Source organism: Hyperoodon ampullatus (genome assembly GCF_949752795.1).
Source record: "Hyperoodon ampullatus genome assembly, chromosome: 10".
Classification (NCBI taxonomy): Eukaryota; Metazoa; Chordata; class Mammalia; order Artiodactyla; family Ziphiidae; genus Hyperoodon; species Hyperoodon ampullatus.
Window position 1 is genome coordinate 78,819,089 of NC_136923.1, and position 72,089 is coordinate 78,891,177.

A 72,089-nucleotide genomic window follows, 5' to 3' on the forward strand; every position below is an offset into this window, starting at 1 on the left:
CATGAACACCAACCAGCCAGGATGGATGTTGGCCAGGGTGCCATATTCTTAATGCCCTACATGCTTCTGGTAAGGGTGTGCGTGGAGAGAGCCACATCCCACGGTTCGTGTAGACCCCTTGGAGGATAGTAACGAGCTGGTCACAAGAGTCCTTGGCCTCCATTTCACTAGACACTTTGTTCCTGGTGACCCTTAATTTCTCCTATTCAGATCAAGGGCTTATCATGATCTGGCTCTCACATCCTTAATAACCATGTAGATCAACACACTGTCAAAACCTAGGTTCCAGGGCTTCCCTGGTGGCCCAGTGGTTGAGAGTCCGCCTGCCGATGCAGGGGACACGGGTTCATGCCCCGGTCCAGGAGGATCCCACATGCCGCGGAGCGGCTGGGCCCGTGAGCCATGGCTGCTGAGCCTGCGCTCCGCAACAGGAGAGGCCGCAACAGTGAGAGGCCCGCGTACCAAAAAAAAAAAAAAAAAACCCAGGTTCCATCCAAAATTTCGCCTAAAACACAGTTATTTAGCCCTAACTTTTCTACATCTTTCTAGGCTTTGTTTGTTTGTTTTTTTCTTAAATCTGTACCACTAGGGAACTTTGAATGAATTTCCTCTATGCAGATTCATACGAAAATGATGCAATTAGAAACAGGGAGAGGTGCTGGAAAGAGGCAGGGAGCTCAGAAGGTACACAAAAATTTTCTTTACGCTAATGTAAAGTGGAGTTAAACATTTTCCCTACCCTCAGTATTCTTTAAAAAACTAAGCTGACCTGGCCTTACAAAGGAACTTCTAGTCTTGAGCTGTTGGGATGTGCTCAGTTGAATAAAGTCTCAAATAATCATTTATTTTTGCCACTTTAAAATTTTTCTGAGATTATTCCATTCAATGGAACTCTCATAAGAGAGGTAGAAAGCAGAAATTATTAAAAGTACAAAAAACAAGCAAAACGTATTCACTGGCATTGTCTGTTGGGGGAGGTCATCAAGAGGACATGACCACCAGCTGACCCAAGAGCTGAACCCAGGCAATCAGAGGTGCCTCACTCCCTTCCCTTTCCTTGAATGTACGTCCCACCCACCTTTCCCACAGCCAGAGACATTTCAAGGACAATTCTTGAGAGAGCACTGTTTTGTTGAGACCATCTGGACTGAAATGTGACTGAACCCAGTCAAGGCCTCTACATAAACTTTTAAGATTCTGATGGATGGGTGTGGAGATCTACTCACCTTACACTCATCCAAGACAAGCCTCAGGTGTAAGCTCCCTTCCTATTAAAACTGCCTTCTACCAATCTGGAGTGATCTACCTATTTCCTCGTTCTCTCTTTGCCCTCCGCGTATGGAGGCCAATTTCAGATTTCACCCACCGAGCTCCCAAGGTTGCAAACCAACACTGTCTGACCTTCAAGTAAATAGAACAAGTTCAGATTTGTGGTCATGTGAACTCGGCCATGCACAGGGCCTTTCAAAAAATATTTCAGGGACCAGTCCTCCAAGAGTCATTTAGTATCTCATGCAACAGTGATAGCTTATTGCATATAAAGGTGAGAATTGTTGCTGCGATGTGTACAGTTGATGGAGAATAATAGCAGCCTTCTCAGCAGCTAATAAAAGGCCATCTGGAGGCACCCTTCAACACTGATGTTACATTTCATTTTTTTAATGCACTAGAGATTGCATGGAAAATTAAGTTTTGTGAAAGCCAGCAAAGTGGCATGCTGTTGCCTTTCCTTAGGACTTTGTCACTTGTATTCATAATATTGTTTCTAAGCTGACAAGGTGACGCAAATCAAATCCATTTTTAGAACTTACTTTGGCTTTGCTGTTGTAGATTTCTATATATCACAAATCCACACCTTGGAAACAGACTAAATAAATAACATAGCCTGTGTACTAGGGTCCTCTGATATCTTTAGTAGTCAAAGTAAAGTAGAAAATCTGATTTTTTTTCCCTTCCTGTCTTAACTGAGTGAAAAATTGTGTCATTGTGTTCTTGGATAACCCACACATTTTTCTCTCTCCCTGAGGGAAGTAAAACTAACATTCTTCAGTGTTTACTCTGTCTGAGACATATATTCATATGCAAAACATTCAAGGAGGGTGACAGAAAACTGAGGCCCAGCAGGACAAGCAGATGAAGTTGCCCACAATCCAACATCTGGAAAAAGGCTGAACTAGAACTTGGGTCAATCTAATGCCCAAGTCCATGCTCTTTCCACAACTGGACATGATTCACAGAGGCTGAGCTGATGCACAACCAAAAAAACCTAGAGAGGAGATATAGATATGTATATGCAATGGAATATTACTCAGCCATAAAAAGGAATGAAATAATGCCATCTGCAGCAACATGGATGAACCTAGAGATTATCATACTAAGTGAAGTAAGTCAGACAAATATCTAATGATATCACTTATATGTGGAATCTAAAAAAAATCATACAAATGAACTTATTTACAAAACAGAAATAGACTCAAAGACATAGAAAACAAACTTATGGTTACCAAAGGGGATGGGGGGGGTGGATAAATTAGGAGTTTGGGATTAACATACCACAGTACTACATATCGATATAAAGCAAATAAACAACAAGGACCTACTATATAACAGATATTCAGTATCTTGTAATAACCTATAATAGAAAAAATCTGAAAAAGAATATATATATATATGCTGTACACGAGCTGTACACAACATTGTACACTGTATATCAACTATACTTCAAAATAAATAAATTAATAAAACACATGCCTAGAGAAGCCACTTGATCAACAGAATGAAAACAAGAAAAAGGAAATGTATTTTCATATTGCAATCAGAATCTTAGAACTAGAGGCCCTCAGACAGTGATCTCAACACACTGGCACCGCTCCCTCCCCAGCCCTAGTCCCCGGGGTGGGGTTGAGGGTTTCCTTCCCAGGCTCTGCTAGAGTCCCCTGACTGCATCTGAGACAGGAAGACAAGAGGACAGCCATTTTGGAAACGGACCAGGGAACGCCTTGAGCAAAACAGGCCTTGCAAGCTAAAGAACAAAGGCCCTGGAGGCCTGAGTCCCAGAAGGGAGAAAAAAACAGGCTTAAAAGATTAACTTCATCTCTGTTACACTGACGAGTATACCTAGCTACCATAAAACAAAAAGCTCAACTATACATTTGCACCTTATCCGTTCCTGTGCTTTCTTGCAGAAAATTCCCCTGCATTTCTTTCCTCTCAGAGAAGCACTCCCCATTCCTGACAGCCACCCTGGAGCCCCCTACTGCTGATCAAAGAAGTTATCAGTGATTATGAGACGAACCTTACCTTTTGTTATAAAAGCAACTTGCCCCAGGGAGCTGGACCTTTCCCCCACCCCCACCCCCTGCTTTCTCCGTTGTGCACATTCTATCTCTTCTAATAAAAAGCTTTGCTTGTCTAAGAGTCTTGAGGAAGCGATATTCATTTCTACGGTATTGCTGTCCAAGAATCTAGAAAGGGCCATGCACCAGCACATCAAGGGATGCTCCAGGTTAGAGGGAAAGGCTAAAGGGATTCGCTACCAGATCCCCGGCGCCCGGCCAGGCTGGGGAGGGGTCTCCTGGGGGCGCACTGACGAGGGGGACGGTCACTGGGCAGGAGTACGTGTCCAGGGGGAGCGCCGAGGGTTCCAAAAGGTAGCAGGAGAAGAGGGGAGGCCTCGCGGGGGGAAACTTGAAGAAACAGGGCCTCGGAGCCAAAAGGGTGGAAGGCGCGGGGATGGAGGGTGCTTTGGAGCTACTGGCCTGGACCGAAACGCGGCTCACTCACCTCAGTCGGTCTTCTGAGCTGCGAGGACCCCGGAGAGGGCGCTAGGCAAGCGGGTCCGACCTTTCTTAGGCCGCCCGGGCCGCAGGTGGAGTTCCCAGAAGCCCCGGAACGCCTCAGCAACGTTGGGTCTGTTTCCGCCTGGAGGGCGTGGCACATCTATTCTCGCGTTTTTTCCGGGACCGATTGGTGAGCCCTACTGCGTGCCCTGCGCCCTCCTCGGGGCCCAGCGGGAACCGAGACAGCCCCGACCTACCCTCCCAGGGCACACAGGCCAAGGGGACTCAGATTCTCGTCTCTTACTACTTTCCGTTTCCCCGGGACCCTGGAAAGGCTGCGGGCATACCCAAGCTGCCCAATAAATGTGTATTGAATTAAAAAAAAAAAATCTTAGAAATAGAAAGCATTATACCCATCAATACCCACAATAGTTTGCTTCCACATCACCCGCATATCTTCAGTACCAGTAAGTGGACCCTCAGCAAAAATATGAAGTAAAAAATGTTTTCCTGTGCATGCATACGCACACACATGCATGCATGCACACAAATACACACATACATACCAGTTAAAAATACTCAAATTGGTCTTCCCTGGTGGCGCAGTGGTTGAGAGTCCACTTGCCAATGCAGGGGACACGGGTTCGCGCCCTGGTCTGGGAAAATCCCACATGCCGCGGAGCGGCTGGGCTCGTGAGCCATGGCCGCTGAGCCTGCGCATCCGGAGCCTGTGCTCCGCAACGGGAGAGGCCACAACAGTGAGAGACCCGCGTACCGCAAAAAAAAAATAAATAAATAAATAAAAAACTCAAATTATTTAATGAAAATAGTTTGACAGAGGAAATATGTCTGTATAGAAGAGGTGTACGTGCAGCATTCTCTAGCATACATACTATTTTCTTTCCATCCTTGGTTTTCTATGGAGCGCATAGTTCTTGTTGACATTCTCTTTACGAAAGTGTCCTATGAGACAAATGTTGGGCTCTCTTGGTTCTTGAACCAAATTTGGCCTCAGCAAACCCATGTTTTCATTGGGAATGGTGGGATAGTAGGGTGGATGAGAGCATAAGTCGTACACAAATAATTTAAATAACAAACAACCAGGGCTTTCCTGGTGGTGCAGTGGTTGATAGTCCGCCTGCCGATGCAGGGGACACGGGTTCGTGCCCCGGTCTGGGAAGATCCCACATGCCGCGGAGCGGCTGGGCTTGTGAGCCATGGCCGCTGAGCCTGAGCGTCAGAGCCTGTGCTCCGCAACGGGAGGGGCCACAACAGTGAGAGGCCCGCGTACCGCAAAAAACAAAAAACAAAAAACAAAAAAACTTCGTTGCCAATTTCCCATTGTTCAGGAAAACCCATTGCAAGAATGTGCCTCAATTTTCCCTTCTCCTCTCCCCTGCCCCCATTCTATTACTCACACAAATACCCTTTTCATTCTCTTAGCTCCTTTATACTCTCTCCCAGATCAAAATGTATGTGTGTAAAAAGATCTAATATGAATTGTCAACACTTCTCCCAGAGTTAGAGTTTACTCTCAGTCCTAACTAGAATTAAAGATGTGGTCTGCTGTTAAAGGAATTTCCAGCACAACTAAGCATGTGAGAAAGTATATTTGGGGGTGGCATCTTTGAAATCATACTAGTTGATTATTTCTTCTCTTGGTCTACAAATTTATTGTCCAACTGAGCAGTGACTTTGATGAGAGTCAGAAATTTTGTGTTCTCACAGCATCATGTGGAGATTTCCTTCACATCATGTATTCACAATCTTCCTGTGAGTTCATCTCCTGCAAACTGGCTACCATCTCCTTGAGAGGAACCATGTCATACGTATACATTATTTTTATTTCCAAGGGCTAGAAGTGAGGCTAGCATAAAGTGTAATAATTACTATAGAAAACGTTGATTGGTCTTTCACTGTAGGCTGCACAGTTCAAAGTGGGTTCCATGCACTATCTCATTTAATCCTTAAGACAAACATTTGACATGTGCTCTGCCATTATGCCCCCTTCAAGGTGGAAAACAACAACACAAAGTATGCAGGGCTGTGACACTGCAAGACTACAAAGTAAATGGCTCTCCCTGGAGGTGGGCAGCGCACAACCGTGCAGAAATAGCAACAGCCCTCTCAGTCAATGCTTTTAGAATCAAATTTAAATTTTCAATTGAATAGTAGGCTTTTATCAGATATATCTGCAATTCTGAAGAATAATTTTAGAGGTCTTGATGCCTTAAACCAAAGAACATGTTAGAGGTAAAGACAGCCATCTGCCTAGTGTCCTTCACAACTTATTGTCCAGATAACCATTTATTCTGACAGAAAATTGTCACTAACATTGCTCTGATGACCATATGGTCTAACGAGAATGAAAAACTAAAAGAGAGAATAGGACAGATTGTTTGAAGTAAAGATAGTCCAGAAAATCTGAAAATATCATCAGTGTTACTCTACTACAAGTTTTAGGCTATTTTGGTAATAATTTAACATGAAAATGTCTCTTTTCTATAGACATATGTAATGCGTACTGGCCATGTGGAGCTCTGCTAAAACATAATAAAATCTTGTATGTCCTTATTTTCTAAAAGTAATAGCATATTAGGGCTTCCCTGGTGGCGCAGTGGTTAAGAATCCGGCTGCCAATGCAGGGGACACAGGTTTGAGCCCTGGTCCAGGAAGATCCCACATGCTGTGGAGCAACCAAGCCCGTGAGCCACAACCACTGAGCCTGCACTCTAGAGTCCACGAGTCACAACGACTGAAGCCTGCGCGCCTAGAGACCATGCTCCACAACAAGAGAAGCCACCGCAATGAGAAGCCTGCACACCACAACAAAGAGTAGCCCGTTTGCCGAAAATAGAGAAAGCCTGCGTGCGGCAACGAAGACCCAACACAGCCAAAAATAAAAATAAAAAGTTACTTTTTAACAACTGAGAGTCAACCAATAGAAGTACACATTACATGAATTCATGGCATTTATCTGAATTGATATTTTGTCCATGGTCTCAGAATCAAAAGGATATTTGAGTAATCCTGAAAGAAGTTACTAAATTCTGCATTTCTCTTTTTTAAAGGACTTTAACGGAATCTGTATATTGCGTTGTGTATAAATATTCCTAATATCATTCTCTGATCTCATGGTAAATGGAAAGAGAAGGTCAGTATAACAATAAGAGGTTCAAGTGCAGAGGGAGGAAACATGCCATGAAGAATTAGTAACTTAAAATTAGTTAGTGTGGGCTTCCCTGGTGGCGCAGTGGTTGAGAGTCCGCCTGCCGATGCAGGGGACACGGGTTCGTGCCCCGGTCTGGGAAGATCCCACATGCCGCGGAGCGGCTGGGCCCGTGAGCCATGGCCACTGAGCCTGTGCTCCGGAGCCTGTGCTCCGCAAGGGGAGAGGCCACAACAGTGAGAGGCCCGCCTACCGCAAAAAAAAAAAAAAAAAAAAAAAAAAATTAGTTAGTGTGAATTAGGGATGGATTTACTGAATAGAATTCAACAACAATCTCATATCCAAGGTCATATTCTAGCTTCACTGCTAATGAACTGCTCATTTTAGCACAAGTGCAGTACAGTTCATGAACAATTATCAACATTTAGCTTTATCAACCATAGATCACAATCACAAAGGATGACATTAGGTGCATCTAAGTAGATTATTAAAGAAATTTTCTGAGAGTGTTTATAGCACGTATGGGTTGCCAGGATGGGCATCATTTCGAATATTTTCAGGGAAATAGAATAATCCTGAACTTAGGGAGACACCTACAGGTAGAGTAGAAAAATCAAATAAAATAAAAGGAGGATCTGAGAACCAGAAAACAATAATATTGTTTAATCAGGAAAACCAAAATAATTTTCTTTGAAAATAGTTTTGAATGCTGAGAGCATTTTTCATAATGATAAGCACAAATTAGATAAGAATATCTTAGTAGCAAATATATATATATATATTTTTTTTAATTTTATGTCTCAACTTTAAGGTACTTATAAAAAGCAAACTTCGTCAAATGGTCTAAAGCATGGTCCACAATTGTTGGAAATGGGTCAGGATTTATCTATTGGTAGAAATAACATTAGTTGCTATCACCATTACTATTATCATCATCATCATTTTTACTGTCTACCAAATAGCAACAAGTATATTTAGATATTCATCACTTTGGTAAGTTTTTTTTCCTCATTTAAAATAAAAATACTCCTGGTTGGACTTCCCTGCTGGCACAGTGGTTAAGAATCCGCCTGCCAATGCAGGGGACACAGGTTCAAGCCCTGGTCTGGGAAGATCCCACATGCCGCGGAGCAACTAAGCCCGTGTGCCACAGCTACTGAGCCTGCGCTCTAGAGCCCGTGAGCCATAACTACTGAAGCCCACACGCCTAGAGCCTGTGCTCTGCAACAAGAGAAGCCACCGCAATGAGAAGCCCAGACACCGCAACAGAGTAGCCCCTGCTCGCCGCAACAGAGAAATCCTGCGCGCAGCGACAAAGACCCAACGCAGCCAAAAATAATCAAACAAATTAATTAATTTAAAAAAATAAAAATACTCCTGATAGAACAAACATGGTCAATGTCAGCAGACACTTACGCCTTAACGTAAATGATTTTATTAGGTTCTTTTTTAAAGAAAAGAATTTTGAGTAGTATGAAGTGGATAGGAATATACAGATACTAGTGGAGAGTGATGGTGATGAATAGCATAATCTTGTCTGTGAATATAGACCTAGAGCCGTTTAACAGCCCCCCATCCCCACCCCATTAAATGAATCCCCATTCCCTGAAATGGAAATCAGAAGAATTCACCCGGTTTTCTTTTGTTGCTTATCCCTCCTACTTCTATGCAGGTTTTGCTCAGAAAGGCTGCATCTTTGAAGCTCTCCTCCACTGCCTATATTACTATTATAATATTCATATTTATATAACACTTATATTTCCATTAAAGGAAAGGATTTGACATCTTCAGATGCCTAGAGACATCATTCTAGTATACTTCCAAAGCCAGAAAAGCTTCTAAAGCTCTGGTATTGACCAAAAAATCATTAGAAAACAAATCCTGTAATTCTGGCTTTTCCTAATGTTGACTTTATGCCAGTGTATCCAGTCGTGAAATCACTGCACATCAAAAAAGGTCCACAAAAGAACAACTAAAATGGGTGAGAGGAGAGCAGATTCCACACAGCAAATACCTAAGGATCAAGAGCCTTTTTTTTTTTTTTTAAGACAAAAGCCAGATTCTGTCGATTCAATCTTCCTAAAATAAGATCATAGTCTCTCCATCTTTGCCATCTCTGAGGAGCACCTAGCAGATAAGCTGAGATACTTGGAATTTCTGTATTATATTATTGTAACAGTCTCTCAATTCTTATCTCCAGTCTCGACTCCATTAAAAGTCATCTTCCACACAGTTGTTATGCTGAAACAAATCTCATCAGATTATTTCCCTGGTTAAAACCCTTATATGAATCTCTTTCTTTATCTTCAGGATAAAGTCCAAATCCCTGAACTGTACAAGCCTCTGTACAAAATCGGTCAGCGCCTACCTCCCCAGTTTCATGACTTAACATTCATTCTTGTTTAAAAATAACAACTAACAACTATTTATAAAACATGTACCATATGCCAGGGCTGTCCTAAATACTTTTTTGTTGTGGTAAAACATACAAAACATAAAATTTACGTTAACCATTTTAAAGTGTGAAGTTCTGTGGCTTTAAGTACATTTACATTGTTGTGCAACCATCACCACCTGAAACTCTATACCCATTAAATATTAATTCCCTGTCCCCTGTGCTCCCCAGGCCCTGGCAAGCACCACTCTACTTTCTGACCTTTCTAGGTACCTCATGTAAGTGGAATCATTCAATATTTGTCCTTTTGTAACTGGCGTATTTCACTTAGCGTAATGTCTTCAAGATTCATCCATTATTACGTGTGTCAGAATTTCCTTCCTTTTTAGAAATAAGCTGAATAGCGTTCTGTTGTATGTGCATACCACATTTTGTTTATCCATTCATCTGTGTGGACACATGGGTTGCTTCTACCTTTTGGCTATTGTAAATGATGCTGCCATTAACTTAATATACATTAGGTTAATGTACAAATATCTGTGTAACTCCCTGCTTTCAATTCTTGTGCATGTATACCCAGAATTGGAATTGCTGGGCCATATGGTAATTGTTTAAATTTTTTGAGGAATAATATCACCTTCCACAGCAGCTGTATAACTGTACATTCCCATCAGCAATGTCAAAGGACTCTGTGATAGTTAATTTTATATGTTGACTTGACTGGCCCAGATTAAACATTATTTCTAGGTGTGTCTGTGAAGGTGTTTCTGGCTGAGATTAGCATTTGAATCAGTGGACTTGGCAAAGTAGACTGCCCTCCCCAATGTGACTGGGCAACATCCAGTCTGAGGGCCTGGAGGAGGAAGGAAATTGGAGGAAGAAGGAATTCACCACTTTTTTCCATCTCACTAACTGAGCTGGGACATCTCATCTCTTCTCTGGCCCTTGGACTGGGATTTACACCACAGGCTCCCCTGGTTCTCAGGCCTTCAGACTCAGACTGAATCACACCATTGTCTTTTCAGATACAGACACCATAGCCCTTTTACCCTCCCGGTTCACATCATCATTCTGGAGGAAGCCATGGTAACAGCCTGAGCACTTTCATTTTAGGGACTATTCATAAAGATCCACTCTCCTGAGTCTTAAGCCAAGGCTAGCAATACCAGGGTCACGTGTTCACATTCAGGAAGAAAGTAAAGTCAGACCTGAAGGAATATTCTGCCATTACCCCTCCGCCTCCCCATTCCAACTTTGGGTCTGATTTAATACACTTATAGAAGTAATTCTGGTAGAATTTGGCTGAGGACTACAATCACAATACAGTCCCTACATAAACACTCCCATTATTTTTTCCAAGATAGGTATAATTATTTTATATATATGGATTACATCTTCTGGTGTTCAAGTCAATGTAAAACTAAATTAGGGCTTCCCTGGTGGCGCAGTGGTTGAGAGTCCACCTGCCGATGCAGGGGACACGGGTTCATGCCCCGGTCCGGGAAGATCCCACATGCCGCGGAGTGGCTGGGCCTGTGAGCCATGGCCGCTGAGCCTGCGCGTCCGGAGCCTGTGCTCCGCAACGGGAGAGGCCACAACAGTGAGAGGCCCACGTACCACACACACACAAAAAAACTAAATTAAAGAATGGGACTAGTCAGGTTTTTTTTAGGCATTGTTTAATTCTTAAAATAGAAAGTAAATAGGTTTATAAGAAATCTTTCAAATAAACATCACAATTAAAAAAAAACCTTTGTCTAGAGTTTCTGACAAAGTATTGAGCATATGTTATAGAGAGTTTTTAAGGATTTTTTTAAAAATTAAAATTAAAGTGAAACTATACATACACACTTATAGCATAACAACATTCTTATAAGTCAGGTGCTTGAATGTAAAGCTTTCAGGAAAGCACATATTAGGTGTTGAATAATTTGAAGACGTGGCTTCTTTGATCATTAGTGAAAGAATAGTTTAGAAAAGCTAAAACAAAAACAGGATGTTATATAGATTGTTGCTTCTTTTCCAAACACTTCTCAATATCATCAAGCACTTGAACGGCAGCCTTTGGAATTCGAGTCCCAGGACCAAATACATTGGAAACACCAACTTTAAACAGAAATTCATAATCCTGTTGAAAGAATTTAATTAGTAGAACAGACAATATTTCTAATTTCAAGAAAATGAAACAAAAGGACAATGAATGCTGTCCTTTCTTCTTTATCCCCAACGCCCCAACCTTTCTCATCCGGTACACTCTTGGCATCTGGGGCTGAAAAATTCTTCCTTGATTGGGACTGCCACTAGCACCACCGTTAGTACTCCAAGACATTAAAAGAACAAAAGACATCCTGCCCATTTTCCGAACACCCCAGTGTGTTGTTTGTGGTGGGAAGCTGTATGGTCCACCAATTGAGAACTTCTGAGCCCTAAACTGTAATTTTCTCTCACCTAAATTTTTACTACTTGCCATTATTTGTGTTAAATTTAGCAACACATTATAGCTTTAAATTTACAAGGCTATTTATTTCCTCCAAGGTAATTTTGTCTACAGCTAGTGAATGGTGTAGTACTTTGAATTTGGCTTCGTGATGGAATTAGATTTTCTAGAAATGAAAATTAACTCATTTAAAAAAATTCTCTGTTGTTGCTGCTGCTGTTTGTTAGTTTTACACAAAGTTTGAGTGAAAAGATTCCCAGGGCACAAATACTGCTCCAGGCTTTAGATTGTTTTAACATCAGAATATCTGTAGCTGTATCAAGTTTAGGACGTGCTTTAAAGTCCTGATACTCATCCACTAGGGTGATCATATTTCCAGGACATTCTCGTTTGTGCTTATTGTTGCAACAGCTTTATTTTTTTTTCCCATGAGTCTTTTTTTTTTTATTATTGAGGTATAATTGACACATAATATTAGTTTCAGGTATACAACTTAATGATTCAATATGTGTATATACTGCAAGATGATCACCACAGTAGGTCTAGTTAACATCTGTCACCCTAGTTACGCAATTTTTTGTGTGTGCACTTGTGAGTTTAGAACTTTTAAGATGTATACTTAAAACTCTGTAACACACTGAGCTCTTGGTAACTCTCTTAATTACTTAGTACTATGTCCTTAGTCCTTAGTCTCTAAGGTACTACTTACTAACTTACTTACATACTACTGTCTTAGTAACTTTCAAATATGCAGTACGGTACTATTCACTATGGTCACCATGCTGTACGCATATTCCTAGGACTCATGTATTTTATAATTGACAGTTTGTACCTTTTGGCCCCCTTCACCCATTTCACCCGCCCTCTACCACTGCCTCTGGCAAACCACCAACCTGTTCTTCTCCATATAAGTAAGATCATGTGGTATTTGTTGTTTCTCTGTCTGACTTATTTCACTTAGCATAATGCCCTCATGATCCACCCATGTTGTCGTATATGGCAAGATTTCAGTGTTTTTTTTGGCTGAATAATATTCCTGTGTGTGTGTGTGTGTGTGTGTGTGCGCGTGTATCACATTTTCTTTATCCATTCATCCACTGATGGACGCTTAGGTTATTCCCATGTCTTGGTTGTTGTAAATAATGCTGCTATGAACATGGGGGTGCATATATCTTTCAAGTCACTGTTTTTGTTTCCTTCAGATAAATATCCAGTATTGGAATTGCTGGATCATATGTACTTCTATTTTTAACTTTTTGAAAAGTCTCTATATTGTTTTCCATAGTGGCTGCACCAATTTACATTCCTACCAACAGTGCACAAGGGTTCCCTTTTCTACACATCCTTGATGACGCTTGTTATTTCTTATCTTCTTGATGATAGCCATTCTAATAGATATGAGGTGATATCTCATGGTTTTGATTTGCACTTCCTTGATAATTAGTGATGTTGAGCATCTTTTCATGCACCTGTCAACATCTGTCTATTTAGATCCTCTGTCCATTTTTTAATTGGATTATTTTTGCAGCATCCTTTTTCATAAAAGTGGTCACATTGGATGATTAATTACATGGTCATGCTAATTACCCCCCCCAGCTACTTCTTTTCTATCTCTATTATTTCCTTATAATGTTCTTGTAATACCATAATTCATAATGGCACTTAACATGTGTTATGGCTGTAAGCTCCACAATGGCAATGGCTCAATCATTTTGATTAACCGCCATATATTAGTGCTTTCTAATCTAAAAATCTAAGAGACTTTCAGTTGAATAATAGCAACATTTTATATATTTACTGAAAACAAATAATGAGAAAAATGCATGGGTGTTAACTGATATATAATTATATTATAAAGGAGACCCATGTTAACACACAAGTGTGTCATTATAGAATATGATCCTTAGTCTTTAAACTCATGGGGAAAAAAGTATGGCAAACACCTACAGATATTCTAGGTAATTTAAATATCCAGAGACTTATACAAAATATATTTCTTGAAAATGTCAGCTCACTTATATAAGAGGCCTGCATTTCTTCTCAATTCATATTTCAATGCCAGTATTTTGTGCTGCCTAATTATTTTGGTTCTTAAGTTCTAATATCATGCCCAAGAGCTTAGGGATTGTAGACTCTAAAACTGCAGTATAGATAGAAGTGTTCCACAGACAGAAGTAAAGACTAAAAGCCCTTTATATTCCCAAATAGTAAACTATATTTATGAAGATAAGAGCAAATGTGCTAACAAAAGCAGTTTTGTGTTGACTGTACCACATTAAGTATTGTGTTGTTAGAAAGAATAAGTAATACACAGCTTGGTCACCAGCCCCCCATTGTCACCAATCTCACAACCTCATACATATGTGTATTTTCTCATTTCCTAAGTAGTGTATAAATTCGTTATTTTATATTCTGAGTTGTAATGGAGGGAAAACAATTGTAGACATGGGCACAAGGTCACATGTCATTGACAGATTCCTGCTATATTCCTGCTATATTCCTTTATAGTATGTATGAATCAATTACTTAGGAGCAGTTTCATGTAAAGTTCTTGTAACTCAATACTTTTTCCATTCTTAGTAAAAGGAGAAAATTTGATATAATTAAAAATTAAATTGGAAATAGAGCCAATTTATATCTTAACTATTTTAACTTATCAGGAAGGTGTCCCTGCCCCCTTAATAAATTAATTGGCATTATTGTTACCTAGCATCCCTTTCTCCTTTCCTAAGAGGATCTACCTTTTTGTTCAAGAATCCACCTCTGCCCCATTCAGCCAATAATTTTTAGGACAGGCTGACTTCATTTATGCCTGAATTAGGTATTTTTGGCTCTAAGAAAACCATTCCCCAATCAAATTAGCTTCATGAAAAAGGGGCTCTTACAGGACCATGTAATTTATACAGTGCTGAGTGAAGGCAACATTTAGGGATGGGAACAGGCAGGACATGGACAAGGCAGTGACTCAGTGACAACAGAAGTAAGTGTTACCGACTGACTGACTAAAAGGACTGGCTCCACTGCTAGGACAAGGGGTGTTCACCCTATCTCTAGGGAGGGGCTGATATAGTCACTGTGTGTTCACCATTTTTCGCTACTCCAGTTGTGAGATTTTATTACTTTTATCCTGTTCCTTCTCCGTCATTGCTTATTGAAGATAAAGAAGATAGATCTCTACCTAGGTGACTAGTTTGTAGGGAGGCAACTCTCTCATACAAGCATTATATATTATTAAATCAAATTATGCATATTGAATTATAATATAGTCTGAATAGAAAACAACATGGACCACTTTTATAGAATTTACTTAGTAAATGACCTAGGAAATGATCTGGATCTAAATCTGCAACAAATTTTTAGAGAAAGTATATGGAAAATTAAAGAACTATGCATAAGCTACTCAGGTTTCCCATCATGGTACTAGAAAATGTAGGAGATGAACAATACCTGTGGTGGTATCACCCCCCCACACATGACGAGAATATCTGGCCGTCCAAGGGCGTTGAGTTCCTTGATGAGCTCAGGAACTAGGGTCTTATGCCCAGCAGCGAGTGTGCTCACACCCACAGCATGAACATCTGCATCCACAGCCTGCTGGGCCACTTCCCGGGGAGTCTGAACAATTCAAAAGTAAAGAGACAAATCATTATTTATTCCGAAAAGTGTTTCTAAAGTGTTATACTATTTCAATCAACATTCCAAGATTTTCCTAATTAAAAATCTTGAAGTGAATATAACTTCATATTTCATCATCAAATACCAACTCATCCAATTATTATAATAAACACCAGGGCTATGTCTGCTTCTAGCACTACAAACTATCAATTAGATTTAAGTTAGACCAAAATATAGTTCCCCCCAAAATGTTCAAGATAAAGTAGGAATATAGGCAAAATATATATTATCTCTTCATTATAATTTTTAAAAAATACATCTGTTGTCTTCACTATCAACATTTACTGAGAGGCAACATGGGAAAGGATTTATAAAGAAGTAAAAGACTGAATATAAAATGCAACATGAAAAAGTGAGCCTTAGGTTTTAAAATAGAATGGGAAAGAACAAGATGGTGGACTAGGAAGCTCCAGGACCTCATTCTCCCATGGAAACACAGAATTAACAGTAATATATGGAGCAAAATAAGGTGAGAACTATAGAAACTAGTTAAGGGGCTACAGCACCCAGGAAAGTGCATAAACAAGAGAAAGGATGGTGCCAAGGAGGGCATGCCTCTCATTTATTAACTGATTTAACCATTGGGATATAGAATCATAAAGGATGTTTTCAAACATTCGATTATGAATTGAATTACCAAAGATCATATCTGCTCTGTAATGAGTCTGTGACATTGCTTTGATACTGTACACATATATTTAAATCATTTCATATAAAAAGTACCTACAAGTTTCTCATTGTAAATATAATGTAAATTGAGACAACTGGGAAGGATAAGGCCACCTAAGAAACCACTGCACAATTATAAGCACTAAAAATACTATCAAAATCTGTGAATTTTCTGAGTTGGCAAGATTTTAAGGCTCATAATTTTTGTGCAGAATCAAAAGATTCTATACTCAGTAATGGATCCACATTCAAGAAGATCTCTAGGTAAGTCACACAACATATTGGTAAAACCTTGAGTCTGTGAAAAATATTAACACACGAAATTAAAACCTTTAAAAATGTGCATATTCCTGCTATTGATTTCTTAGAGGTAAGACATTTAATTTAAGCATGATTTGTTATTCATATCATCCATGCTACCAAAATTGATTAGATTAAAATTCCATTTACAGACTTCGCTGGTGGCACAGTAGTTAAGAATCTGCCTGCCAATGAAGGGGACACGGGTTCGAGCCCTGGTCCGGGAAGATCTGACATGCCGAGGAACAGCTAAGCCCGTATGCCACAACTACTGAGCTTGCGCTCTACAGCCCAAGATCCACAACTACTGAGCCTGTGTGCCACAACTACTGAAGCCCACGTGCCTAGAGCCCGTGCTCTGCAACAAGAGAAGCCACTGCAGTGAGAAGCTTGTGCACTGCAACGAAGAGTAGCCCCCGCTCGCTGCAACCAGAGAAAGCCTGCGTGCAGCAACAAAGACCCAAAGTAGCCATAAATAAATAAATAAATAAATAAATAAATAAATAAATTTATATTAAAACATTCCATTTAAACAATTCAGTTCCATGCCTTATGTTTATATAAACTGTATTTTAAATGATCAAATGTTGCAATTTTTAAAACATCAAATCTAATTTTAATTAAATCAGTCATCAGAGAACTGCATGATTGTACCTTCAGCCACAGATATGTTTTTTTTTTAATGATGTAAAATTATGGTTAACAAAGTTGGTGGCACTAAAAGACAAATTATATTTTTGCAGATGGTATATAATGGGGAAATGAACTTTTGGTTATTTGAGAAATTCCTTTAGATGCCAATGGCTGACAACAATTTTTTAAAATTCTTTTATTTTATGAAAAATTATTTCCCAAAAGCTAACCACTAAATATTGAAAATGCATTATATTTGATCACTATTTAAAACAAACAAACAAACTAAAGCAAAATGACAGCAAAATGTAAGTAAAAAAGTAGAATGGGAAAGTATTCAACTTAGAGGAAGACTGAAAGCAATCTAAATACAGTGTATACTATTTGTTTAGTCTGAAACATATTTGAGATTCTTAACAAAACCCACCTTAAATGCCTAAGACTCTAAACACATTTACATATTTATCTACCAACACAGTTCAGGACATATCTCCAGAAGTCTGTGCTAACTCTTTACAGTAACAATTTCTTCTAGCCTCTCTAGAGTAATATTTTAAAATCCCAAATGGGAAAACTCTTATGGGAGACTCTATAAAGGCTGGGCCCCTTCAGGAAGATTTACTTCTTTCCTGGTGAAAATGCAATGAATACTCTTTAGTCTTCATTCCAGTTGACCTATCCGCAGTATGTAGCAATAGTACTTGAAATTCCTCCCAACAATTTTCAATACCTGAAAAAGAGGACCAATATCCACATCAAAACCAAGATCAGCAAATCCTGTGGCAATAACTTTTGCTCCTCTGTCATGTCCATCTTGTCCCATTTTTGCCACAAGAAGACGAGGTCTACGACCTTCACATTCCATGAATTTCTGAACCCTAAGGAACATTTTAAAATATAACAGTTATATATTAATTGTCTAAAGGTAAGATATAAGACTCTAATTTATTTGCAGTAAATCTTTCAAGTTTATTTAAAACATGTAATCTGTTTACTCATATTTTGTTAATATCTCCATTTCACGTTAAGAACTCCATTAAAGCCTGAGTATGTTTACCATCTCCCCACTTAGAAAAAAATTTGAAAGATGGCACAGACTGTAAGCCTGTAACACTGAGAGTGAAGCAAGATAAGGAAATAACAACTTTACAACTTAAGACAGTCCCCAGAGTACAATATGCAGAAATAGTTAAATATAAACTAAAAAATGCCTTCAGAAGTATTTGTACATATACGTGACTCACTAGCTGTTTTGAACTGTCCATATCTCACTTACCCTTCACAACTGTGAACTCCCCCAAGGTGACCTCAATGTGGTATCTAAATGTATAATCAAAATACTTGCTTGCTTAAATCAATAAATTTATGCCTCAGATGAAAAAGCATGAAGAAACAAATTTATTTTTGTTAAAAGAAAAAAAAATGTTCCATTTTGATGACTTTCACCTTGGCTGTTTGGATATTTATTTCATATATGAGTAGTGACATAATATTTTTCATGGAAAATTTATTACAGTGGTTGAGAAAACTAATCATCAGGAAGCTACTACTCACACTTCAGAAGCATGATCAATTTATATTAATTCATATTTCCAAATCATGTTTGACAGTTATTTATTGTCAGTCCAGTGATGAGTGATTTTAATTTATGCATAGATGGCAACCAAATATTTACTTTCAAATAGGAAAAGTAAGATTTTATAATTATTTGAGCAATTAAACAATGTAAATAAAACTTAAGAAAATATGAAAATGTACCATCGTAAGGAGATTGAAATCTAAGTACCTGAAGGATATGAAGCAATATCAATGTTAGTTAAACAAACATTTGCCTGAAATGAGAAACTCCTAAAGGGGACTGTGGTGAAAGTTCAAAATATAAAAGCTACAGATTAAGAGGAAAGTGCAAGTCAAATATTTTCCAGTGGAATGTGAAAAAACTAAGCCCACCGTAGATTCATGGGGATGGTGTTAACAGAAAAGATGACAGTCTGGTTTAAGAAATCTCACATATTACCTCTTGATAGCAAATGATATCTCTTTACTTTCTCCAAATTCCTGGCGATAGGCTCCACTCACCATACGATCACTAGCTTTATGCTCACCAAATACCTTTTTCATGGCATCTGTGATTTCTCCAACTGTACATCTAAAATATTAAATGGAAGTTCTGTTAACATCATTATTTGGGATAAAAAATATTTAACTTAACATTCAATATAATTAGACATATTTTCTTACCTAAGTCAAAAATAGGCTGTCAAAAATCTAAATCCGAATGCTTTCTACTGCATTCATGATAAGATCTTTCCTCAGAATACTTATGAAAAAAAATGATTCTGAATGCCTTTACTGAAAAATGACCGAATGACCTAAAAACTACTAATAGACAAGCATCTAAAGGTTACTGAATAATTCACTGCTTAACAATACAAATGGGCAAAGACCAAAATTCCTACTGATATTTTTTGATAAAAAGTAAATCTTTTAGCATATTCCATTTGGTTATTAATTCATTCAACAAGTCTTGAGTGCCTAATATGCGCCAAGCACTGCTAAGTGCTAGAGATACAGTGATAAATAAGACCCCCCCCCAAAAAAAAGTACCCGCTCTTGCAGAATTTCTCATCTAGTCAGGGAATACAGATAATGCACTAACAAACAAATAAATTAATAAGATAATTTCATATGGTAATAAGTACTATAAAGACACTAAAATAGGCAAAATGGAATGAGGTGTTTGGGAAAAATGTTTTAAGGATATTGAAGATATGAAGATACAGCTTCTGAACTAAGACCTAAATGATGAGAAAGAGACACGCAAGGGAACTTAAGAGGGAAAAGTGTTTGAAAAGGAAATGCTAACTGCAGAGGCTCTGATAAGTAGGAAAACATGTTTTATGTTCTAAAAATAGAAAGAAGGACATTGGTACACAGAATAACAAAGGAAGTAGGATAAGACAAGGTCAGAGAGGTAGGCAAGGATCATATCCAGCAGTCTTGCAGGCCATGGTAAGATTAGGTTTTAATTTAAAAGGACTGGGAGACCACTGAAGGATTTTAAGCAGAGAAGTAATCTTATTTCTTTTAAGAAATTAAAACTAAAAAAAAAAAGAAATTAAAACTGAAAAACAAACAAAAAACAACCGATATACTATTCACTCCATCCCTTAAGCACTTGAAACAACTTAAAAGTCCATTATATTAAGCAATAAACAATAAAAGCAAAAATAATTTACTTAGTGACATTATCGTATATTGGGAGAAAAGTTTCTGTGTCACTTGCTTTTCTGCATGTTCTGTAAGGCAAAGCACTGACTGCCTTTATGCTGGACTACCTTTTCAGAGATGTCTACATAGTACACAGCCTTGGAAGACAGAGATACTGTCCAGCTTGGACAAAGGGCAGGTTTGCTTACTGTACAACATAATAATGTCTCCCTATCCTTGAAAGTACATCAAACTTCAACTTGCAAATCAGTGACACAGGTTTATTATAATAGCTTCGAATGTCCTGAGCCACAGGGAAATACATGAATATTAATACACTCCATTCAAAATGTATGAATGTTTTAAATGCACAGATGTTTAAGAAAAACAAGAATTTTGGGGGGGGGGTTTCCAATATTTTCTTTTAGGCTCACATGGTTTATAGAATCAGGCTTTTATTTAAGTACACCCTGAAAAACTAAACTGGTCAACTTTTAGGATTTGGAAATCTCCAAACTTACATATCCTTACCTTGCACGAGCTGCATCTACTGCAAGAGCGAGAATATTCCCATCTCCACTGGCAGCACATGCAGTCAGGGCAGTGAGACACCGCTCAACCAAAGCTTGATCCCTGCTGGATTTGACCTTACAGAAAAGGGTAAGGAAAGGGACCATATATGTGATTAGAGAATAAAACAGAGATCAGATTATACTCTTATTTATATCATATGGAAATTGTTCCATAATCCTAACTTTAAAAACAAAAGAAAAAAATAGAAGAGAATAATATGTATCCTAGCATTGATATTCATTACATTTATTCATTCCCTCAACGTTTAAGGACTTCCTAAAATAATACTAAATTCTGTAAAACACTGATAATTCAGAAACAAGCAGGGCAATAATAAATAATAGTGCTGACCCTCCCAAGTAGTACATGCTACTTAATAGATTATAACTTAGGGAATATTTTAGTTATATTTTAAGTTTCCCTTAGCTAACTAATAGTCTATTAGTAATAATATGTATGTATATTGCTATTCTACTTAAAAATAATCCCGACAGAAAAAGAGAGACAGAGACAATGAGAAATACTGCAAAAGAAAGAGAAAGACAATGAAAAGTGTAGTCAAAAACATTTTCCCTTGGGTCTTAGCTCTATTCTGCTCTGCCAACAACCTGCCTAAACAAATCTTAGCTCTATTCTGCTCTGCCAACAACCTGCCTAAACAAAGTTACCTAAAATGCAATTTTTTACAAGTTTTCACCACCTGTAAAAAAGTCTAAAATATGATACTGCCTAAGATGCCACTAAAATTATATCATATCTATAAGCAGAGGTGGGTTAGAAAGTTTATATTAAAGGCAAGGAGGAACCCAAATCCATTATCATTATTGAATTTCTCACTCTTATCCAAAATAAGGTAGATCATCATTTATGGTAAGTGGATGCCCTCAAGCTGTGCGTTTAAGAGAGTTTAAGTACAAGAGAGGAAAAAAGCAGTTTTCCAAATATAATAAATATTGAGACTTTTGTGACCACTGGAAATATAATGCTACATCCTAAATAGGACCCTTTAAAAAATGACAAAAATGTGGGAGAGGAGTCATTATCTCCTGAATGAGGGTGAAAAAGGAAATAATATTATTAAACATCTGCCATTAACTCTAATAGAAGAAACAAATGGAAGTTGAAAGTTACACATACAGTCTAACTGGACAAAGTCTACTGGATTCTTAAAGAACATCTGAACTGAGGGGAAAAAAAGTCCTATCTTAAACAATCATAGGGAAAGTTAACAGAGAAAACCATTAAGGAATTTTCAACTTTCCTGCCTTAGAAATAGCAGTAATTACTAAAGCCAGAGATTAAGAGACCAAAGTAGCTTCATACAATAGAAATATATAGGTTACAGCAGTAAGAATTAATATGTTTTATCTATTTTAGTATTTTATATACTTTGGTTCATCTCAGTGAGAAACTGGAAATTAAAAGAGTTCTCTAGTTTCAATGTAAATATCTTTCATTCTAAACTGTATCTTACTAAAGCACTATTCAAATATATTTGAATTTTTTTTTAAATTGAAAGCAAATGATTCTTTCATAGTAGTATAAGGAACATGGAAATAAATTACAGTGAGAAGACCTGGGTTCAAATATGGACTCTGAACTTAATTTTGTTTTTAACTTTGAGTGAGCTATATAATCATCTAAGCCTTACTTCAAATGTGTACATTATAGGAGGCATTATTATTATGGTGTGGTTTTTAATAAGAATGTATAAGTTTCACAGAGGCAGATATCATGATTAAAAACATGAGTGTTTGGTATCAACAGACTTAGAGATTTGAGTCTTGGATGCTTAATTATATCCTGGGCAAGTTTCTCCATCTCCCTTATCTTTAGTTTCCTTACCTTTAAAATGTTGGGAAATAATACACACTTCATATGGTGGTTCTAACAATGCAGCAGGACAGCATGAGGGCTTGGACAGTGCCCAGCACACAAAAAATGCTCAAAATATGATAGCTGTTATTACCTTGTTAAGTTTTTCAATCTGCTTGTTACACACTGAAGTATTATCAATTGCCAGAACATCCACAGATTCTTCTTTTTCCAACTGGTACTTATTTACTCCAACAATTACTTCAGAACCTGTTAATCTCCCAGAGGAAAATAATATGTAGATTCTATTCACAAATAACTGTCTAACAGTAATGCTCTGATCACCACATATATTTTCCTTATAAGTTTGATATTTTTAAGTAGTATTCTTACTCTTAATGAAATTTCAGTATAGATCAGTGAATACCAATATGGAATGGGGATAGGAGGGGAAAAGACAGGTATATATCAGAATCTCTGTAAGGGAGGGCTTTGATTATTCACCCAAACTATATGCTTTCCCAGAGTTTCTGATAAACTCTCTTTTAACACTACAAAATTAAAACTGTAGTGGCAGCTACCAACTAAGATTTATAAGGTAGAAGACAAACATGCAATGGCTTTTCTAATATTTTCTTGAATCCTCTTACAGCCAATCGCTTTTAAACAAAAAATACCTTTAAAATCTATAAGTGATAAACCAGAATTACAAATTATATTTCCTTAACACTATAAATATATTTTGCCTCAAACTACCAGATTATTACTCTAGCTAAAGACATCCCGCCAAGAAAAAAGGTATATCCTACCTCAGGATATACCTCTTTTCTTATTTTCTTCATAAAACTTACCATAATCCATAATTATTTTGTCTATTTATTTGTTTACTTGTTCAGTTTCTCCCTCTCTCTTACCAAAATGTAAGCTCTATGGGTGTAGAGACCATGTCTGTCCCATTCACAGTTGTATGCCCAGACATAGCACAGTGTCTCAAATACTAAAGACTAAAAAAGTATTGGCTGATTGAATGAATAAATAAATCAATAGTCCAATGCAGAGCACAATGACCAATAATAATGTCATCTTCAAAATGGTGGAGTTATCTACCCACATATATACACATAATAAATGGGCAAACCTCCACACATACTTTGTACATATGTTTGCTTACGTGCATCCAGGCATGCAAAAATACAAACACAGAGATAGATACATATAGATTCATGAGAAACATTTTATCCAAGTTTCATTTTTCTATAATTTTTGTTTTACTAACTTTATATGTTATCTTCAAACAGAAATTAATATTTCTTTTTTTAATATAATTTATGTCATTTTATTTATTTATTTATTTTTGGTTGTGTTGGGTCTTCGTTTCTGCGTGAGGGCTTTCTCTAGTTGCGGTGAGCGGGGGCCACTCCGCATCGCGGTGCGCGGGCCTCTCACTGCTGTGGCCTCTCCTGCCGTGGAGCACAAGCTCCAGACACGCAGGCTCAGCAGCTGTGGCTCACGGGCCCAGTTGCTCCACGGCATGTGGGATCCTCCCAGACCAGGGCTCGAACCCGCATCCCCTGCACTGGCAGGCAGACTCTCAACCACTGAGCCACCAGGGAAGCCCCAATATTTCTTTTTAAATACTGGATTTCACATATAAACTCTCTACTTTATCTTACCAGAATCTATTCTAGCTTGTCTTCGGGCAGCACATTCTTCGATTCGAAGTTTAGGTATTCCCTCTGCTACAGCTTTGGCCATTCCACCCATCTCTTCAATTTCATTAATGAGCTAACAAGGAAAAACAGATTAATAAAACTACAAGAGAAGATGAAAATATTTTAATAAACAATACATATGTGTTATGTTATATAATTACTAATGTTAATAAAATTATAAGCTATTTTAGTGGTAAATTTAATGTTTCATAAGAAAAGAATTAACAACAGAGCATTAATTAGAAATTCTGCGGAGTTAATAATGCTGTATTATATATTTGAAAGTTGCTAAGAGATAGATCTCAAAAGTTCTCATCACAAGAAAAAATATCTGTAACTGTGTGTAGTAATGGATGTTAACTGAACTTATTCTGATAATCCTTTCACAATATATATGTATATTAAATCCTTACATTGTACATAAACTAATACAATGTTAATATGCCAATTATATCAATAAGAAAAAAGACATTCTGTGCTTAAAATTATTTAAGAAGACAACAGATAAACTAACAAGTATATTTTGGAAAACACAAAAATTTCTCGCTCAAGTCTTAGAAGCCAACTAAAGATAACACTAATGCTGTAATTTTTATTTTTAATTACATAGATAAAGTTTTCATGGTTACATAAATACTCTAAAAAGTATACTTCAAAGTGCCATTTTATTTTTCGATTTGAGCAGCAGAGTAATGATATAACTCTAGCATTATTGACATCAAGAAATACCTAAATCTGGGCTTCCCTGGTGGCGCAGTGGTTAAGAGTCCGCCTGCTGATGCAGGGGACACGGGTTCGTGCCCCCATCAGGGAAGATCCCACATGCCGCGGAGCGGCTGGGCCCATGAGCCATGGCCGCTGGGCCTGCGTGTCTGGAACCTGTGCTCCACAGCGGGAGAGGCCACAGCAGTGAGAGGCCCGCGTATCGAAAAAAAAAAAAAGAAATACCTAAATCTTCAATCACAGCCTCATATATACATGAGACAGTGGAAAATGGATGGTGGAATGGAATATGATTTCGTAGATAGGAGCAAGGTCAAACTGGCTTTCTGCTGATGGATTCAAGAAAGAAGAACCTGTACTGGATTCAACAGAAGCCAAGAATCTTCCAGGAAGCTAAAAAAGAAGGGGACTACTTGAGAATTTGCAACTACCTCTCTCCCATTCTGTCAGGAAAACCAAAATTTACTGAACTAGAGAAGCAATGGACTATGAAACATCAAGTACAGGGAGAGGCAAGGATAAGATGTCTTACTGAAATAAAAACCTACATTCTGAATGATAAGATTGCAAACAAAAAGGCACACAGAGGAAAAAGTGACAATACAGGATATAAAAGAAAACTTCAAAAAATATAATGATCCTCAGAAAAAGAAGAAGAGATTCTGTAATAATGAAACAACTAGTATGAATGCAAGAGGAAAAATTAGAAAACAAAAATGAGCTCTCAGAAATTAAAAATACGATATATAAATTTTAAAGTATTTAAGTAGAAAGATAAAGGTGATGACTCTCCAAAAAACCAGAAAAAAACCTCAAAGATGCATTATAGAACAGATAAAAATGTCAGAAATCATTTAAGGAGGTCCTTACCTGATAACCATAAGTTCTAAAAAGGGAAACCAAAGGAAAATGAGTGGAGGGAAATTATCAAAGAAATAATACACGACAAATTTCCCAGAGCTATGAGAACATGAAAAAGGGGCCAGGTGAAAAATGTCCACCAAAGGGGACAGTGCAGGAAAAAATACACACACCAAGGTACATCAACACAAAAATAAAGAAGAGATCCTGAAACTTTCAGAAAGAAACATCCTGAGTGAGAATAGCATCAGATTTCTGAACAGAAATATTGAAAGCTAGAATAAAAAGTAGGTGAATGCTTACAAATTTGCTTACAGACTCCCAAATGAAAAATTTCAAACACAGACTATCAACTAAATATGAAAGTAGAATAAAGACATTTTCAAACATCCAAAGTTTCAACTAATTCATCTCCCATGCACCATTTTTAGGAAGTTCCCATAAGGTGTGCTTCAAAATAACAAGAGATAATCAACAAAGAGACAGATTCAACATAGCAGAGGTGAAAAGGATTCTGACAATAATGACAAAGGGAAGGTCAAGGACAGCAACGGTCTAGAGAGAAACCAGTCTAAATCAAATGAGAATATAGAGGACTTCAGGAAGGATTTACATTGAGATATAATTATATTGGTAATATGGGACAAAGGAAAGAAGGGACAAGATCCAGCTAAAATACAAAGCTACCATACTAGCAAAGCAGCAGATAAGGTCTAAAATTGATTGAATTAGAACAAACAGTATACACATGTAATTTTAAAACATGGAGATAAAAACAAACAAAAAGATGTAGCTGACTCAAGGAAGCAGGAAAACAAGCAAGTGGAGGAGAAAGGACTGCTTTTTTGTTATAGTCTTTTAACATTAGTTGTCTTTTTAACTCTTTGAAATAAAATACTTTAGTACAAACACAAATGTATTTTTAAATTGTTTCAGTTTTAAATACTATAAAGTCAAATCTAAAATTCCCTTTTCTCTGAAACACTTTATAAATCTTGATATAAATCTATAAATGATTTGATTTATAAATCAAAAATCTATAAATCTTTATAAATCTGTAAATCTTATAAACAAAGTTTCAAAGAGGAGAAATTGACCTTCAAGGCAGCATCATAAACATCATTTGTGAGAGATTCCATCATATATGAACCTCCCCAAGGATCAGCCACTTTAGGAATCCCAGATTCTTCTTGAATAATGATTTGCGTGTTCCTGGCAATTCGAGCACTTTTCACAGTTGGCAAACCCAGGGCTTCATCAAAAGAATTTGTGTGCAAAGACTGAGTCCCTCCAAACACTGCTGCCATTGCTTCTACTGCGGTACGAATGATGTTATTGTAAGGATCCTAAAACATTTAGTAAAAGGCAAAAAACCAAAACAAAACAAGGCAACAATTGATATATATTGCAGCCGTAAAAGATGACAATGATTAAGCAGTGGCGGATGCATACTTTCTTTGCCAAAGTCTGTACTGTCTTTAGAATATCTAATAAATTTAGACAACTTAGTAAACAAACCAGACTTAGGATTAAGAGCTAAAGGATCTAGTCTGTGCTTAGGCACTAAAACATTGCCTCTTATAATCATCTGAAATATGAAGTATTTGTTGTGCTTATTTTTGTATTGCCTAAATAGTCTTCTGTAAGTGCATCATGAATGTATACTTTGTCTACGTAGATTATTAACATACTTCATTTCATAATTCACTATCTCCTAATTATTGTATACCTTGAAGTATCTACCTTAATGAGGTGCACAAAACTGGCAATGATTTATTAATAAATGATTAATAAAACAGATGAACAATGGACTATAAGACAAGAAATATGACTTCTAGTTCATTCTGTTCCTAACTGTGATTTGGGCAAGTCGTTGGACCTTTCTGAACTTCAGCTTCCTTAGCTGTAAAAATGAGGAGGCTAAGTCAAAAACAATTACCAAAGTTCTTTCCAACTCTGAAATCTATATTTCTCCATTTATAAGTACCTGAAATCATATTTAATATGGAGACTACTAGTTTTTATTTGTTTTAAATTTATAAAAGCAATGTAACTTTAAAGTTATAAATTATTTTAATGTATCAAAATAATTTAATATGTAAAGAAAATGCATGTTAAAAAAGATCACCACCACATAATTTTTTAATGAAATGAAATTTAAATAGATTACCCAAGTGATAATAGTTTTTAAATTGTTTGTTTGCATGCATGCTTATTTAAACACAACTATAATAAAAAAATTTGTATGTATAAAATCAAATTTTAATGAGGAAGCTTTGTGTTAAGAATTTTAACCATTAAAATTATTTAAGACAATATTACTTAAATTACAATTTGTACTTCTTCCTCATCATCACATTTTTTTACTTTAAAAAAAGTAAAATACACAGCCCTACATGTAAGCTAAGATTTAAATGATTTTATATTGTTAACCAACAGAGGGGGCCAATTTTATTTATTTATTATAATTTGTGTAAAAACAAATATAAGTATGCATTACGCTTCAGAATAATTATGATTTTCAAATATTAGCAGATAAGTTCTTAAATCTGTTTCTTGACTATGCCAAGCTGCTTAGAAGAAAATATATGACTTTACTAAAATTCTACACTTTAAATGTTATACATACTTGCTCAGTAAGTGACCATCCTGATGTCTGGCAATGTGCTCTTAGAAGAAGAGATTTAGAGTTTTTAGGCTTAAACATTTTCTCTATTAAGTGAGCCCAGAGTCTTCTCCCAGCTCTCATTTTTGCTATTTCCATATAAAAGTTCATCCCAATTCCCCAGAAGAAAGACAACCTAAAATAGTAAAGTCCGGAATTTGATTATAAAATGGAAATTAATTGTATCACATACACACACACATACACAGAAAAAGCTCAGATTTTAATTTCAAGCTACTTAGTTTGAATTAAAATCAAAGCATATGTACTTCAGTAACCTTAAACCTGTAATAATAGATGACTTCTGTATTTTAAAATGGAAATATTAAAAGAACAAAAGCAAATCTGTCTTGAAAACCATATTTACATTTTAATATTATTTGTCAAATGTGCCAATTAATTGTGTTCTCTGAACAGCAGAGGCCAAAATTCCTCTAATTTACTAAGAAGTACAGTCAAATTTAATTCTGAATTTTAATTATAAACAGTATTGGCTTATTCCCTCTTTATCACTCAGATAAAACATTAAAAAAATCTGGTATATTTATATATACAAATTCATTTTTATCAATATATTTTGCAGGCTTCCCTGGTGGCGCAGTGGTTGAGAGTCCGCCTGCCAATGCAGGGGACACAGGTTTGTGCCCCGGTCTGGGAAGATCCCACATGCCGTGGAGCAGCTAGGCCCGTGAGCCATGGCCGCTGAGCCTGCGTGTCCGGAGCCTGTGGTCCGCAATGGGAGAGGCCACAACAGTGAGAGGTCTGTGTACAGCAAAAAAAAAAAAAAATATATATATATATATATATATGTATATATATATATATTTTTTTTTTGCTATACACTGATAAAATGGTTCTGTGAACTTTCTTAATGTTGAGGCAATACTTGAGTTTAATTTACTCACCTTGGTGCAAATTCATCAATTGTCAGGCCAGCTTGGAGTCCAGTTCTACAGTACTCCAACCCATCTGCTACAGTATAGGCCAGTTCCAGAATGGCATCAGCTCCTGCTTCCTGCATATGGTATCCACTAATTGAAATTGAATTAAATTTTGGCATGTGCTATATAAAATAATAAAAAAATACAACTGTAAATAAAAATATAAGAAAGGTTCTATTAAATCTATCTTCTAAAAGACAATATTATTTTTATGATATTCGATTCAGATATACTAGGTCATAATATTAACTGAAAATATTTAATGTTTAGTTACATTCAATTCACTTTCCAATTAAAATGGCTGATCCAATGAACCACTGTAAGGACTGTACCTGTTTTATTTTTCTAGTGAAAAAGAATCACCAACCATCATTTAGCACCAAAAGTTAAACTCTTAAATTAGCTGGCTGAGGTTAGGAATGTAACCTTTGGCCCAAGAACTGAATGATGACATCTTTAATTCCAAACTCATGACTTCGACCTCATAAGAAGTCCTAAGACCTCAAATCTTTGGAAGAATCTGCTGAAGATGTATAAATTTAATTATTATTAACTAGTTGTTAATTATCTTATTGGAATGAACTCATTGAATATGAATAAGTACACAGTGGATAAAAAAAGAAAATGGTTCAGTGCTAGTACTATATATCAAAACAGGAAAAAATGCATGGCTTAAAAATCAAAGATTTCAGTTTGATTTACTATGACATTTAATGCTAAGGATAATTCAGACAGGTTCCTTCTACCACAACCACTAATCCACTATCCCCCTAAAATGTCACGTTAGGTGGGGTACATATCACACAGAACCTGCAGAACCAAAAAACTGTTATCCTTCCAAGAATTAACCAAAGATAAAATAATAAAAGCTAAATCAGACACTCATTACAGTTGGTTCAGAACATGGACTCAAGTCAGAGTGCTCAAATTCTAGTCATGTCACTTAACTAGCCAGAGACTGTAGGCAAGTTTCTCAACCTTGTTATCCCTTGGTTTCCTAAACTATAAAATAGAGATAAAAACTCTACCTTCCTCATGGAATTGTTGTAGGATTAAAAGAAACGATTCATCTAAACAACTTAGTACAGTATTATGCCAGTACACAGTAAGTATTCATAAAAAGTTAGCTGTTGCTAGTGTATGGTATGGATTATCTGTATTTTACATTTGTAAATATTTTATTTATAACTAACCAAGAGTTCTTGAAAAATGTTCATCACAAAAGCAATAAGGGGATTGAATTACATGGAACTGAGAGACTACTTGAATATATTTGGAGTTACAAATGAGAAGGAAACAAACATGTGCTTCTTTACTGAGAGGAGTTTAATAGTAGAATTTTTTTTAAGAATAGTAGAAACACTGGGAACATTGGAATATTATTCAGCCTTTAAAAGGAAGTAAATTCTGGGCTTCCCTGGTGGTGCAGTGGTTAAGAATCCGCCTACCAATGCAGGGGACACGGGTTCAAGCCTTGGTCCGGGAAGATCCCACTTGCTGCGGAGCAATTAAGCCCGTGAGCCACAACTACCGAGCCTTCACTCTAGAGCCCACGAGCCACAACTACTGAAGCCTGTGTGCCTAGAGCCCGTGTTCAGCAACAAGAGAAGCCACTGCAATGAGAAGCCCACGCACCACAATGAAGAGTAGTCCCCGCTCACCGCAACCAGAGAAAGCCCGCGTACAGCAACGAAGACCCAACACAGCCAAAAATAAATAAATAAAATAAATAAATTTTTAAAAAAAGGAAGTAAATTCTGAAACAGGCTATAATATGGATGAAACTTAAGGGCATTATGCTAAGTGAAATAAGCCAGACACAAAAAGACAAATACTGTATGATTCCACTTATATGAGGTACTTAGAGTAGTCATATTCATAGAAACACAAGGTAGAATGGTGGTTGCCAGAGGCTGAAGGAAGGGGAGAATGGAAAGTTATTATTTAATAGGTACAGAGTTTCACTTTTGCAAGATGTAAAGAATTCCGGAGATGGATGGTGGTGATGGTTGCACAACAACGTGAAGGTACTTAAAGCCACTGAACTGTATACTTGGAAATGATTAAGATGGTAATTTTTATGTCATGTGTATTTTGTCACAATTAAATATTTTTTAGAGGAACAACATAAAAGTTTAGTTACTTCAAATAACATACTTGATCCATATCTGAAACTGGCACTTTTATCACTTATATGAAAGATTATATAAAGCAATTTTGAACTTGTAGATGACATTAGTGTTTCACAAGGTTAAATGCCCAAGTACGTAACAGCAGACTGGTACTATCCACTCCAATACCCATTCTCCACTCTCCTCTTGTACCTGAACCATACATTCAGTGCCAAAGTGTTCTACATTTCCAATCTTCCCTCTTTGTGTCAACTGAGATATAAGTGGAAGTTTGGTTTGTTCCTTCTAGAAGTTCACCTTTAATCAGAGGGGCTAGGTCCCTCTACCCACACAAACACAGCCAGCCCACCTACTTCCTTAATCATGAGCTGGCACACAAATAGAGAAGCCAAATGAAAGGAGGCTGGAATCCTCATGACTGCGGTGTTTCCATACAACCAAGACCCTGAGTCTACCTTCCAACTTTTTTCAGTTGAAACAGAATTGACTCCTATTTAGTTAAAGCTACTGCTATTTGTGTATGTGTGTGTGTTTGTCATATACTGCTCAAATCAATCCTCCTGTGCATGTGTTCTTGAAATTGAAAAAGGTGATAGGGGTGTATTCTATACAATTCATGTGAGCAGATGGAATCTATGAAAAGCAATAAAATTGAAAAGTATAAAGTTTATCAAATGAGGAGAGCAGGCAATGCTAGCAAGAGTTTGGAGATAACAGCAATTACAAGAGGTAAAGAGATTTAAAAAAAGCTTTGATGATGGAAGAGAGATGTGTCCTTTGCTATGAAATAATGGTCTAATTTTAAGGTAGGTAAGAAGAGAGCATTGCCAGCAAAAAGTAAAGTGGGAATGATGGGGGGAAATATAAATGAATTACTCAGAGGAAATGAAGAAGCTTTATGTTTCCTTGTAGAAGGATTGCTGCTAATATAGGAATACTATAAGAACCTTATTTTCCCACCAATCTTGGGAAAATGAACCTAGTTCAGGGGTGAAATATTAGGGACCTCACTGTGGTTGCAGATGTAAGTGTTATCTTCTAATCCAGTTTTTTGCAGAAATAAAGCTAATATTTTGATCCCCATCTGTCTGACACCAGTGTCTATTCACAACTGGATCTGAACTTTGGAGAGAAATAAAAGAAGTATAAATTATGAGCCCTCCCTGATTCTAACAAATATCAGAGAATAAAAATTTTAATAAAGAAAATACAGTAAATATCTACTGCCCAGATTCCCACAGGTAATGACAGACCATAAAACTAGTACATTAAAGACCAAAAAATAAAAACTAACAATACACACACATAAACACAAAACCCACACCCTGACTCGATACTACAACTATTACTCTGACTCAATTACCAAATTCAAATTAGGCTATGGCATTTTATAAAAATTCCTACATTCAAAGAACTACAGCAAAATCTATAATAACCACAAAGGATACCTTTGCTGTATATTGGAAGATGTCAGCAATAATTTTCATGGATGGTTCTGGAGGAAAAATATAAGTATTTCTGACCATAAACTCCTTTAGTATATCATTTTGGATTGTACCAGTAAGTTTCTCTTTAGGTACACCTTGTTCTTCCCCAGTTACTATAAAAGTTGCAAGAACTGGAATAACTGCTCCATTCATGGTCATGGAAACTGACATTTTTTCTAAAGGAATTCCATTGAAAAGAATTTTGGTATCTTCCACAGTGTCAATAGCAACTCCAGCCATTCCAACGTCACCACGAACTCGAGGGTTGTCTGAATCATAGCCACGATGAGTTGCCAGATCAAAAGCAACTGATAATCCCTGCTGACCGGCTAAATATATAAAGAAAAATAATGTAGGATTAGAGTCTGACATCAAAGTAAACTGATTTTCTTTAACACTACTTAGTGTTGATTCATCTCATCACATTATACTTTTATAATAAACCTTTTTTATGCTCAAAACAAACTTAAATACTTTCCTACTAAAAGTCTGCTGTTTCCCATGTGCTAAAATGTACAAAGTGAATTCCAAACTTCACTATAATAAAGGATAGATGGAACCAAACATGTCATATATCTCATGTCCATCTCAAGATTTTTTTATCTTAACGATTTTTTTAAAATTTTTAATTTATTTCTGGCTGTGTTGGGTCTTCATTGCTGCCCGCGGGCTTCCTCTAGTTGCTGCAAGCAGGGGCTACTCTTTGTTGCGGTGCGCAGGCTTCTCATTGTGGTGGCTTCTCTTGTTGTGGAGCACAGGCTCTAAGCATATGGGCTTCACTAGTTGTGGCACGCAGGCTCAGCAGTTGTGGCTCGCAGGCTCTAGAGTGCAGGCTCACTAGTTGTGGTGCACGGGCCTAGTTGTGCTCCGCGTGGTATGTGAGATCTTCCCAGACAAGGGCTCGAACCTGTGTCCCCTGCAATGGCAGGTGGATTCTTAACCACTGTGCTACCAGTGAAGCCCTATCTTAACAATTTTTGATAGAAATATATTTAAGATTCATGAAAAGATATGGCTGTTTGTATATAGTTAACATAATTTAGTATTTGTATGCTTGCTTATTTATTTTTATTCTTGTCTTGACCATTCAAATATTATGGGAAATAGAATTACGAAAACCAGGCAAAAAACTAAAATTTGTACATGATCATTTGTTTATTCCTTTTTTTGGTCATCACTTAAACCATTTTCCCCTCCAATTCCTATCCTGATGGTTTTAAGTAAAAGCTTCTCAAAGGCAAAGCCAAGGTCTCTTTTCCTCATACAGCTTCACTTCACCTAATTCCTTTTACACAATGTGCATGTAAGTATTGTTTACTCTCAAGAATTTAGCACTTTATTCTGGGTCATCTATCTTTTTGACCATGGAAGTTGAAAAACATTCATTTTTTTTCAGAGTATAGCCTTAACTACAAAATTATAAAGTGACTATTACCTTGATAGAGATTAACCAGCCTACCTTCAAAAAAACCAAGATGAGGAAGTGTATGTTTGATCATAAATATTACGTCTCACTAAAATCTCACCCTTAATATTGTCCTTATAGAACTTATTGCTCTCTTCCACAGTACTAAAACCAGCATACTGGCGGATGGTCCAGGGCCTAAAGGTGTACATGGTGGGATACGGCCCACGTGTGAATGGCTTTACTCCTGGAAGTTCTTCAGGTAAGTCCTTGGTATCCCTGCTGGAATACAGAGGCTTTATGGAGATCCCCTCTGGGGTGTGCCATATTAGTTCTTCTGGGTTTTTGCCTTTCAGCTGCTTTTTAGCCAGGGCAGCCCATTCTGGGTGAAGGGGTTGTTGCTGATGCAGAAGTCGCTGCCATATAAGCCTGGAGCTTGATGACTCTTTCAGCTGCTTCAGGTGATAGGGTGAAAGCAAAAAAAGCTGACTCTTAGCCCTCAACATGATGGAGCATGGAAAACACCCAACAGGAACAAGAACTGACCTGGAAAAAGAAACACAGTGCATATGTATTTATAAGAGAGCAGCAAAATAGGAGCTTTTGGTGAAAAGGGAAAAGAGAAAGAAAGGGTATATTAGTATGATTTCATCTTTTCTCCTTTGCTGCTCCCTCCACCTGATATCTTATAACTCTGGTCCCTCTTTTCCACAATTGCTATCATTGTTCTAGTTCTAGTCCTCTTCCTCAAGAGACTCTTAGTTGGTTTTACTGACCAGTCTTACCACCTCTCATCCACTCCACGCACTGACACCAATGAAAATATGATCATGTATCACACTTCTCGTAAAATTTTTCAAAGGCTCTGCATCACGTAGAGGATCGAGCATTGCCTCCTAACTAACTTTTTCATTCAAAAGGTTTTTATTTAACACCTACTTTATGACAGGCAGTGTTGGACGCTGAAGAAAAAAGTGGTGAACGAAACAGGTATTCAAGGGCCCCATGACCTGATCCCTGCTTATCTCTCAGAATCACCTCTGCCTTTGACCTCTACACATTTTTGTGTTCTAGAAATACTGGATTACCTACAGTTCCCTGCATACATCAAAGTTCCAGGACATGCTCTTGCTCTTCCATCGACCTAGATACTCTTCTTTGGCTAAGGCATCACCTCCAGTATGCGCGGCTTTCTATGTGACAGGCACTCCTTAAGGACTTTATGTAGAGCAGCAATTTTAATCCTCGTAACACCACCAAGAAATAGGTACTAATATTATCCCCATTTTACAGATGAGGAAACTGAGGCACGGAAGAGCATTTAAACCTAGGAAGCATTTAACTAATATACTCACAGCCTGTCCCTGAAACTACAAGCTCAGCTAAACGGCCTCTTCAGTAATCCATACCACAGAGCTCTGTTTCCCTCTTTATACATCTATCATCTCCCACACTACAATATATTAGAACGTTTTTTTAATGTTCATATAAAATATTTCTTTATATAAGATATGTTTTATGTTTATACAAAACACACGTATATAAAATTTCATATACTATATATATTCTCCTCTATTCTATAAACTGATCCAACATCAGAGCTGTATATTCCTCATAATTAGCAGAGTCTTTTTCATCATTTTAGGTAACTAAGTCCGATTTCATCATTTTACAGATGTAGAAATTAAAGTCCAGAGAAATACAGAAATAAAGTGGCTTGATCAAAATTCCACACAGAAAAGCAGTAACTGTTCACCTGAGTTACTAAATCCTTGTCAGAGTCATATAGTCTCAATATGTAGAGCCTAGTATTTTAAAAGATTTTGAGTTGCAAATTTTATCAATATATTCATCATGCCATGTAGTAGATAAGGCAACAGCAAAGTGAGCCTAAAATTCTATTTTCCATACTATTTCTTACCTATTAATTTAGTGGAGCTTAAAAGAAAATAAGAATACCCAACATTTGTTAGGGAGTTGTGAAACAAAAGACAATCCACTGGTGGGAGTATTAACTGATTTAACTATTTCCAAAAGCAAACTGGCAATACGCACAAAAGGTCTCTGAAATGATTATGCCATTCCACTGAGGGCCATCAGTCCTGGGAAAGTTACTAGATAAAATACATGTTCCCTATAGTTTTACTTGTAGTAAAGAAAACTTAGAAACATCTAACAATGCAGAAATAAGTGAATTACAGTATATACAAATTATAGAATTTTATATAGCTATTAAAATATGTTTAGGACTTCAGCAAAACTAATCTTTGATGTCAGAAGTCAGAAGAGTGGTTATGTATGGTGACTAGGAGAGAAAGGGAGCAAGAAAGGAGCTTTGGGGTGATGGTCTTGATCTGAATTCCTATTACACAGATGTGTTCAATTTGTGGAAATGCCTCAAATTTTACAATTATGATATGTGCACTTATCTGTAAGTTATTATACATAAGTTAAAATTTAAAATATGTTATGCACGGTTTCTTAAAAAAGGAGATAGGCTCAAAAAGTATTAAGTGAAAGATAAAAAACTGTAAATGCAATGTGTTCAACTAGTTAAAAAAGTAAATAGAACAAAGTCAAAACAGAAATACAACAAAAACAATTCCTATTTTTTTTAACTATAATGATTTTTATTCTATTAAATCCATGGGGTCCTTGCCATCCAAGTTCTTGTGAGCCATAAGCTATAGGTACCAGCTTAAAAGGTGGGTGAGAAAAATAATTAATTTATAACTTAACTATTAGGGTAGTAATGATATAAAAAGTAATCTGAAAACTGCCTGAGACTAGATTGCAGACAGATAATATCAAACTCATTTCACACAAAATACAGGTAGGGCTTTTCTAAACCTGGATAAATGATAGGAAAGAGCCTTATATTATATAAGTGACTTCCTAAAATTGCATGGCAAATTGGTAACGGTTGGAAATAGACATCACTTTTAGATAAGAACACAACTTCTGCTGATGGCAACAGGATTTCTGCATTCTCCTCATATCCATCAAGAGAGGCTTCAGCACCCAAAGAAGCAACATGCAAAGCAAATATAATAAGTCACTGATGGTTAGAATGTATTAAAGAGCAACGATGAAGCACACCCTCAAAAAATATGGGTAAAACACCTACATACAGCTCCGAATCAAATAACTTTCAAGTTTGTTTACATGTGGTTCCGCACTAATACTTCAAGAAAAGCCAGCTTGGAGAGGACAACATATAGCATGCCAATTAAATGTACTATTAGCATAAATAAATCATTAACCATAAGAAAATATTGGGAGAAAATCATCAAATGATTTTAAATGTGACACACATACACAAACAGATTATTCAGAGTTTCGAGCTTATGAAGGATTGCTCTTTCAAGATAAAAATGAGAACATGTTAGTAATTTACACTTTCATGTCAACTTTAGACCTGTCTTTCCCCCTCTCACCCTTACCTTCATCTGTACACAGAAAGACACTTCCACTCCCGCCACCTCTTACAAAAAACCCTCACAATCACCGCAGCCTAGACGGAAGGCAGCTGTGAAGCTAGCACATCCCTCTGAAATCTACAATCGCCCTCGGCCTAGAGAAACTTCGGGGTGCCTGGGGGGCCAAGGAAGATGGCGACATGGCCTCTGGGACATTAAAGGCACCTTCTATCCTGCAGTACCTCCGGACTCCCCCTCGCTGAAAGAGAGCGGTCGGTGGAGAATCTAAACCTAAGAAGCAAGTAGAGGAGAGTGGGATCCCTTCCCAGTCGTAAAGTAAAGAAGGAGGAAGTTGGGAGGCTGGGAGGAGGGAAAGACAGAGGCTCAGAGGATAGGTATGGGGGGAGAGAGGAGTCTGAAGAATGGAGGGATTTGAAAGGCTGACGTGCCTCAAGGTGCACGGTTTTACTCACGGGTCGGCCTATCTCGGACCGCGGATGCGGGAGAGGACGGCTGGACCTCAGCGCCCCCAGCCCTACAAGTAAAAGGTCCCCAAAGCTGGGCCTGCGACCAAGCAAACGCAAAGGCCAGCGGGACGGGACGGGGGCGTTGGCCGACACCACCCTCTTTCCAGCCAATCTCATTGCACTCTCGCGGGAGCGCTCCCGATGACGTTCGGGGCGTGGCTAGATTCCCGCCTTTCTCCACAAGCGTTTCCGGTTTCTACGGGTTCACTTCCGGGTCTCCGCGGCTTTGGAAGGTTTGGGCGCGAATTCCTCTGAGCGCCGCACCTGGAAGGATTCAAGAGGCGTCTTTGGTGAGTAGTGAAAGCGCTTTCCCTGACGGTGGCTCCAGTTTGGGGATGAGTTTTGTGTCCGGCGCGTTGGTGGCAAACTCCGCGACTCGTGTTTGAGGAGCTTGAGGTGGTTTTCAAAGAGCAGGGAGATCCGTACAGGTGTGCCCTTCGGAGCCAGCGATTGAAAAAGTGGTATTTGATTCGCAAGGAGGGAGTGAAGCCACTCATGGTTCCTCCCTCCTTTCCCCGAATCATCGTAATCCTTGTTCTCCCTCCTTAACCTCTCCCGCAGTCAGTCGTGGGGCGAAGTGCAGCCTTAGTATGAGTGCCTTTGAGCCTTAAGGAAGCTGCGTCGGTAGCGTCGCTACCCCGAGGCCTCATTTGTCAAGGGGTAAACATTGCGTATTTGCAGTTTTGCCAGACGTCGTGCTCACCTTTTGTGCCCATACAGAGGTTTAGCTTGGTGGCTTCCACGAGTTTCAGCACGCTGGCAAAGAAAACAAGACAACCTAGAATACTTCCCTGTTTCCTACAGAGTAAAGAATACATTCTTTACTGCAGTATATAGTCTGGCTGCAAACTACAGTTCCAGTCTTTTTTTCTGTCCATTCCTCCCGTACACGTCAAAGCCTCTCTGAATTTTTTCTGTCCCTGAACAGACCGGTTTCTTGTTTTGTTTTTTTTTTTCCTTTTGACCAGTTTCTTTTGAAGTGTCCTGCCAACGGGCTTTTTTTCTCTCAAATGCTTTACTCCCCTTCCTTCTGGCTAAATATTTCAAAATGTAATTCAAATATTACTTTTTTCTCTGAATTCTTTATGTCCCCCCCAATACCCACACCAGTTTGAGATATTCACTCATTCGTCTCGTAACATTTGTCGCGTTGTGTATAATTGAATATACATAGGAATTGTTTTCATATGTCTCTAGCTACTACCACTAGCCTGTGGTTTCCTGCGGATCCAAAACAGGCCAAAGTTTACTCTTCCTTTTTGTATATTGCTACAACTAGCCCAATAGTAACAGTAGATTATTTTATTTATTGAGTTCTTACTATGTCCCAAGTTCTAGACACTTTATGTGTTCTGTACAAAATTTTAGCTTTACAAAAGCCTTTGATGTTGATACTTTTAGCCGTGGGGAAAGTGAGCAAATTTAGTTCCCCAAGCCTATACAGCTAGTTAAGTGACAGAACTGGGATTTGGAACCTGGGCAATTTGTCCTCATCCCTGGCTGGCTCTTGGCAGTGGTTCTCAACCTCGGGCAGTTTTGCACCAGCGGATATTTGATAACGTCTGGAGACAATTTTGGTTGTCACAACTTGGAGGAGTGGGAGGGGCTCCTGGCCTCTAGTGGGTAGAGATCAAGAATGTAGCTAAACATCCCACAGTGCCCAGGGCAGCCCCCATAACAAAGAACTATCCCATGCAAAATGTTAATAGTGCTGAGGTGGAGGAACTTTCTGCACTATGGCTAATTACCTCAAGTAGGTATCAATGAAAATAGAGCTTTTCAGACTGTCTGTGGTAAAGGACCAATTTTAGGTGTTTTTTTTTTTTAAATTTTAATCAGTCACAACTGATACTTTTGTAAAACACAATTTTAAAACTGAATACTAGCCAAACCCATGGAATGTACAACACCAAGAATGAGCCCCAATGTAAACCATAGACTTTGGGTGATAGGATGTGTCAGTGTCAGTTCATGGACTGTGGCAAATGCACTGCTCTGGTATGGGATGTTGATAGTAGGGAAGGGGGGGTATGCTCGAATTTTGTACTTTCTGCTGAATTTTTCTGTAAACGTAAAACTTCTCTTAAAAAGAAAGTCTTTTTTAATGAATTATTAGAAAAATTTAACAAAAAGAAAAAAATAAGCCAGTTCTTTTTTGGCCAGATCTAACATACATAAAATTGTTGTCAAATTGCCATAAAAGTTTCTAAATGGGGCTTCCCTGGTGGCACAGTGGTTGAGAGTCCGCCTGCCGATGCAGGGGACACGGGTTCGTGCCCCGGTCCGGGAAGATCCCACATGCCGCGGAGCGGCTGGGCCCGTTGAGCCATGGCCACTGAGCCTGCGCGTCCGGAGCCTGTGCTCCACAGCGGGAGAGGCCACAGCAGTGAGAGGCCCGCGTACCAAAAAAAAAAAGTTTCTAAATGAATACTTTTAATGTCTATACTTTAAAAGACTGTAACAAACAGTTTGTAAATCAAATTTGGAGTAACACTGAATTACATGTTACTGAATAAAGAATATCAAGAAAAACAATGAACAAAACCAAACTATAAATAAGTGCCAAATGAAAGAGAGTGTAAGAGCCCACAGACTTTTAGAGAGCGTTGAGGTGGAGTAGTTAGGAAGGCTTTCAGGTGCAGGTGGCTCATGATCGGAGAGGAGGTTGGGCACAGACAGGAGAGAGCAGCTCCGGTGGAGTATGCGCACTACTCACAGTGTGTTCCGGAAATCCAGTCTATCTGGAGAGGGAGATGCAGTTGAGGAGAAGTGGGAGAGAAGTATGGAAAGCTTGGCATGTCTAGATTGTTAAGGACTATAAATGTCATGGTAAAGAGTTTGGATGTTATAAGGTAGGTATTATGGAAGGATTTTTCTTTTTTAATTAAAAAAAATTACCTATCTTGTTCCAAAGTTTGTGATTGGAAACAACTTGGTAGGGTTGACTTATAACTTTTCCACGCAGTGTCAGCTGCAGTGTATTGGCTCAGGTACATGCGCGAGGCTGGCAATCGTTGGTGTTAGCTATTGGTTGGGAGTTCATCTGGGGCTTTTGCCTGGGTCTTTAGTTCCTCTCCGTGTTGGCCTTCCTCATAGAGTGCTAGCTGGGTTTCAAGAGCAAATATTCCAAGCAAGGGGAAGTTGCAGCTGCTAGCCTCTTCATATTTGGGCCAGGAAACTGGTACAGAATCATTTCCACCATATTCTACTGCTCAAACCGCTGCACAGTCTGTAAGATTTAAGACAAGGGGACATATACTTCACCTCTCAATAACAAGAGTGAGAAGGAATTTGCACCATTTTTAGTCTCCTAAATGGAATGAGGACTAAATCTCAGCCTTCAATTGTTCTCTCACCTGGATGCTCTTCTTCAGTGAAAAACTGTACTGTACATGGCAGTCCTTCCAGGAGAGGTCCACGAGCAAAACTCTCATATGGATTGGTTTTTAAGTACGGGAAGTATATGGCATGGATGTCAAGTTGAGAGAATTTGACATTTTAGGAATGCAACAGAGGAGACTGGGTGTAGAATAAGGTGCCACATTGTTCAAAAGCAGGGTAAAGTGTATTTCAGCTTCCACTGCTTTTTGTAACTGATCTGACATGTAGTCTCCAAGTATGGTTTGTGATCTTTCAGTTAATTCTTTCTTTCCCACTATTTTTTTGTCTTATGGAAAAAAGAAAAGCTTGAACTTTTCCTTTTAAAATTTGAGAGAATAGATTTATCCAGAGTACCCACTTTATTGTCTGTCTCTAAATCTGCGTGTATATTTAAATTGTAGTAATGTGATAAACTCTGAATTTTTAGAAAAGGAATGGTGACTGTTTTATCTATTTATCTAACTATATATGTCTAGAAAAATATGTATATATAATGTACACACCACACATACTTGTGTGTGTGAGTGTGTATGTGGGTTTGTGTTCACGTGTACTGTACCAAACGTGTACGTAATTTCTTAGCTATCTGCTCTTTATGATCTAATGCAGGAATATATATTTTATCCCTCTGTTTCTTTTAGCAGAAATGAGTTTGGTGATAAAGAACTATTAAATGGGGAAAAGGAATTATTCTAAATTTTGTCATTGACATTCTCATCCCCACTCCGGTGCCTGTTTTGTAATGTGTGAGAAGACAGAGTAATCAGTATACTTCTGTGCTTTTGTTAAAATGCACATAACCCAGTAAAAGTTAAAACTTAACTTTTTAATTCTTAATTCCTTATGAGTGAATTTACCACATGAATTTCTACAACGTAGATTCATGGTATAATCCTAAAAATGATCGTCTCCCATCTTTGACGTTAAGTTGAATGATAAATCCATTAAGCCTAAAATAAGAAGGCCTGAATGTTATTCTTTGAGTTGACATTATCTGTGACCAGAGTAAAACAATTTAGCACTATATATTTCCATTTTCTTGGATTTAAATATAGAGATAACGTTATTGTATGGGGGAGTATAAAGTAAGAGGTGTAAAAGTGTTTTTATATAAGATTTTTTATTGCTATACAAATGGAAGAAATTTTTAGGAATGAAATTGAATTAGGTATCTTTACTCTAATGAGAACCAATGTTATTTGTTTTAAAATATATTTAAATGTTTTAAAAACACACAATACTATCCCCAAACTTTCTTTATGATTTTTTTTTAAAGGCAAATTTGGAATATTTATAGGTAGTCTTTTTAACAAAATGTTTTAAATAAAACAAGTCTTTAGTGTTCTTTTCATCTTTACAGACATTTTGAAGCACTGTTATAGTTGTTCTGTTTACATCAAGATGTCTAGCAAAGCAAATCCTTCTAAGAAAAGGTCTCAACATTTAAAAAGAAATCCAAAAAGAAAAATTGATAATGAAGAAGCGGAGTTATCAGAGAAAGAGGTAATGAAATATCCAGTTTATCATTCAGGACTCTGATTAGAAATATCATCTGTTCTATGTAAAGGAGTATGTGAAGACTAAAGGTCAGCTTTACTACAAATTATAGTAATTCATATTCCACATATATTGTTATATGGGAGCTGTTGCAACATGGGTTGTAAAAGTTCTCACATAAAAATTGTTTACCTCAATTTCTAAAGATATTGATCAGAGAATTCTTTAGGGAAGAAGTGCGATGGGGCATTGCTAAGGTGTTTAAATAGGAAGACTGGGAATGTAGTATACAGATTCTATGGCATTCATATGTTAAAAGACAAGAGAATCTTGTCAGTTGGTGGAGGAGATTTTTATTAACATAGAGAAAAATTAGTTTGGGAGGAATTAGCTTCTTCCTACCATAAAAGAAATAATCAACATTTTTTTCTCTATTTACCCTGTATTAGACAATGCCTATATTTGTTTTTCAGGAAAAGTATATAACACTATTTCACAGGCAAGATGAGTATGATTTCTTTAAAACGTTCTTTGACACCATATGCAATTCTATTATACTTTATCACCATTGCTCAGGAGTTGCTTTAGTATATCCTCTGCTTGTGATAAATACACATCCTTTTTCTGTAGAAGTAGCAATATACTTTTTTTCTGTCTTGCCAGAAGGTATATGAATTCTCTCCAACATACATGACGAATCTATTGCAATAGCAGTATCTTTTCATCTAATGTTTAATTCTTTATGCATGCACATGTGTTTTTCCCTCTAGGTTAGAAACACAGCGAAAAAAAATAAAAGTCGTCCAAAACATCTGTCTTCTGAAGGTATTCCTGTTCTATGTCTTGTTTAACCTATCTTTCCCAAGCTATCTATATTTATGAAAAAATTCTCAGCATCTTGTTTATGAGTTCTGCATAAGCAAAAGACAGTAATAAACAGTTACATTCTTATTTTTGCAAGAATAAGTAGTACTGGTTGGTCAGTTCTTTTGGTCAACTGAAATTTTACTTACCACCTGTAGCAAAATACTGTGTAGGGCTCTAAGTTGAAAGGAGCAAGAGAAATTCAAAGTGTACCACAGTCTGAATTATTACTGATTTGTGATATACAGACACACCTACTGACTTCTCTTTGAGACAAATATGCTTCTGTTTTGCCACCACTATTTAGATTAGATTGGAACCACTAAGTTTGTCTGGAGTAAATTAGTTTGGAATAGTCATCTTTACTTAAACATCACTTTGGCATGGAAGAATTTTCTACCTCTCCTCACCCAAGACCAAGTTAGGTCCTCCGGTTTTATACTTCCATAGTGCACTGGACTTTTTCTTCTGTAATGCTTTGCATACTTGAAATGTAATTATTTAATCTCCCTTCTCTCCAAAACTAATCTTCATGTGAGCCAATAGTGTACCTCCTTTGTTTATTTCTTATAAGTAGAATAATATCAACAACCTAGTAGACACTGATTATCTGTTTGTGGTTTGGTTAATCTCCTTTGTTTCTGTTGCCATCCAACATTTGGCAGAAATCATTTTCTAGTCTTCTCAATGAAGCCCTTTAATTCAGGTCATTTCTGAGAACCAGACTTTTATGTTGAATCCTAATAGTTGTAGCTTGGTTCTTTATTTAAGATGGTCTTGAGTTTGTATCCGCGATATCACTTAATAGTATTTTAGTTAACATAACAATAGTATATTCATATTCAACACCTGGCCTTTTATGGCTATGCAATAAAAAGGAAATTAAATAGTTTATACAGCTTCATAATATTGGTTCTGATAATTCCATTAGCTCTTTTAGATAAATTTATATTTGAATCACTTTTTAAGTAAAAACATACAAACTTCTAGAAAAAACAGTCTCTTCTTTCACCGGTGACAGGACAAGCAAAGCATACTAATCTAAAACAGGTAAAGATCGCAGCCCACAAGAGAAAAACCTGGCAACCTCTTTCGAAGAGTAGCAGAGAACATTTGCAAACTATGATGGAATCAGTAATAATGTGAGTATGAAATTTTTTTCCATTTCACTCTTTATTTCTGCTTATATGTTTCCTATAGACAGTATCCTTTTAAATGTTATTATCTACTTTATGGTGATAGGGTGTTTTTCTCTTTTGCAAGAAGATTCATTTAATGTCTTTTGATGGCCTTAGCATTCAGCAAAAATGTCTTTATTAATTTCAGAAACTTGGAATTTCATCAGTGGAATAAAATTGAAATCTTTGCTTGATCTGCTATCTACAACTTTTTCTGGTGAGGGATACTTTAGGAAGAAGTTAGCTCAAATTGATACTTTATGTGGCAGCTAACATGCTAAAAGGAATACAGAGACAGGATTCTGCCATCAAGGAGCTGAAATCTATCAGAAGAGTCAGACCTATAAATTAATTACAACAATATAATGTGATAAAAAGAACTTAGATTATTCCTCTGCTTTAAATGTATTTAACATAAAAGAAAAAGTGATTGATTCTGCCTGGCTAGTAAAAAGGGGTACTTGAAAGAAATCAGAGAGAAAAAGTAAACAGATTATACTAGTTATGTTTCAAACTAATATTTATTCAAACCCTATTTTTTCTCTTCTAGAGCAATTTTGAGTAACAGTGTTAGAGAAAATGAAAAAATTCAATATCATATGAACTTCCTAAAGAAAAGGTAATACAGTTATGCAATTAAAAAATGATTGAAATATAATTGAAAGGTTAAATGATGATTTGTCAGGGATTTGGGGGGGCAACTTATTGCTAAGATTAGCCACTGTTAATAAAAGAACATTACAGGGCTTCCCTGGTGGCGCAGTGGTTAAGAATCTGCCTGCCAATGCAGGGGACATGGGTTCAATCCCTGGTCCGGGAAGATCCCACATGCTGCGGAGCAACTAAGCCCGTGCGCCACAACTACTGAGCCTGTGCTCTAGAGCCCGCGTGCCTAGAGCCAGTGCTCCGCAACAAAAGAAGCCCCTGCTCACCACAACTAGAGAAAGCCGGCGTGCAGCAATGAAGACCCAACGCAGCCAAAAATAAATAAATAGAATAAATAAATTTATTTTAAAAAAAAAAGAACATTACAGCCCTTGGGAATATGAGGGAAGAAAAAAGAGGATGACAGTATTTCAAAACAAAAAAACAAAAATGATACTAATGGTACTCAAAAATAAAGTTATGTTTTTATTCTATCCGTAAGATTGCTGCAACTGTGTGAAACCCTGAAAGTCCCTCCCAAAAAGCAGCAAGATTTAACTCATGTGTCAAGTCTACTGAAAATGGAAAGGGCACAGCACAGAGCTAATGAAGAGGGTCTGGCATTATTGCAGGTATGAAGTTTGAACAGGGAGTTCATCTTTAGAGGGGAAGGGGGAAAAGACCAAAAAGTTTTTTAAATTGTCATGATATTCTTCTAATAACAAATACTAGATCTTGGACCAGGTTTTTCATTAACTTTTTTTTTTAACAAAGCAAAAACTTTGCCTGAACTTTGGGCCTCTAAAGTTAAGACTATTTCTAATATATTTGTAATTAAGTAGCAGTATTATTTTGATCATCAGACTTTAAATATCAGATTATAGGAATTCATCACTAAATGCTGTAGCATTTCAAAACACATTATATTAGTTTTTCTGTCCTGTATATGCTACTTTATTGGCAAGAAGAACACAATCATCATCATTACTGTTGTTATAATCATTATAGATAACATGTAATAAGGGCCTTCTATGTTCTAATCATTGTTCTAAGCACTTTACAGTTATAGCCTTTAATGACTTAAAGAGACCTGTGCTATATTTCACATTTTACAAGTGTGAAAAAGAGACATATTGGCATTTCTAGCTGAACCTTAGACAGAGTGCTTACAGTTATGATGCAAACCTATTAGTCTGAATTCATGGCAAGTGATTCTTAATCATTATTCTGTAGAAGATAGTGGGAAATAATATTAGCTGTCATGATAAACTGCAGGCTTTTAATTAGTGGATACTTGAACAATTAAGAAAAGCAACCTCGGGGGCTTATTAAATAATTATTAAAACCAAAACAGATTGGACCATATATCCATTTGCCATTTTGAAGTAGTTTGTAGATATGGTCTTTGTTAGCAATTCAACTTTGTAAATCAATAAGTTTGTTAACCTTTGTTAGTAAATACAAGGTAGTGGTAGTTTAAGCAAGGAATGCATCCCTAACGATTTCTTATAACTCACCATTCACAAATAGGTCATTCCAGATTTTCCATATGATTGAGAATAACAATGGAAGGATTTATTTGTGAGCAACAGCTCTACATATACTGTAAATTTATAGAGTGGTATTTTTTAGTGGTTGCCTCACTTTCTTCATGTATGAGATTGTATTTAACTTTCATCCCAATGTTACTACTTTGCAAGAGTATATTTTCAGTACTGACACTAGCTCCCCCACTTAATGAACAGTTGGATAACATTAATATAGGTTATTTTTTAAATTTCAGCTTTGTCTGAGATATAATTGACAAAATTGTAAGATATTTAAAGTGTACATCATGGTTATTTAATATAACTATACATTGTGAAAGGATTCCCCCCATCTAGTTAATTTCCCTTGTCATCTCACTTTTTTTTTTTTTTTTGGTAAGACCATTTAAGTTCTACTCTCTTTCAATTATATAATACAGATTTCAATTATGTAATATCAGTTACAGTCACCATGTTTTACATTAGATCTGCAAACCTTATTCATTTTAGCTGCAAGTTTGTATCCTTTACCAACTTCTCCCTATTTCCCCCACGCCCCCCAGCACCTGGCAACCACTTTTGTACTCTCTGATTCTAAGAGCTTGACTTTTTTTAAAGGTTATTTTAAAATGTTTTAAAGTATAATAATGATAAATGTTATTTTAACATTTAATATTTGCATAAAGTACTAAATCAGAGAGAATAAATAGTCTTTAATCAGAGACAGTAAATGATAGTGTGATTTTTGTAACACTGGGTGGCATTTCTCTTTTACACCTAAAACTGGATCTCTGTGTGCCAAAAGCATAAATAGACTTAAATGGAAAAAACTGTTTTTCTATACTCGCAACACTTCTGACACCAAATTTATGGGGTTTTCATACCAAGCAGTTCTCCACTTCTCTGTGGAAACCAACTGGGTGTCCTACAATTTAATTCAATTCTAACACTAACTACCTGGAGTTAGCACACACCCCACAGGTTAAGGGCTCAGTCCCACAGAACTGCCCCCACTTCAGGTGCCAGTGCAAGGCCAAGCCTCCTGTACTTCTGACCAACCAAGTATAAATCGGGGCTTCCCATGACCTCCTCCTCCGGTTTGATAATTTGCTAGAACAGCTCACAGAACTCAGGAAAGCACTTAATTTACTATTACAGGTTTATTATCAAGGATACAACTCAGGAACAGCCAGAGGGAAGAGATGCATAGGACAAGGTATATGGGAAGGGGCACGGAACTCCCATGCCTGTTTAAGCACCTCCATGTGTTCACCAACCTAGAAGCTGTCTGAATCCAGTAATTTAGAGTTTTTATGGAAGCCTCAGCATGTAGGCATATCTATTATTAACTAAATCTCCAGGCCCTCTCCCCTTCTCAGAGATCAAGGATCCAGGCTGAAAGTTCCAACCCTCTGATCACAGGATTTTAGTTGCTCTGGCAACCAGCCTCTATTCCTCTATGAGTTATTCATTAGCATAAATTCAGGTCTGGTTGAAAGGGGCTTATTATGAATCACAAAAAGTGCTCCTCCCACTTCAGTCATTCATAAAATGCCAAGGATTTGGAAGCTCTGTGCCAGGAATCAGGGATGAAAATCAAATGTATATTTCTTATAACATCACAACAGTCTAATGTTTGCTTGACAGTCAGTTACTCAGTTGAAGCACTGTTGGCATTTTGGGCATAAGAGTTCTTCATTGGCATAAGAGTCTTTGAACTAGGAGTTTGTAGGTTTTATCTGTGTCTATTAGTTTTCTCCAATGTGCCTTACTTAGAATGGTTTTTTCGCACTGCAGCCTAGAGTTACTGCTGGTGATGACTTTCCAAAACCTGTATCAGTTACCAGTAAGAGAAGTTGTGTTCATGCAACAAGGACACATTCATTGAACTCTCACTGCTGGTGCTAGGGAAAGGCAGTGGTGAACAAAGTCTTTTAGAGATACCGAGAAAATGGTATAGGACCTGCTGGGGCATAGTTGGGTTTTTTTGTTTAATTCATTTAATTAATTAATTAATTAATTTTTTTACTTTTGGCTGCGTTGGGTCTTGGTTGCTGTGCGCCGGCTTTCTCTAGTTGCAGTGAGCGGGGACTACTCTTTGTTGCAGTGCGCAGGCTTCTCATTGTGGTGGCTTCTTTTGTTGCCGAGCATGGACTCTATGTGTGCGGGCTTCAGTAGTTGTGGCACACGGGCTCAGTAGTTGTGGCTCGCAGGCTCTAGAGCACAGGCTCATTAGTTGTGGCACACGGGCTTAGTTGCTCTGCAGCATGTGGGATCTTCCCGGACCAGGGCTGGAACCCATGTCCCCTGCATTGGCAGGTGGATTCTTAACCACTGCACCACCAGGGAAGCCCTGAGGCATAGTTTTTAATCTCTCTGGATCTCACAACCAGAGTTAACATAAGAAAATATTAGAAGAAGGACAAAAAGTGACATTTTTACAGACAACAAAAGCATGCCAAAAATATGTGTTCACAAAACAGATGAATGCTAACCTAATTTCCCAAGTGAGCCTAAAGAAATTTAGAAAAAGAATAGAAGGTATGAAAAAAGTCATAAATATTAGAAATACTAAAAAATGAAGTTATGGAACTCAGGAAAGAATTAGAGCTAAAAGAAAAAAAACTTTTAGTAATGCAGACTAAGTTAGAAGGAGCAATAAGCAAATGAACAGAACGAATAATACTTAAATGAAAGGTAAAGTAAGGAGAAAATTTTAAGACTCAAAAAGAATGACATTTTTTTAAGGTATTGAGAAAAAGTGACAAATATAAAAGTTTGGCAAAAAAGACACAGCATGGATATGGTATGAATACCCAAAGAAGATAACCAAAGCAATGGAACAAAATTAATTTTTTAAATTATACTGAAAAATTTTAGTTCTTGTTACATTAACCCTTTCCTTCATTCAGTGCTATTATTCATTCCCTTCTGTAGTGTGTTGATGGTGGCCCACCAAAAGATATGTCTAAGTCCTAATGCCTGGAACCCAAGAATGTGACCTTATTTGGTCTAATAAGTGTAGCTCACAGACCCAAAGTCTTGTGTACTCGGGGATTAGCACACTATTCCTATAAGGGCCAGGTGATAAACATTTTACTCTTTTTGAGCCATGTATGGTCTTTGTTGCATAGTCTTGTTTTGTTTTTTAACCATCCTTTAGAAATGTAAAAACCATTGATAGCTCTTGGACTGATCAAAAACAGCCTATGGGCAGTTGCAGACCTCTGCAGGTACCCTTTTTAATGGTTACTAGAAGCCATAATATATTTGCTGAGGAAAATTACTATAGTTGACGGTAAAAATTCGGCTTCCAGTATTTGGCGAATGATGTAAATGTAAGTATCAACCATATCGCTCCACAGGATTTAAGAGTTATTATTTCTGTATGACTTCTGTGTGGCTTCTTTACTTGTTCCCTGATCCCCAGGGGCAGTGCTATCCTTGGCTGTTGCTAGGACTAGATTTGAAAGCAGTGCAGTACTTAATACCATTTAGAAACCTGGAAGCTGGCTAACTCTATGTGTGGCCTGCAATCCGTACACCCCTGATATCATTATACTCATTTCATTCATTTCTTATTTTCTCTTTGTTTTCCCCCGTAAGTTATATTTTCTTTTTAGGTGGGAAACTGCCACTCATTTTCTATTACTATCTCTGCCCTAATGTTCAGCATTTCTTTCTTTTGGCAAATGAAAATAGCACTCAGATGTTCCTAAGTTAAAGTTAGAGTTTCTCTGCTGTTACATACCACTTAAGGAATGCTCCTATACCTATTACCATCAGTCCTTGTGCTCTGCTAGATTCACACAGGTCTTCCAGGATATCTCATGCCCGCAGTTTTGGTAAGTTTTTGAGGAAAGCTTCACATACATCTTTGTTCCATTGGTAAATCAATTTCTAGGGAGTCTGTTTTCTGAAAGAAAAATGAAAATTATCAGTTTCTTCCAGAAGTGTTTCAATATATAAGGTGTTTTTAAAATATGTATGTATATATTAATAGCTGTTTGGGTTTCATTTAATAGTATATTTAATTTAAAACATTAGCTTTCTCTCTCTGATGCAGGAAGAAACAGATAAAATAGTGGAGACCATAGAGTCAATGACTGGGGATATTCACAGCCTAAAGAACAAAGTTCATGTTCTGAGAAGTGAGGTAGAAGAAGAGGAAAGGAAGGTAAAACAGGTAATTTTTTAAAAGCAAAGTATCGCTAGAATCTGGATATAATTTTTCATGATTAGATTCTACCCAGACAGCTTTTGAGTGTAATAAGAGAAGTCAGCCTTTTGAAATAATCTAGCTTTATGAAATAATCTGTAGCTTTCTTTTTCTACTTTAGATGTTTCAAATAGATAGTGAGGTACTCTCTCTTCCTGAACTTTCTCAGAAGAGTCTCAAAGCACCCATACTTCAAGTAAGTACCAATTTACCATATTAACTGCATCACCAGTTACGAATTGTATATACGTAAAAACATTATGTGCTATTCCTTTTTTTTTTAAACAAATGAAATCCATGATATAAACTGTAAGGCAAAATTATTTTTCTCATTTGACAGTATAATTTGAACATCTCATTCTTGTCAATAGTGGTATAGCATTCCATTGTATGGATGTGCCATAATGTAATAATTTGTGAAAATGATGGAAGTAAATAATTTTTGCTAGTACAGGTAATGCTAGGAACACCCTTGCGCATATGTCTTTACACATTTGTGCAATCATGGCTGTAAGACGGGTTTCTGGAAGCAAATCCTGACAGCTGCTTTTGTTTGTGCTTCTGATAATGGCGTGTGCAGCTTTTCCTAAGACGGTGCTGTGTCCACATTTGTGCAGTCATGGCTGTAGGACGGGTTTCTGGAAGCAGATCCTGACAGCTGCTTTTGTTTGTGCTTCTGATAATGGCATGTGCAGCTTTTCCTAAGACGGTGCTGTGTCCACATTTGTGCAGTCATGGCTGTAGGATGGGTTTCTGGAAGCAGATCCTGACAGCTGCTTTTGTTTGTGCTTCTGATAATGGCGTGTGCAGCTTTTCCTAAGACAGTGCTGTGTCCACATTTGTGCAGTCCTGGCTGTAGGAGGGGTTTCTGAAAGCAAATTCTGACAGCTGCTTTTGTGTGTGCTTCTGATAATGGCACGTGCAACTTTTCCTAAGACGGTACTGTGTCCCATTTGGGCGTACACAGCACACTGCTAACGTACCTTTGCAAAGGACCCCCATAGGTATTATAGTGTGTTTACAGTGGCAGAAAGCCTTTACATTTCCCCAGAAAGTAACAGAATTTTCCTGTCTCAAATCTACCTAGGGTGAGAGGAATGGGAATGGGCAGAGGGAAAACAATACCATAGATTTCAAAGCACAATGGCAGTGAGTTGATGATCATTGAAGCTGAGTGAAGATTATATGAGGTTTATTATACCATTCTCTCTAAAGAACATACATATAACATTGTTCATAATGAAAGGTTGAAAACCAATTATATGGATAAAGGTGGTCAAAAGGTACACACTTCCAGTTATTTATAAATAAGTCATGGGGACGTAATGGACAGAATGGTGACTAGAGTTCATACTGTACTGTATATTTGGAAGTTGCTAAGAGTAGATCTAAAAGTTCTCATCGCAAGGAAGAAAAAGTTTGTAACTGTGTTTGGTGATGGATGTTAACTAGACTTATTGTGGTGATCATTTTGCAGTGTATACAAATGTCAAATCATTATGCCGTCTGCCTGAAGCTAATCTAATGTTAATATCAATTATGTATCAAAAAAATAAAATTTAAAAAGTGAATTATTGTCATGCCCACAGAAAGAAATTTTGATGCTAATTCCAAACCAGAATGCTCTTCTGAAGGACTTAGATGTTCTCCATAATTCACCCCAGATGAAAAACATGTTAACTTTCATTGAAGAAGTCTATAAAAGACTGGATGCCTCGTAAAGAGTTTATTGTTTTGTTTTGTTTGTAGATTGTTCCATATGAATTTAATGTTTACGAATTTGTAAAAATGTTATTCTGCGTGATATTGCTGGGGCTGAGGCTTCTTCAGGGTTCTCCTAATATGCACTTTAAAATTAACCTCTATAAATCTACCATTAACCTCTATACATCTAATGTAGGCCTTGAAAACTGTTTTTATCTATTCCCACGTCTAGGAACTCACACTTATGTTGCTGTATTTCCAGTTATTTGCCTAAAACCGTAAAATGAGAACAGCCACAATCCGATGGTTTTTAATGGCTGAGTAGAGTTCATTTATTGGTTAGTGCAGAGGAAATATGATACTGTGACTTAACATATGTAAAGTGTTTATAGTGCCTAGCACATAAAAATGTAAGTGTTTGGTATCAATATTGTTTTTTAGCTGATGACTTGCATTTTCTGTTTGGTCACGTGGGACTCTAGAAGTCCCCAAATGCCTTTGCTCTTTTACATAACTCCCTAGACTTTTTGTGGCATAATTAAGATTTGCCAGGTGTCTTTAACTTTAGAGGTAGCATGAACATTTTATTTCTTTGGTTAGGTTAGTGAATAGATGTTGAATATTTATTTTCTACTCTCATCAGAGCATACCTTTATTTCATAAAATTGTTAAAAACGAACCCAAGTTCATTTATTCCCTTAAAATAAACACCAAACCAAAAAAAAATCCCTTCTTTCTAAATCTTTTCTCATTGCAATAATAAGCATATACACGTGGAGAAATTATCACTTAAATATGTTAAAAATCATTTTTAACCAACTACAGTATATTGTCTGGTTTGCTTTTATCTGTTTATAAAATAAAATAACTGTAATTTAATTACTTTTCTGTCTAACCTAGAATGTTTTGTCAGTTAATTTAGAGGGTGCTATAAGTTTGTTAATGCCCTCCAGGCTGAGACCACCAGGAAGACAGCTTCAGTTAAATAAGTTGGATTTAGTGCTCACTGCAGTGAGGGAGACCACACGTCATGGGGAGCCTGGGCAGCTCAGCAAAAGGGTCAAAAAAAAGGTCTTAGGAAATAATGGTCAAAAAGGACATTAATGGATCTTAAGGGAAATAAAGTCTTTGAGAAAGGAAACCTATAGTGCAGCATTTAAAGAGAACATTACAGTATATACTTTGGACTGTCTGCTACATGCCAGGCAAAGCAACTAAAGGAAAAAGATTTCACAAAATGTCTTAAAACCCTTGTGTTTTTAGAGTGGCAAGTAGAGCCCCAAATCACTTTTATCATTAACCATGACATTTATAATCGCTTTTGGTGGGGATGAAGGAGTTACATTAAGTCTGCTGTTTCTCTCAGAACATCTGTTTAACAGATGATTGAAAGTCAACAGGAATTTCGACTTCACTGACTTTCACTGTTGCTGAGGGGTAGTTCTCTACCATGCGTAAACTGGTCATACTACCCTCTTGTAGCTTTGAAAAGTACATGATGTAATTTTGAGAGACGTACAGTATCTTCTGGCAGGTAGCAGGCAACATACACATATTTTCTTCAAAGGCTGAATTGTGGTATAGTCTTTGTGAAGAATTTAAGAGTTAATTACAGACCCAAATAAATTTGAAATTCAACTGCACAAGATCCCAGTAACTCAGATGGTCATCTTATGTAGTATCCTCATCTGTCTAAATTCTCACATACACAGGCCATGCCAACTATCATATACCTTCTCTCTGGTGACTGATAAGTGCCCATGCCAGAAACTTTAAATTCTAAAAGATAAATATTTTGGAATGGAGCCTATATGGTGTAAAAATGTAGCCTGTGATAAAGATAGAATATCAAATAAAATGTAGAGAAAATAAATTATTCAATAAATGTTCTTGAGAAGGCTAGTGAACCAACCGTACTGGGGATGGTGGTGGAGGGTGGTGGTAAATATTCCTACTTTATGACAGAATAGATTCAAAATAAATAAAATTAAATAGAAAATAGAAACTGAACAGAATTTATGAATAAATAACTGATGTCAGTGTAGATAAAGCCCGACAGACATACTTGTTTTGTAGTACTTCACTTTATTGCATTTCGCAGATGCTGTGTTTTTTACATATTGAAGGTTTGTGGCCACCCTGTTTTGAGCAAGTCTACTGATGCCATTTTTCCAACACCATTATTTTCTAATTAAGATATATACATTTTTTAAGATATAATACTGTTGTACACTTAGTAGACTACAGTACAATGTACACGAAACTTTCATATTCACTGTGAAGCCAAAAAATTGTTGCAAGATTTGCTTTATTGTGGTGGTTTGGAACTGAACCTGCAGTATCTCTGAGGTATGCCTGTATTATTCATATAAACAGACAAAACCATAAAGAAAAAAAATTAATAGATCATTACATAAAACTGAACTTTTTAAAATAAAAATTAAAAAACCAAGCCAAAGACACAGCACAGACTGAAAAATATCTATAGCATATATAAAACAAAAATAATATCTTTATTCATAAAGAGCTCTAAAATACCAGTAAAAAATAGATTAAATACCAATAGGAAAATGGGCACTTCTCAGAAGAAAATACATAAATGGCCAGTAAGTACTTGAAAGATTTTCAACCTTAAAATAATCATGTAAATGCAAATTAAAACAGCAAAACTTTTTCACCTATCAGATTGGAAAAGATTGGAAAAGGCTGAATGGGAAAGTCGCTGAACATACAGGAAAATGGGTCCCCAATAATGCTGCTGAAGGAAGGAGGGAAAATGGTGTAATTTGGGGGGGAAGGCAGCCTGTACAGATGTTACAGAAACACAATTTACTGTCAGTCATTTAAAATCATTATTTTATATGGGTTCTACCATTCTCCAACTTTCAGTTGGGCATATGTTTAACAAACAGGTTTTGCTTAAATATGAGACACCTGCCCAGCAACCTAAAATTAAGGGATTTACTTTCTTTCACTTGGACAGAATTTCTTGGCACTCTCTATTTACCAGAAATAAATGCAGGTGCACCTGTCAACATTAATATTTGAATCATTTAGGTTGGCTTAGTTTCCAAACAGAAGTATCCTAAATCCTCTCAGGTTTCATTCATTGTCAAGAAATATTCAGCTTTAAGGAAGAGAGAGGAAAGAAGGAAAGCAAAAGCAGAGAGAAATTCAAATTTCCCATTTGTGCTTTATTCTGTCCTAAGTGACTGATACATTCTTCTGTTCTAACTAGTTTTCTCGTTAAGAGTTGCTACCAGGGCTTCCCTGGTGGCGCAGTGGTTGGGAGTCCGCCTGCCGATGCAGGGGACACGGGTTCGTGCCCCGGTGCGGGAGGATCCCACATGCCGCGGAGTGGCTGGGCCCGTGAGCCATGGCCGCTGAGCCTGCGTGTCCGGAGCCTGTGCTCCGCAGCGGGAGAGGCCACAGCGGTGAGAGGCCCGCGTACCGCAAAAAAAAAAAAAGAAGAGTTGCTACCCTTGAATGTATTTCTCACCACTTAACCACCACACAACCACTTTCTCTTGCCTTAGATGTTTGTCTCCTCATTAAAGTGACAGCTGTTTGTAGCAACCATATCCAAAGACTGGTTATACTTGTTAAAATTGGACAAAGAGGAAGATGAAGGAGGGACTTTTCCAAATACAATAAAACTACCATAGAGTACTTTTTTTTTGCGGTACGCGGGCCTCTCACTATTGTGGCCTCTCCCGTTGCGGAGCACAGGCTCCGGACGCGCAGGCTCAGTGGCCATGGCTCACGGGCCCAGCCGCTCCGCGGCATGTGGGATCTTCCAGTACCGGGGCACGAACCCGTGTCCCCTGCATCAACAGGTGGACTCTCAACCACTGCGCCACCAGGGAAGCCCTAGAGTACTTTTTTTACATGGACTTTTTTCCTTTTTTAACTAACGGAAACAAATGTGCCTTAGCCAGTTTTACCCATTTCCACCTCCAAGGAGGTCCTTAAAATTAAGGTAAGTTTTCAAATGGAACGACAGTGCTGTATAACAAAAATAACAATGGTTAAAATGGCTGATATTTATTGATATGTGCTATATGCCAGGCACTATTCTAAGCCCATTACATGTATACATGCACTTATACCAATGTTTAATCCTAATAACAACCCTATGGGTATTAAACTTCATAGCAATCACTGTTATTCCCATCCTGCATAATCAGAGACAAAGGAAGCTAAGTAACTTTGTTTTAAGATCACTCAAATAGTAAGTGGTGATAGAGCTAGGAAGTAAAAAAGATCAGGCTATTTGTCCTTTAGAGTTTTAGAGTTTCCCACAGTCTGTTTACTGTCCTATCCCTGAGATGTTGTTTTAAATTTTCCTCGATCCCCAGTCAGGCTTTTTAAAATCGGATTTATTTCTGCATAGGAAGTTAGACAGTTTGTCTGGTTTTTCTTAATTTATTTTATTTTTATTTATTTTTGGCTGCGTTGGGTCTTCGTTGCTGCATGCGGGCTTTCTCTAGTTGCAGCGAGCGGGTCTACTCTTTGTTGTGGCGCGCGGGCTTCTCATTGTGGTGGCTTCTCTTGTTGTGGAGCACAGGCTCTAGGCACAGGGGCTTCGGTAGTTGCAGCACGCGGGCTGCAGTAGTTGTGGTACGTGGGCTCAGTAGTTGTGGCTTGTGGGCTCTAGAGCGCAGGCTCAGTAGCTGTGGTGCACGGGCTTAGTTACTCCGCGGGATGTGGGATCTTCCCGGGCCAGGGCTCGAATCTGCATTGGCAGGCGGATTCTTATTCACTGCGCCACCAGGGAAGTCCGACAGTTTGTCTTTAACACCTACATCATTACCCAAATTTGGACACCTTATTTTGGATATCTGCCCTTCACATACAAGGTCATAGTCTCCACTGTCACTCCTGAAACACATGTGTTAGTGTTTTTATTTGCAGTGACATTTCTGCCTGAGGCTTCTTTGACTTTGTTTTGAAGTTTATTTTCAAGAATTAAATGAAAAAGCCTATTGAGCCCGTTATTGCTTGTATTTATTTATTCTTTCCCCCTGCTTAGTTGTTAGATGAGTGACCCAGTGCCAGAGCCCACAGAATGCCTGGAATGTGAGCTAACACTGCAGAACCGCTAATAAAAAGAAAACACAAACGTGTTCTTTATAAAGGACATAGTGAGAATGACATTACCAGTCTCTTAAGTCGGGATGGTCTTAGGACACTGATAATTTCAAGAATGGAAGCAAATTCGGAAGCACAACCAGCCCCAGAGAGTTGCAACTAAGTAATCCATCTCAATTCTCAGAAATTGCACCAATTTCTATCTTTTCTCTTTTTTTTTTCTTTTTTATCTTAATGTCAAGGGTTTTTAAACCTTTTTCCAGACCTTTTAGGGAAAGGTCTGGAAGAGCTAGCATTTCTTGAGCATCTACGTATGCCTAGAATATTAAGAAATTTGTATTTCTTTTTCTAGTCATGGATGCATAAAGATAGAAATTCTATCCTAAAACGTTTATTTTTACCAAGGAAACGATTAGGGGCCCAAGAATCTGGACTTGTTTAAGGCCCTCAGAGAGGGTGTCAGAAGTTTCAGGAGTTAATAAGATCAAGTCTGCGATCTGTTTTACAGAAAAATGAAATACTTGCCTTCATCTATTCTGAGGACAATAACAAAGGGGCATAAAATTCGAAGGAAAGACTTAAATTTAATATAATGAGTGTTGTGTCCTATCAGAAATGAAACCCTAAAAGATGTTTATAAGTGGTGAGTGACGGATTCTAATTCATTTAAAATATTCTGGTATTTGTAAATCACTATCTCGAGGACGATTTCTCAGTTTGAGTCGGTATAAAAAGAGAAGTAGTTGTTTGTGGTCCCGTGATACCGAGTTCATATTTCTTCTCATGTCATTTTCTTCGAGAATGAGTTCTTCCCCACGACTAACCTACCTGAGTGTTGTTGATGCTTATCTATTCAACCGGACTTGGTCTTGGGGCGGCAATGAACAGTGTCATTGGTACATTGCCAGCCTCATCTCCTGCTTCCCAAATGTGTGTCCATGATGACAAGGGGAACCCCGTGTCTTGGTCTGTCACAGACCAGTTTGCCACCATGTGCCGTGGCTACACCCTGCCAGAGCATTGCAGGAAAGGTTACAGCTGGCTGGTGGCCCTCATGCTGGCCAGGAAGTTGCAAAGCCAGGGATTCCCCTCTCAGGGCAACGTCCTGGATGACAATGTGTTCTCCATCAGCCTCCTAAACAGCATCCAAGACGAGTTCTTGCCTGGTCGATTCTATAGGCTTATTCTCAACCCTGCAGCTTTCTCTGGGCAAGTTCACCCCTAGCCCATTAGAACTCCAGGAATTTTCTTCCTTTTTCTGAACATACACATGCTCCTAGCTGTCAGTGAGGGGAAAAGTTAAAACTAGAATCAGGAGAACCTTAAATTTTTGAAAAGGACCAGAAGACCAGCAGGGTTAGGCTGGGAATGCCTAACTCTCCCTGTCTCAAGTTTCTAAAGTAATGACTATAGGGGTCAGAGACAGCTATGGCTAAAAACAGGATGATTATCCTCCTTTGTGATCCACTGTAGGAAGAAGGTTCTAAAGTCAGCGGGTCTTCGCAAAGGAGCAGAAATGACTGCATGAGAACAAGTGATTTAACACGGGAGCATGTGGCTACTGCTTCCTTATTGCTGCTTGGGCTTCTGCTCGGTTTTCTCACTATCACGCCAGTTCCCTATGACCCAAAATAATGCTCCCCTGTGCCTGCCACTGCTGTTTCCCCAAACTGTCTTCCTACCACCTGGGACTCAAGTTCTCTGTAGAATATCCTTCTTTTTTCCCTTTAATTACTGTCTCTCCACTTCTGCCTAGGACTCTAGCATATAGTTCTTCCCTGGGAATGTTTGAATGCAGTGGTTCTCACCTTTTAGTGCCCTTCGGAGGGCAGGTTGCAACACAGATGACTGAGCCTCTCCCCACAGCCCCTGATTCAATAAGTCCGAGGTCAGGCCTGAGAATTTGTACTGCTAACAAGCTTCCATTTCTCAGTTGCCTTGGATGGAGGAATGAAGATATGGGCATTTTAAAAGCTAGAAACAAACAAACAACAACAAAAACAAATAAATCAATAAAAAAATTTTTTTAAAAAGCTCGAAACAGATGATGTCGGCATAGGAGTGGACATTGCCTATCACCTATTCCAGCCCCCTTGTTTATAATCTGCTTTCTCATGGGAAACTAATATGCATATGTAGGTGTGAATCTGGATATGCAAATGCACGTGTAAACATACATACACATATATTTACATTTATTTCATGTTTCTGTATGCATATGTACATACACAGAATTTTGATTTGATAAACTTTAATTCTCTTATTACATATGAAGATTTGCGGGCCAAAGAAAATAAATGACTTCTTCGAGATCATATAGATAATCAGCGCTAGAGGACAAGCCAGAACAGTGTTATTTTGATTTCAACCTATTTTTTTCCCTAAGCCACGTATCTTTTTCGTAAAGGAAATTTAAATGATTAAATTGATTAAATGATTAAAATCAGTACTCTTATTAGTCTTTTATCCTTGTCAGAATTTTTTAATTTGGTTTCCAATTGATTGTGTATGCATATCTTTCAAGAACAATAAAGGAAGAGATAAACATCATAAGCTATGTTCTTCTATCTGCAATAAAAGCAGACACAAACACAATGGTTGGATTTATCTAGTCTGGAAAAGTTGACTTAGCCATATAGAAAATATTGGTTTCTTACCCCATGGAGGTCACAAAAATTCCAGCTACAAAGATTAGAGGAAATCTAAATTTTAGGTGTTTATTCTTAGAAAAGTAAACAAACTGGCTGAGGGAGAGCTTAGTTTTAATAAAAAAATATTCCTTGGGAGTGACAATATGCTTAGGTCACCATGAGCCAGTTGTTACCTAGAGACTTATCCTTGGTGCCAGAGGGAAGAGGTCTAAGTAACTGGAATCCATAAATCTCTCGGGAGAATGTGGTGTAGTTTCTGCCCCAGGGATTCTCATTATCTTTAGCACTGATAACTGAGGGTTACTCCCAGCTGGTACACGCATCATTATTATAGCCCTGTGCCTTATTGTCTTACTACTAATAATGTGCCTACTGTTTACTTAACATTTAACTACATGCTGATAATTGTGCCAGATTTTATATGTACTTTTGTGTATATGTGTGTGTGTGTGTGTGATTTATCTTATTGTGGGAATTCTGGCTGGGGGGGGTGGTTTATGACTCATCAAAGGTTATGCAGATTTTAAGTCATGATCAGAGCCTGAGTTTATCAGATTCTGAAGCCTGTTCTTTGAATTATTATGCTAATTGGCCTCTCAGGCAGCTAGGAACTCTCTGAGGACTCAGTACAAGCAACATGCTCAACTCTCCAGAGACCTGTACTTGTCTGCTCTGGGTGGATGTGGACTGGGTTTTGCAGTTGTCTGTGTATTTAGGGAGCATGAATGTTCACTCTGCCTAAGACTCACTGAGGAGAAATACAGAGGAAGAATGGAGATTTCAGTCTGCTCAAACTTTGGGAGCAGGACAAGGCAGGGCAGTTTCGGAGGACATTGAGACATCCTCTAGAATAGAATCTCATTTAATAACACAAGTTTTGTTTCTACTCATTTTGTATTTTTCATCACGAATTTTTGTTTGGTGGTTTGAAAAAAACATGAAAGAACTATAAGTTAAATTTCTTTAAGTTGTCTGTGATAATACCTAAAGTTTTGTATCCATTTTCCCTAATCCCAGTAAACACTAGGAACAGGGAAAAAATAAAACTGACAGTAAAATACAGCCGATGGAATAGCACAGCACCTACTACAAAGATGATTTCTCCCTTCTAACCTGGGATGTTAGCATTAAAATTATTTTAGTTGGGGAAAATAAAAATAGTAAAAAAAAATGCAGATGGAGGGATTGTTGTGTCAATATAGGTAACATTAACAGCCTAATTCTCTTTCCCCAAGTTTCTATTCACCCATGTTTCTCAATCTCTGATAGAAATCTTGGCTCCAGCTATAAAACCCAGTTGCCAACAGCCCTTTGCTTTTTCTGATCTTACTGTACCTGAGCAATGAGGTGAAAGAGAGAAAGAAGCCACTCACAGCCTCTCCCCTTTTCTTTACCCCCTCCAACCTCAGCAGTGCTGGTGGCATGTGTGTTCCAGCCCTGTTCCAATTTTGTTCACTTCTTTTTAAAATTATTTATTTATTTTATTTATTTATTTATTTGGCTGCGTCAGGTCTTCGTTGAGACACAAGGGATCTTCCTTGAGGAGTGTGGGTTTTCTCTCTAGTTGTGGTGCGTGGGCTCTGTAGTTTGCTGGCACGTGGACTCTCATTGAGGGGCACGGGGCTTAGTTGCCCCGTAGCATGTGGGATCTTAGTTCCCTGACCAGGGATCAAACCCAAGTCCCCTGGATTGTAAGGCGGATTGTTTACCACTGGACCACCAAGGGAAGTCCCTGTTCACTTCTTGAGTGAACTTTATTTTCTTGAGTGAACTTTTGTTCACTCCCCCTTATTCTGGCTCTTGTGATTTTAAAAGTTACAAACAAAAATAGCTAACATCCGGGTATTCTTCTTCCTAATTGATGGCGGCTTTCTCTCCCTCTAACAGATCTATGTGTTTCCAAGGCAAAATATACTCTAGGTTTTAAACACTGTTAAAAGACATTGCTTATAATCCAGTAAGACTGTCAGACTTCAGTTAGTACCATGCAGTTACTGCAGTGAACACGAGATGTCAGATTTTAGTTCTAGATTATTTCCCAAAGAGAGCACTTGATATGTTTCTAGTTGTCCCATTAGAATTTTTGCTTTTTTTTTTTTTTGGCTGCGCTGTGCAGCTATGTTATCTTAGTTCCCGGACCAGGGATTGAACCCAGTCCCCAGCACTGAAAGTGCCGAGTCCTAACCACTGGACCATGAGGGAAGTCTCTCTGCTGAAATTTTGACTATTTCCTTTCATCAGATTCCTGAGACTAAGAACGTGGAAAATAAATATGCAAAAATAACAATACAAATTTCAGGAAAAGAAAATAGGTTAAAAGGGGAGATTAACCCCACAAACATTAAAACATACTATAAAACTTATATAAAGTGTAGTAATGGTACATGATTGTGCAGAACAAAGTCAGGGGAAAAAAGGTCCAGAAATAACAAGTACATAGGAAAGTTTAAAATAAGATCAAAGTGGCATCTCAAGTCACTGGGGTAAAGATGGAATTTTAAATAAGTGGCAATGAGACAAATGGATAGCAATCTGAAAAAAAGTAAAATTAAATTAAACTTATATTTCATACCTATACAAGAATAAACTCCAAATTGATCCAAGATATAAATAAATAAAGCCTTTAAAAAGAAAAGAAGTCATACAAATACTAGAAGAAAACATTGGTTGGTTCCTTTATAATAAGGAAAGGCTTTCCAAATTCAGAAGTAATAAAAGAAAAATATTAAGTTTGATAAATAAAATACATATGTATGTGTGCATGTGTGTGATTTCTCAGTGACAAGATCTAGTGTCAAAATATAAATTACACACTAAGAGAAACTATTTGCAATTTATATCATAAATAGAGAACTATTTTCCGTAAAATATAAAGAGCCCTTAACACTGAGAGGAGAAAAAAATATATACTCAAATCCAATAGAAAAATGGGCAAGAGACATGGTTAGTTCATAGAAAAATAAAATGACCCTTAAACATATGAAAAGATGCTTAACTTCACTCAGAAAAAAGTATGATTAAACTGTCATGCAATACATTTAAAAAATATTGAGAACCCAAGTTTGAAGCTGTAGAAAATAGGCATATTCATATACTGGTAGTGGGAGTAGGAAAGTTACAACTCCAGTGAGGGGAATTCAGTACCGTCTAATAAAATACATATGCATTTACACAAGCAATTCAACTTCCAGAAATTTACCCTGAGGATTCCTCCACAAATATAAAACCAATGTTTGCACTGGGTTATTCACTCCAGTATTATTTGTAATATCAAACTTTTAGAAACAACCTAAATTTCCATCCTTCAAAGTCCAGGTGAATGAATTACGACACATCTACACAATGAAGCACTTATAGCAACAAGGAAGTTCTCTGTGATGTAATTTGAGGTAATTTCCATGATACGTTTTTAAGTGGGAAAAAAAGCTACATGTACAAGAGTATGTAAGAAAGAATGAGAAAATTAGTGTATATTAAATAGATCTCTGCTCACTTTTCTTACTTTTGCAAACAGAAACACAGGAAGATTAAATGAGAAACTATTTTTTAAGTGACCTATAAGTAGTGGAGTTACGGATGGGAATAAGACTTCCCCGAATATATATCCCTTTTATATTGTTTTGACTTTTGAACAGTGTAGGAACCTGGGATTAAAGATAACATCTATTCTTTGGCTCTGTTGACTGAAAAGGGCTACAAGTAACAACACTCAGTGATCATCCCTGATAGTCAGATCTTCATAAATACCTTTCAGGGAAAATAGAACTCTTGGACAAAAGGCTGAAGAACAGGAAACGGCAAGAAGAAAAGGAAAGAACACCTTGGGCAAGAAAGTAAGGAAATGCTCAAGACTAAATGGGGTCATGTTGGGAATTCCCTGGCGGTCCAGTGCTTAGGACTCCACACTTTCACTGCCAAGGACCCAGGTTCAATTAAAAAAAAAAAAAAAAAATTGGTCATGTCAAAAGAAAACAGAACTGGTACAATGAACTTCCTACTTGGCAAATTTGATACCATATATAACAGCATCAAAAATAACAATAATGTAGTGGATTATAACACATGAATTTTTTTAAAAAAATCCTTGAATCCACAATGATTTGAAAACAAGGTGGTCTGGCAAACAAAAGCTCTTCTTTACAGAAGAATACCTACTAAGGAATGTAGAAGGAATGACAAATTAGAAAGTTGACATTTTGCAATCTCCAATTTAAGAATTAACTCAAGCAAGGATTATTATTAGATAATATTAAATAAAATTTATTTAATATTATAACTACTTACAAATTGTAAAGGGTAAAATGGACCTGTATAATGGAGATGACCAGTGGTCACCATCTTTACCAAGTGGTCAAACTTAGCATGAGCCACAGTGGAAGAACCCAACATTGTGTGCCTTCTGATACAATGCAGTGAGAAGTGCAATATATTACCACGTAGATTTCTGGCCAAAACTGCGTAACCTGAATCTAATCATAAGGGAAGAGTCAGAATAATCCAAATTGTGGATGGAACATTCTATCAGATAATTGGCCTGAACTCTTCAAAAAAGTTAATATCAGGGGTGGGAAGAAAAGATGTGAGTGCTTCATTCTAGATTTTAGGAGACTAAGAAACTTAATCACCTGTGACTCATGAACCTTTATTGAATTCTGGATCAGAGGAACAAACTCTAAAACACACATTTTGTAGACCATTGGGAAAAATTTATTATGATACATTAAATGATACTATCGAATTAGTGTTAATTTTCTTAAGTACGATATTGGTAATGTGGTGGCATTTATTTTGTTAAGATGCATGCTGAAATATTTAGCAGTAAAGTATGATATCTGTAACTTAATTTCAAATAATTCCTAGTAAAGGAATGTCTATATAGTGTGTGTGTGTGTAAAGATAGATCAAATATGATAAAATATCAGTGAATCCAGGTGAACAACAGCGGTTTATTACACTCTTTTAACTTAAGTTTGAATCAAAATAAAACTAATGGTAGAAAGTGGCAGATTTTTACAGGCAGCTTAACCTATGTATAAATGACAAACACAGGTCACCACAAGTTTAATGTAAAATATTGTATTTAAATTATTATTTTATTCTCAGTTTTCCTTGACTCAAGAGTTCTTCTTTCTCTTTTCATTGGAAACTCCATGACTAATAATTACTGATAAATGTTGAATTTGTGATGTTTGACTCTACTCAAAAACCTTAGACCCAGAGACATAGGAGACAATTTAGGTGAGCAATAGATGATGGAAACCTGAGAGGCAAAGAATGCAGAAGTAGAAACAGAGAGCTCTTAAAGGAGGAAAGAAAGAAGAAGCAGAGCTCCAAAGAAAAACACTGAAAGATAAACACAGTAGAAATAGAAAATTAATTAATTCAACAATGGTATCAGGCACTGGTCTAGGTACTGGAGATACAACAGTAATAGTTACATTGCGGTGAACAAAAGTTTTAAAAATCCCTGCCTTCATTCATTCTAGAGGAAATGGCATCTACTATGTGGCAGGCACTGTTCTAGAGGCTTTACATATATTAAATTATTTGCTCCCAACAACAACCCTATGGGATTGGTACTATTCTTACCCCCAGTTTTCAGATGGGTAAACTAAGGTAAGAAAAAGGTTAAGTAGGCCGCCTAAAGTCGTTCAACTAATATGTGGCAAAGGTAGATATTAAATCCAGGGAGTTTGGCTCCATCACTCACGCTCTCAAATTCTGCACTATATTACAATAGAAAGGAAGGAAGGAACTGCATAAGAGACCAGAAAAAAAAAAAAAAGGAGGAGAAAGTGCAGAGAAGACGTAAAAGAGACACAAAGCAGGGTCAGAGGAAAGGAGGAAAGGGTACCTATCAGGAGTATTAAACTGAAGGAGGACTAAATTCCATGCCTTTCTTAATGAATTTATGGCTTTGAAAATAACATAAGATTGTCCTCCGTAAAAGAGTTGAGAAAGAAGGGGGAGTAGAGATAAGCAGTGGGGTTACTAATGATCAGTTTAACCTACTACAACATTCTGTCCAAGCCTTGCCCTGGAGGGATGAATTATGAAGTATGAATAAGAGATAGCAAGGGATTATTACTAACAGTTTCTTTGAGTTCCTAGACATTCCAGGTCAACTCATTTGCAGACTTGCTAAATGAGAGACTCAGTATTTTCCAGCCACTCTTTGCTTGTTGATAAAACGAAGCAAATTATAACAGCTAGATATTTGGGGAATGAAATCTCTCTAGATGTAAAATATCACTGAGGATTTCTACAGCTGTTATACCCCATACCTGATCACATGCACACTGGTTAATAAAATAACGTAATGGGAAGAAAAACTGCCTTGCCCCAATAAAAATGTTTTATTATAAACTAATCAAGATTGGGTATATTAAGATCATGACCTTTATTTTACTAACCTGAGTGATTATTTTATATGAAGTATTTCATAAGTATTAATTCACCCATATTGAGTCAAAGATTGAATTATCTCTGGAAGAGTACTACGGGCAGCTGTTGAACAAGTCAAATTTTGTTTATGCTGAAGATGAATGTAGGGTAAAGAACATTCGTTCTTTATTATCATCATAAAATGCCAACTCAATTACTAGTGACAAAATTTCCTGTTTAATAAGTTGTTTACTCATACTCAATGCGAGAGCCTGGTCCTAAATCCTAATCTCTGACAGGAGAGGAGGATGATGAATATACTTTAAAATGTTGGATAATGCAGACAGCTGACAATGAATTATAGTTTAAAAATCCCCTTTATGCAGCTACTAGTCAGAGTGCTACATGCATCATCTCTTGCAGCTAACTGGCACACCTAGCATTCTTTGTCCTTTCAAAGTACCTGGCCGACATCTTTTAAGGGTCGCCAACTCTCTGTGGAGTGAAAAGGCAATGTGCTTAAATGTTTCATTCAAAAAATATCATACATATATAGCACGTTAGTCTCAGGGCCCCATGTTAGGTAAACTAAGCCTCTTTTTTCTTCTCCCAGGAACACACCCTTTGGTAATACAAAATTTAAAACAAAGACTCCTTTTTAAAAAATTTGCCTCAGTTTCCATTTTATCTCAGACCACTGGGCTAAGCTGCTTGATATCCCCAGAACTGCCACATTCCCTGTCTTCTTCTTTTTTCTCTAATTTATAAGTAGTAACATTAGCTCTTCTATTCTAAGATTATGGGTCTGGTACTTATTGTCTAGCTCCAGCCCTTGACTTCTGCATCTTTCCCTAAGGATTTCATTAAAAACTGTGGTTTGAGTTCCCAGTTCTAAAAAACAATAATGAACTTTAAAAAAGTAAATTTAAAATATTTTGCAAGTTTCATAGTTTCAAAGTGTTACCAGAAGAATTGTTTCATTTGACCTCCACAAAAACCCTGGGAAGCACACAGGACAGGTATTATTTATACCTTGCAGTTGAGAACATAGATTTGGAGGCATTGGGAGACTTGCCCAAGATAACACGGCCCATCAAAGTCACCTGACTCAATCCAGTGTAGATTTTCTTTGCACAGTCTGAGTTCTTCAGGTCCCGAGAACCTTAGTTGTCCAAGGAAATATGATTAGAATCTCTTCTAAAAGGCTCGTAGTTTTCAAGGTCTATCCATAATCAGGCTGGATTTTATTTATACACAATAACCTCACCCTAGTCTCAAACTTGCACTTGGTGTTCATTTAGGTGGCTTGTTTGTTTCTTTTTTCATTTATTCATTAAACTATAAACAGTGATAGGCTGGGGTAGGATTATGAAGGTATTTTATGTCATGCCTAAGGGTCTGAGTTCATTTTTGTAGCTGTGGGGATTGCAGGGGTAGGGGCAGAGAGGAAATACACACATCAACACTAGGTTAGATATTAGATATGTGGGGTGGGTCTAGCCGCTGAGGGAAAGGGAAGACAATAGAATTGCTAGTCAAGCTAATCCTTGGGATAAGGAACACTTGAAAGAGGGGACTGATTTAAGAGAATAAATAATGAGTTCAGTTTTAGATATTTTAGGTTTAGAGTGTGTTGACTGAAAAAAAAAAGCACAACATAAAAGTTGAGAGTTACGTTTTATTCGGCAGACATTCTTAGGACTTCAAGCCTGGGAGGCAGCATCTCAAATAACACTGAGAGACTGCTCCGAAGAGGGCGGTGGGTGGGAGGGGGGAAGCCAGGATATATAGGAGTTTTTGCAACAAAACCAGGTAGTTGAAATATCAAAAGATTATTGTTAATAAAAGAAAATCGGGTATCTCAAGTTAAGTTTAGCGCTTCTCTATGTTTGGGAAGATGCAGGAGTCTGGGCCCCCTGAAATCGTCCCTGTGCTATGCACCCCAGCTATCTGGGGCCAACTAGCTATGTGGGGCAGTTATCCTATGCTTTCTCATCCTGAGTTTCCTTAGATGCACCGTCGGGGCTGACGGCTAGATGGGCTTGGAGTGGGCAGCCCCTTTGCCTCCATCCTGAGTTCCCTCAGGGCCCACAGTCTGGGCAGCTGTAATGTAATGGCTTGATGGCTGCAACATCCTTTGTTTACTGATATGGCAGGCAACATTTTAGTTCTCAAGTGACATTCAAAAGAGGTGTCCAGGGCTTCCCTGGTGGCGCAGTGGTTGAGAGTCCGCCTGCGGATGCAGGGGGCGCAGGTTCGTGCCCCGGTCCGGGAAGATCCCACATGCCATGGAGCGGTTGGGCCCGTGAGCCATGGCCGCTGAGCCTGCACGTCCGGAGCCTGTGCTCCGCAACGGGAGAGGCCACAGCAGTGAGAGGCCCGCGTACCGCAAAAAAAAAGGTGTCCAATAGAAAATTGAACAGAAACATTTTCCACTAGGTTAGACTGTAGTAGGAAGCAACCCTCAAATTTCATTGTTTTACTATAACAAAAGTTTGTTTCTTGCTTAGAATATGTATCAGCTGCCGTAACTTTGTTGGATTCCAGTCAGCTCTGTCCCATGTACTGTCTTCATTCCCAGATCACAGCAAAGATGGCAGCTCTGATTGGGGCCTGCCCAGGGCCAACCTTGCAATGACTCTTCTCCTTTTTGCTCAAATGCATCCAACGTCACACCTGTTTAAGCTGAAGCAAGTCACATAGCCAAAGTCAACATCAGTGGGGTAGAGAAGTGTATGGGAATAAGGAGCATTGCAAGTCATGTGGTACACAGCCAGGAAGTATGATCTTCTTTCAGGATGAGGAAATAAATAATTTGAGACAATAATACAATCTACCACAAGTCTGGAAATAAGCATCATGGTATATAATAGAGATATAAATTGGAGAATCATCAGAGTACAGGTTGCAGTTGAAGCCACGGGATGGATAAAATCATGGAGAGTGTTTTAGACGTGAGAGAAGAGAAATGTCAAGGACAAAACTATTCTCTACATGTGCCTCCATATTCACCATTGCACCATTGCTCATAATGTTGCCTTATCCAGAATACCCTGTCACTCCCATATCCACACTCTGTTTATAATAGTTAGTGTGATAGACAGTGCAATTAAAAAAAAAATCCTTAACAATACCCTGACTTCTTTTTTGGAATGTTACCTTTCCCTATCATACAGTTTTATTAGGTGGGGGAAGTCCAGCTGTTTGCTTTTCCATTACAGAAGCCAAGGGGATCCCCCAAAGTCTTCTTTGTACCTTTTCTTTTACTGTCCTGTATTGTGAAGGGGTAAGCAGTTTGCATAAACTGAGCCAGGTGGATACTTCTGAGTGGAATTTAACTCCTGAGTAAGTGCCACAGGGACAAGTGAGAGAGTTGGAGTGCATTCCATCCAGCGGAGAAATCTGTTCCTGTTGTACCAACTCCTTATTCCCTCGGCAACAGCTTTGATTTCTACCTGTTTTAAAGTCTGGTATTCCCACTTTCCCAACAAATCTGTCAATATCTCCTAACAAATCTCCTAATATCCTTATGACAAAGCCTCTTTTCCTTAAATTAGAGTTGGTAGTAGGCAATTCAGAGGGGAAGTAAATGGGTTCACTTTATCAGCACCCTTTATCAGGCTTTTATGCACTGTGAGATATTAAAGCATAGCAGACACCACTATCCTAAGGCAAGCTGCCTATTTCTTTGTTTTATGTTCTTTTTAGACTTTATCTCTTTGAAGTTTAATTTATTTGGCATTTCCTCTTAACATTCTTTTATGCATTAATACACAACTTCTTGACATCTAGAAATTCAGGTGCTTTATGGTGGATGAATCAGGCTCACTCCTCAGCAAATAGGTTTTCCCCATTCCCCATGCCCACTCTAATCCCTCACCCAGTCCCCATTGGCATGAAAGTTTGAAAGCAATAAATCTTGTGGTTTACATTACACTGCCCTCAGAATACAGGCACCTTCATTGGAATTCTCCCAGTATTCCTGCAAGGAAGGAAAACACAATGTTCTTATTGCCACATGAAAGCAGCAAAAAAAGGCCTAGAGTTTATCTATGGTCTAGAGTATTATCTTTGGTAATGTTTCTTATAATGTTGTCCATGAACCACTAGCATCAGAATTGCTGAGGGTCTTGCTAAAAATCCACATTCTAAGCCCTCCCCGAAACCTATAAGAGCAGAATCCTATAAGAGTAGGGTAGGGCATTAGCCTGCAGTTGATTTTCATGTGCGTTAAAGTTGACTTATTATCTCCTACGTTTGAACGGGATTTGATGTATGTAACTGATGTAAAGAATGAAAATTCCAACAGGACAAGCAATTCAGCTTCTTTCCTCCATCACCTAGAACAGTAGCTGACATTTAGCACACACTCAGTGATTCCTGGTTAAGTAAATGAACAGAAAAGAACATGAAGTCATAGGT

General features: G+C 37.6%; 2 protein-coding genes across 2 annotated transcripts; one reads left to right on the top strand and one right to left on the bottom strand.

The window, feature by feature from the left end:
- Positions 1–11,020: 11,020 nt before the first annotated feature.
- On the bottom strand, positions 11,021–35,087 carry MMUT (methylmalonyl-CoA mutase; the record flags this gene model as incomplete). Its single annotated transcript, XM_079713865.1, has 12 exons — positions 11,021–11,471; positions 15,228–15,395; positions 17,788–17,935; positions 19,075–19,206; positions 20,799–20,914; positions 22,810–22,925; positions 24,329–24,440; positions 27,049–27,297; positions 28,581–28,752; positions 29,522–29,679; positions 33,138–33,505; positions 34,703–35,087. The coding sequence occupies 12 exons, from the start codon at positions 35,085–35,087 to the stop codon at positions 11,343–11,345; spliced, it is 2,253 nt and encodes a 750-aa protein (XP_079569991.1). The 3' UTR covers positions 11,021–11,342.
- Positions 35,088–38,741: 3,654 nt separating this feature from the next.
- Positions 38,742–53,558, top strand: CENPQ (centromere protein Q; the record flags this gene model as incomplete). Its single annotated transcript, XM_079713667.1, has 9 exons — positions 38,742–38,817; positions 43,269–43,411; positions 44,176–44,230; positions 45,291–45,411; positions 45,998–46,066; positions 46,595–46,724; positions 51,685–51,804; positions 51,959–52,033; positions 53,427–53,558. The coding sequence occupies exons 2-9, from the start codon at positions 43,310–43,312 to the stop codon at positions 53,556–53,558; spliced, it is 804 nt and encodes a 267-aa protein (XP_079569793.1). The 5' UTR covers positions 38,742–38,817; positions 43,269–43,309.
- Between the last annotated feature and the right edge of the window lie 18,531 nt (positions 53,559–72,089).